This window comes from Calidris pugnax, unplaced genomic scaffold (genome assembly GCF_001431845.1).
Source record: "Calidris pugnax isolate Ruff unplaced genomic scaffold, ASM143184v1 scaffold183, whole genome shotgun sequence".
In the NCBI taxonomy this organism is placed as follows: Eukaryota; Metazoa; Chordata; class Aves; order Charadriiformes; family Scolopacidae; genus Calidris; species Calidris pugnax.
In genome coordinates, this window is record NW_015090930.1 from 1724100 (window position 1) to 1795857 (window position 71758).

The 71758-nt window shown below is 45.4% G+C and overlaps 2 protein-coding genes across 2 annotated transcripts; both read right to left on the minus strand.

Annotated features, from left to right (window-relative positions):
• Positions 1-13205: 13205 nt before the first annotated feature.
• LOC106893526 (inositol 1,4,5-trisphosphate receptor-interacting protein-like 1) lies at positions 13206-14586 on the minus strand. Its single transcript, XM_014951576.1, has one exon. The coding sequence runs from the start codon at positions 14584-14586 to the stop codon at positions 13405-13407; it is 1182 nt and encodes a 393-aa protein (XP_014807062.1). The 3' UTR covers positions 13206-13404.
• A 43-nt stretch (positions 14587-14629) lies between these two features.
• Positions 14630-16472, minus strand: LOC106893567 (inositol 1,4,5-trisphosphate receptor-interacting protein-like 1). Its single transcript, XM_014951639.1, has one exon. It carries the CDS (start codon positions 16462-16464, stop codon positions 15073-15075), a length of 1392 nt encoding a protein of 463 aa, XP_014807125.1. The 5' UTR covers positions 16465-16472; the 3' UTR covers positions 14630-15072.
• Between the last annotated feature and the right edge of the window lie 55286 nt (positions 16473-71758).

Here is a 71758-nt window from a genome sequence, read left to right on the forward strand (position 1 = left end):
TGCAGAGCATCTGTTACCAGCAATGAGTTTCCTTTACCAAGCATCCTGGATCAAAACATCTGGGACATAGTGTCTGTTTATCCAGGATCCTGCTCCTGGGTTTAGCCCAGGTTTTAGCATCTTTCTTTACCTCCTCGGTTGGTCAATATTGTGCATTTTACTGGAAAAGCTGGGTGGGGGCTGGCAGATCTCGTATCAAACAAGATCTCAGTATTTCTTCTCAGTAGTACTGTAAAAGGGTTAAATCAGTACTTCAGCAATGGGCTCAAAGCTCACAGCAAAGAGACCTAACTGGGACGTGAAGAGAATTTTTTGGTCACTGAATTATTCTTATTGCTGCTGGATGGTTGAAGAGCCACAATCACAAAACCCAGCAGCGAGCACTGCAGACAGATTTAAGATACATCAGCTCCTGACCACAGCATTGTTTGGAGAAAAGGGGCTGTGCTTTCTTTTTCTTTTCTGAAGGAACACAGCGGACTGAGGAGATGGTAGAGCTGATTTGGTGTACCCCCAAACCACAGGTCATTATGGTGTCGTTTAGATTTGCAATCTCTTTTCTCCAGGAAAGAAGGAGTGTCCTAAGAGTTGTTACTTCAGTACAAACATTTTGCACAAAGTGTCTGGGCAGAACAGAGAGTCCAGGCTGTCAATGGCATCCATGGGCATAATAACCTTGCACGAGCAATGTAGTAAAGCCAACAGCTAAGCTATCTTACCCTTGAACACCTGCAGGGTCCCAGTACCCCTCATTATAACACATTCCCCTCCAGAGAGAAGATAAACAAAAAAAAAAAGTCATTTATATTATGTCCAGACTGGCACAGGAACACAGTACCCTACACTATTAATTGTGGGATTCTTTTTTTTCCCCACCATATAATACAGATTTTCCCCCAGATAACCAGATATCATTAGTTTGATTAATGTTACCACAGCTTGGAATATCTGGCTGGAAAGTTCAAACTGAGGCATTTGTCAGGAGAAAAAGATAAAGCACAGCTCAGACTTCTTTATTCATACCTGGGAATACGCTGGCCAGAGGGTTTCACTGGTGTTGAGCTGGACAACTAAGAAAAGGGCTGGGAGAGCAGAGCTGGAACTGCACTATACAGCCTGACTGATAATGTCAGAGCGGTTCAGCCATGCTCAGGGCTGATTGTATTTCAGTACCAAAACCCTAGGCTTTCTTCCTACACAAAGGTTGTCACATTTGCAGGGAGAACTGAGTCACACAGGCTGCCTCAGCCAGAGCTGTGCCCCTGCGCTGCTGGATGCGGAGGTGGTGGGATCGTGGACACTCATCCTCTTTGATTGCTTCAGAAGGAAAAGAAGCAGACGTAGAAGCTCCCAGTGGCTGGTTTATGAGTGGGCTGGTGCTCAGGGAACAAGCGTGTTGCTTAAGGACTAAGCATGTGCCTTGCCATGCAGAAGGAATCAGTTTTACTCTGCTTGGGGACATCAGCTTTTTCAGAAGAAACAGCAAACTGAGCTGCATCAGGAACCCTCCTAAGACCCTACTGGCTCCATAACAAAGAGGGGCATCTTGGAAAGAAGGGACATGAGAAAGTGAGGCTCAGTCCTGAAAAGAGGGCCAGAGACAGCACGCACTTATTGGTCACCTGGGTTTGGAGTCTCTGCCACCCCTTCAAGTTTGTCAATACTAAGGTCTAGGACAAGATATCTGCTGCCTCCTGGGATATGAGGGCTGCAACCAGAGCACTAATTGATATAGTCTGTGAGCTCAACATCAGAAATGTCAGAATAATGGCAGAAGGAGCAGAACAGTCACTTGGTCATCACACAGCTGGGGAAAGGGAGGAGAAGGCAGAGGAACCTATTTTCTTTCTTTTGGCACACTGGAAAGGTTAAAGGAGCTCTGTGTGGTTTTTAGTCCAGGGGGTCGTACAGAAGACAGGCCAGAGGAGGGGACATTAGGGGCTATTTGGGTTCTGGTGAGGGGATGGTCACTACAGATCCCCAAAAATAGGAACCCAAGAGGTGCTCTGCTCTCAGTGTAAGATGTGACCAGCAGTAGAGCCAGACCTTGCATGAAGGCAAATTCTCAGCTCTTAAGGGTGTCATCTGTTTAAAGATAGCAGAATAAGTAGGCTTTTCTTGGGAGAAATTAGGCCAATCTGGGCAGGTAAGTCCATCAGGAGATAGCACTGGTCTGGTTTGGCCTATTTTTTACAAAGTAGTGCCATTGCTGATAATGAAGAAGAAACAGCTGTTGGTTTTGTACAAAGGCAGATAAATAACCACTTCTCCATTGGTGCAATGGAAAGCTTGTAAACTTTATTTCTCATGGGATTTATGGGCCCTGTATTCTCCTTGGCCTGAAGAGACCTCCTTACTAATGCAGGCATTAGTTGTATGGGTCAAGTGGTCCCTAAATACCTGTTGAATATTTTGTTATTGACTTCTTACAGTGTCTTGTCAGATGAGACAGGTCTGAGCTGATAAACCAAGCTAAATAACTAGTTTCCAGTAACCCGCAAATGGAAGAATGACTTATTTGCTGCTCTTGCCTAAAAATGCCTTTGAAATGCCTTTGAATGTTTTCTCTGTGAACAGGCACCAAGCATTCAGCATTTGTTTAGGTGTAACTGATCAGGTGAGTTGTGAGGGTTTTTTTCTGGTTCCTGTCTCTAGAATGGGACAAGTATTTGTGTAAGAGCACAAGCGCACTCCCAATGCGTGTGTCAGTACTGCGATGTGTATGTGAACTCTGAATTCACAAACTGTTTTTTTTTTCCCTTTGCCATTTCAACAGCCGCTGTTTGCAAGCCTTTTAGCTCCCTAATAACCCAGACACCCGTCAAAATGAAGAACAAAAATGCTTGTGACTATTGTCGAAACAAGTTGTTTCACAAATCCAAATGCACCCAACACTTGCTTTGCGTTTTTCCCACTCCCCTCACACATTCTGCTTTCCAGGTCCACTTTTAGCAGCTCTGATATTGGGAACCTTTTCTCAGCTGCAAGTGTCAGCGATCAGCATCTAGTCTGTCCTAAAAAACGCAGCAAGATCTCGTCTGTCTTTCTTGCCAAGCACCATAAAGTTCATTGATGCTTTCTGTTGGAATTCCGTCTGCCAGGCAACCACACATCTTTTCCCTGTAGCGCTGCAGAGAGGGGGGGGTGACGGTGACAAACGCTTCTGCAGGCAGGATGGGAAGTGCCACGGAGGATTTTGCACAAGCACCAGAAGTGCAGAACCGTCTGTCTCCCTTTCTTCACACAAGTGAAGATCAAAATGGTTTTTTAATATTTTTTTTTTGGTTTTGTTGTTTTCCTAGGGAAGAAAAGTTAATCCTTTTAACTCTCTGCCAACCCTCCAAATCAGGAAACTTTGAGAGACTCCAAAATGAAGTCAAGGCAAGTTTAGAGATCTCTAACACCTACTGTTAGCAATTGTAAGCTGCCAAAGATTGATATTCTTTCCACTAAACAGGTTGGGTATAATGAAAACACAGGGTAATAAGATAGGAAACTGTTATCTAGTAGTACAAACTGTTAGATAAATCAATAAATTACAGACTCGGGAACTTCTGTAGGCTGAATTATTGCTGAATTACTTCTCTGGAGAACCACCTGCAATTTTAAAGTTCATTTACTGTTACAAGATATTGGGAAGCAGTCTGCAAGGAGAATGGAGCTACTTCATATATAACAGAAGGAAGTTAAAAGACAGAAAAGAAAAATTAAGGTTAGTGGAAGTACTGAGCAGTATGTATCTAATTTCTTGCATGGTGTGACCTCCAGTGTGAGTGCGAAAGTCAAGATTTGCAGAAGCAATTTGTGATTTTGGGGAGCTCATAGGAATTACCTTACGGGGTCTCATTTTCAGAAAACACTAAATAAAACTTTTGAAAAATTAAGCTCCCACAACAAGTGTCACAATGAACATCCAGCGTCACTAGTCATGCCTGTGACCTTGGCCTGGCCGCTGCCTGCAAGTGCAAGATCACTTTGAACTCCCCACCCGCTTCCCAGCTGGAGGATTAGATGGTGAAAAGAGCTGTAGTGAATGAAACAGTTCTTTGCTGCCAACCTGATTTTAACTATACAACATGTCCTAACCTTTAGAAAATGTATTTAGATTTAAAAATAATAGTGTGGTGGAGCATGGCAGGGGAAAATGTGTGCCTGAGCTCAAGAAGGGACAAAAGACATTTTCTCCAAGTGACGAGCAGATGTGGAAATGGCAATAACACACATGGGCTCTTGGAACAAAGGGATCATCCAGATGAAGAATATTCTGTTGCTGCAGTAGCTTAATCCTGTAATCCTTATGTGATGCTTTGATTACGGATTAATATGATACCAATGAGACCTTCATCACTTGTGGTACTAAGGTAAGATTAAGCAACCTGCTCAGAGTCATGGCAAATCTCTGGCAAGACTGGAGCTGACCCCACGTTTCCCAACTCTGTGATTTCACAAACTTCCAGGTAACAGCTTGTGCCTTTGTATCAGCCAAAGGGCTGTGAGAGGAAGGTGAGAGTGGAAGTGGAAGATCACATCCTCCAAATGGAAGATCACCTCCTCCAAGCAGTACATGCCAAGAAAGAAGAAGTCAGGCAAAAAAGCCAGGAGGCCTGCGTGGATGAACAAGGAGCTTCTGAACAAGCTCAAAAGCAAAAAAGGAAGTTGACCTCTCCAGCCAGCTGCCTCCAGATGTGGGGAGTGACTGACTTTGTTTTATGTGGCAGATATGATGCAACTATGAGCTGGTATAATTGCAAATTTCCATATGGCCAAGCTCCTTGTTTGAAAATGGCATCAAAAGGAAAAGATAAAAAAATTCAGAACCATGTGGAAGGAAAAGGAAACATCTATTTGGAGCAGATCTGCCTTCGGGGGAGCAGCTGGGCTGAACCCCAGTCTTGCACCAGCTGATGATTTTGCCCCAGATCCCTTCACCTTGCAGCCAGCTGCTTGCCACCCGCAGTGCTCTCCAAGCAGCTCTGTTTGTTTGCTATCATCCCCACACCTTTTTGTGAGTGTCGTGGTTTGTTTTGCTCTTTTTCAGCATTACCTGGTAGTTTTCTGCTCTGGGCTGAGGAGCATCTTGATGCAAATGTGAAGCCAGAAGTTTTGACACATCATGGATGCTGACTGAAAGAAAGCTGAATCAATAAGAAGAAATAAACATGAGACAAGAGTTTTGTCACACTACAAAATTAACTTTCCATCACCCTCTGATAGCTGAGATTTTCTTTTGGCTTCTCCCATAAATCTGTGGCATTAAGCATATCAGAAGGGCCACCTGAGATCCAGGTAACCTAGGATTTTTTTTTTCTCTCAAAAAGTGGCTGAGAGTGTATGCCAGAGAAGCAATAAGAGGGCAGCAAGTGTACAGTGACAATCTCTACCTCTGGAGATCTAAAGCCTTATGAGACACAGTCCCCTGCCTGCCTATGACCAGCCACGTGCCTTTAAGAGATGCCCAACCCCTTCTTTTGGTGATTCTCCTAGAAGCAGCCAAAAAGTCCTCACAGACCCCAAGGCCAGCATCCTCATCCTCACTGGCTAGGGATTCCCATGAGTTGCCTGAATATTATCATAGGATCATTTAGGTTGGAAAAGACCTTTAAGATCATCCAGTCCAACCATAAACCTAACATGGCCAAGTCTACCACTAAACTGTGTCCCTAAGTGTCACACCTACACGTTTTTTAAATACCTCCAGGGATGGTGACTCAGCCACTTCCCTGGGCAGACTGTTCCATAGTCTTCATAACCACTGTAAGGGGTCTTACTGTTGCTGAAAGCTCTTGGGGGGCAGTATTCATGTGCTGACTTCCATCACTGAAGTGGAAAGTCTCCCGGGTGGGGGCAATTTTTTCAGGGTGTTTATAAAGGGCATAGCACATGATAATGCACAGGTGCAAAGCATTGTGGCTTCTGGTTTCAAGTCCTGGGCTGAAGAGGTCTAAACCACCCCTACACTGCTGATTTTCCTGGGAAATGCTTTTGGATAGCTCAGCATTTACTTCACATGACCTGACTGTGTGGCCGGACTTCAGGATGCTTCTCCAGAGATGTCTTCTTATTCTAGACCGAGCTTCATCTGCATCCACAAAAAGCTTCACCAGCGGAAGGAGTCTGAGGCCATGAAAAAGGCTGGTGGCCCAGGGAGTGCTGTGCAAACCTCCCAGGGAGCAGTGAGTTCAGTGGTGGCACCGGCAGGCTTTGGAGGAAAAGAATCACAGAATCACTGAATCCTCATGGTTGGAAGGGACCTTTGAGATCATCAAATCCAACCACAAAAAAACCAAAACCAACCAACCGACCAACCAAAAAAAACCCCACCACCCTCACAAACAAACCACAAACAGACACAAACCAACAATCTCAGCCACTAGAGCATGCCCTGAAGTGCCACGTCTACACGTTTCTTAAGTACCTCCAGGGATGGCGACTCTACCACCTCCCTGGGCAGGCTGTTCCAGTTGTTAAGCACCAGAAAGGAAGGTCACTCCGACAGGGGACCCCACAGGACTCTGACATGTCCCCCATTTCGGGAACCCCTCCCACTGGCCAGTAGCCATGCCTCGGCTCCTTTCCAGAGCTACCACCTCTCAGCAGGGGCAATTTGTACAAAGCCCGAAGGGAGATGGGAAGCTCTGTAAATCCTCCTGCCCAGACTGCTTCCGTTGATCAGTAGCAGGGTGCTTTGTACGCCCTGATATCAATGTGATGGATGTTGTGCTGACTTCTGCACTGTGTGTGCCGGTGAACCAAATATTGTCTGCTGGAAAGTAAATAACAGCAGATGAGCAAATGGGGCTGTGATGACATTTCAGTGCCCGTAATGTTTCCATCCACAAAATGCAGCAGTTATGCATCATTTTAACGGCAGGAATAGATAAGCAGTCAGCTATCCATATCCGGAAAATCAAAAAGGAAAGCAACATTAGAGGAAATAGATAGGCAGTGGGTGTTCGAGGGCAATGAGTCATCCTTGTCACAAATATGGCTCAGAATGAGGAATACTAATAATTAGGCAACATATTTCAAAAGTTCAGTTCTTTCCTCCTTTCCCAAATTATCTTTATGCCCTGGGGATATTTCAGAATGACAATGTCTGCGATAGGAGGTAGACATGAAGAAAATCCACCACGGGAAGAAATGACCAAATAGTAGAGAAAAATAAAGCCGAGCTGTAAAGCTTCTTTTTCTGAAACTCAAGTGGCTCCTGCAGAGGAAAACGGCATGATGCTGGTCAGCCAACAGAACAAACACACCAGAGGGAAGGACCTCAGCACTTCCCCTCAGACTGAAGACACCTATGGCCACGGATCTCGGCACTTGCAGTAAACAGCAATAGCACCTGCTTTTTCCCTTTCCCCGTGATACTCATTCCCCCGAGCTTGCTCTGTTCTAGTGCTGTTCAGTGAATGAAGAGTCCTTCTCTCCCCTGGGAGGAAGGCATGTGCCTCCCATTTTGGTACGCTAGCTCTTTCCCAGAAGTGGGACCACTCAAAGCTCATGCCTTCTGCTTTGCTGGAGCTGCCTTGCATTGGAAGCAACGAGGGTTTTGACCCAAAATCAGGCTAGGTCGTACCCTAGCCTAAATCTTGGAGCTGAAATTTCCAAGGGACAGATATGGACAAAGAATACAGATTCCAATTTGAATCCAAATGCTCTGGCTTCCCGGAGATTGGAAGCAGAGATAAGTGACAAGTTCTGTCTTCATTTATGAGTATTTCTAGGAGAAAAGTCTCTTTGGACCCTTAATGTCTTTGAGCATGACACAGTTAACAGGTAGTCCTAGAAGCTACGAATCACAGAGATGTTTGGGCCTGTGCCAGGGAGAGACTAATCCCTTTATGAACTGGAATAAGCCTTAAACCAGCAAACGTGAGTTATTGTGAAACCGCAGGGCTGCGGTGTCAAACCCGTTCGTTTCCCTCCTTCCCTCGGCTGCAGAGCTCTGATTGCAGCAGCCCGACTTCAAACACTGACAAATGTCATCGCTGACACTGCTATGTTGGGTGCACACCATCATTATAATCTGTATGCATTTAGCCGTCCCAGCATGATAACAGGATGATTAGGAGAATAGTTGGAGAGTAAATTAAAAACTCACAGCAGTTTCCTGTGTGAAGCTACTAACTTACAGGCATATTTTTTCACTGCATTACTGAAAAATGCCATTAGTTATACCTGTGAATACATGTTAGATTTAAACCCCTGGTGAGAATTTTTATTAACATACAAATATGTTAGGGCTCTTGTGCTGCTTAAAATGTAATTAACCATCTTCTGAAGATTAAGGGTGAGTAGTCATAAAAGAACTGCACTCTTGTGCATTTAATTCTTCTAATCTGCTTTATGTTGATGTTAGTGTGGAAGAATAATTGCTAGTTTGCCTTAATAGTTTGGGTTTGTGCTGTAGGAATAAATTTTTATTGGGTGTATTTCTAAACTTCAAATTTGGTAGGTTTGCACTGACGGAAGATGAAGAAGTGCACTGAGATATTAGAAAAAAATTGCTTCTTTTCGTCTTCTGCTGCTGTTTCTGATGCCCTGTGGTGTTAAAGCTCTGTTTCAGACAGCTTCACTCAGCTGACAGAAAAGAAGACGGGGCAAACACACCCAGTGAACAACAAAGGTAAGAACAATAAACTTTAAGCAATCTCTTCATTCTAATTTAAACACATGACATGTTGACCAAGTCACGTGGGGATCTGACGAGATTTTTCCAAGAAGCATGTGAAAACTGGACAAAACAAAGCAGAGAGAAAGACCTCTGAGTTGCAGTATGGCAGCTGAGTTTGTGAAATGCACTCTATAAAAAGAAATTAATGATTTTATGTTGTCATTAAAACATGCTATTGGAGTAGTCCATCCTCCCAGGGCTGTCACAGTCCTCATGCAACGGTGGTGAGGTTTGTTTGAAAAGAGGTTAAAACCTTCAGGGATGCAGAGTACTGCTCTGTAGAGGTATTTCCTTCCTAGCAACATGATCCATAAAACCATTAGGTAACTCAGGCAGCTTCACAGAAATAGTCTTTTTCGCCCCTCCCTCTCTTCTTGCAAACTAAGAAGAAGTAAAGGGAGAAGAGTGAAGACTGTGGGCTGAAGGCATTTGCTGATAGTCAAGGCTGCATGACTTCACGCTGAAGTAATGCAATAAGCCTGCAGCCTGTTCCCAGGGGAGTCAGTGGGGCCGGAACCCCTATGGAAAAAACACGGGCTGAAGATCCCATGCCTCTCCTGCTTTTGTGGAGGGCACAATGGGGATGGAGCTTGGCTGGTGCTCCATGAAGACCACCAGAGCAGGGAGTCTCCTCCTCACTTGAAGTGGGCAGGGGCTCTGCAAGGTCTTGGGGGAAAAGCGGTTTCCAGCAGCAATTTCAGCAATTGGAAAACAATTGTAAAATAATTCCCCGATACTTTTTTCAAAAGTAATTTATTTTAGTGAGGTCCCTTAGCATTCAGTTCTCAGTGGGGCCAGCATCACCTTGCAGCAGACTGTTGTGGTCAAATGGACCCTGCTGTAGGGGAGATGGGTGACGGTGTGACGGGAGGGAGCAGTGACACACAGCCCGAGAAGAGCTCCACAGCTGCTTTGTGCTTGTTTTCATTATTTCTGAGTGAATACGCAGGCTTTATTGAAAGTAGCTTGTTTTCATTACAGCTTCATTTTGGCAGGCGTGACAGCCAGCGCGGTGGGTTGCTCCGGGCCCTTCATCACGCTGAGCTCTTGAAGCAAAGCTGCTCTCCCCAGTTCCCTGTAAAAGAGGTGGCCACCACACTCCTTGTGGCCACTGGTGGCCAGAAGTCCCTTCCAACCCCATATCATTCTGTGATTCTGTGAAATACCAAACGTTGTTAAAGCATGAAGACTGTTTCAGACACGTGTGACATTTTGTCCCAAGCTGGTATCCCCCAGTGCCCGTCTGGACAAGTTCCTGTGCAACCTGCTCTGGGTGGACCTTCTTTGGCAGGGGGGTTGGATTAGATGATCTCCAGAGGTCCCTTCCAACCCCATGGGATTCTGTGACTGCATCTGTTTCGGTAGGTGCCAGCAGCACCAGCACAGGGTGGAAAGGTGCTGTCACATCAGAGCAGGCTTTAGCCAGATGCCCATCATGGCTTGAAACTAGATTTTTCAGAGATACATTAAATAGTTTACATCTTAAAATCCTACTGAAATTGCACAAGAGTTAAATGTTCAAGCCCCCTAGGATTTCTGAACAGGTGGAATATATATATTGAAGCCAAAGGAAAGGACACGAGACTCCCATCCCCAGCTCTGTTTAAGGTCCACTAGTGTGAATAATATTGGATAAAGTGAAGTTGAGAACCTGATTAATTCTGCCTGCCATTCAAGATCACACTAAATAAGACATGAGACTCCAGACAGAAAGCCAGCCATTCTTCTGTTCTAACAGTTTGCTGTCAATGCAGGACAATAAAATATGAATATTTTAGATCCATAATGCATACAAATAGGAAATAGGACCTGTATTGTGCTTCACATGCATGGCTAGCTCAGTAATGTTAATGTGATTATCTCACTGAACTTTTGTGCCATAGCTTAAGGGTAGCTTTGTCTTGCTTCGCTGAGATACATGCATTTGTTTCTTCTACACACAGGTCTATAGTCCCTTTGAAGCCTGTAGAAATAAGAAAGCCTGATTTTCTTCACCTGTCACAAGGTAGCATCCTTCCTTGGCATTGCTTGACGGTAGCACAGCTTGAATGAAATTTCTACAGGTTCCCACCAAACTATCTAAATGTCTTCAGGTTGCTTTCCAGCTAGAAGCATGGGAAAACCCCACAAACTTTTAAAAGTATTGTGTCTGTAATGGGGAGATAAGGAGGATAATAAAAAACAAGAAGTGCTCAAATGTGCAAAAGAAGTGCAAAAGTCCCCTCCCAAATGAAAAATAGTTTTGGGGTTGGACTATTTTGGTCAGAGCTTAGTTTTGGTGGGAAATTACTCAGTTATTCGCCCATGGAATCCATTTACCTGTGCCACTCAGCCCTGCCAACACAGCCATAGCATGCACCCAAGGCAGGGTTGCAAAAAGCAAATCTGGGCAGAGCCAGACAGCAAGGGAGGCTTTACAGGCCAGAAAACAGAAATCTGGGATGCATAGGGAACAGCAGCTGAGGAGCAAGAGAAGGCTGTTCTAAAAGACTTCCAAGGAGAAGCTGGGACAGGATTAGTGGTTTGATAGTGACACTGTCTCACCTGCAGTCTCTTTAGGGAGGTCACGATGTGAATGATGCATCAAAGTCCTGCATCGATTGAATGCATCGATTCTTACTGCATTGAAGTCCTGGGGGTGAAGGCCTCCAGCTCATGTTGGAATACTGTACTGAGGCCCTAATCCTGGCTCTACTCTTCCAGTTTTTGACATTTAATCTTCCGGAACATTCACACCACATAATCTGTTTCCTTATCCAATTTGTCAAACTCCTCTAAAAATGAACTAGGCTTTTACTCCATCGACTTCTACTAGTTTTCCCCAGCAGTGATACCTGCTGATCTTCACTTGTACTCGCTTGGTGAGAAATTCCACTCTGTCAAAATTACACAGTGGGGAAGAGGAGGTGGACAACACGTCCCCTCCTGGGTGCACCGCAGGGGAGGATCGTGGTGTTCAGGTGGGTTTCCTCAACCAGGGGAACCTCAGGGGAGCAGAAAGACCCTCCGGCAGCACACAGTGCACCCCAGGGCTGCAGTGTACAGTGGGGGGTTCCCCAACCACAGACATCTCAGAGACCTGCCAGGAGCCTGCAGCTTGTGTGACAGCAGCTGATGAGACCTGGATGGGGCCAGGAGGAACCATGGCCTAGTTCTGCCCCCTCAAAACACCCTATACAATAGGCTGTGCAAGTGGAACCAAACAACAATGAGGATGATGGTTCATCAAGGTTGGAGGTGTCTCCAAGGTGAAGTCAGCCTACGCCCTGCATCAAAAACACTTCCATTAAGAAGAGAGTGCAGGTTATTGTTTAAAAGATGGCAGGCTGAGGGAAGACCTTGTTAATGCTGACAAGTATCTAAAGGGTGGGTTGAAGGAGGATGGAGCCGGACTCTTTTCAGTGGTTTCCAGTGACAGGACAAGGGGCAATGGGCACAAATTTCCTTTTTATTTCCCTTTTTACGCTGTCATTTTGGGTGGCTGAGTACAAGATGAAGACTGCAGTTTTAATGGGCCCTAGACTGAGCCTTGAAGACTTTCAAAGGTGTATTATACCTCTGCTCCCCTCAGGTCTCACTGAAGTCCCTTCCTTTACAGCAGTGCCACACAGGATTTAGATGCCAGTCCTGTCTTGGCCGGCTTTACTGGTGGGCCACAGGTCCATCACAGTGGCCTTCAGGGCATGGGTGGAAAATCCTATGCCAATCAGGATCCAGGTGCAGAGCTGCAGGCATTTGAGGTGGAAGCTGCCATGTGGGACATGCCTGTCCAAGTGCCTGAGGGACTGCACCTCTGCCAGAGCACAGCTCTGTGGCCACCTCATGGTGCTGGTAACATTGGCCTCTGCCTAATACATACTCAGGAGGGTGCCCAGCCACACTCCAGACATCACCTCAAATGGAGAGGGATTTGTTGCAGGTGTTGGTAGGCCTGAGCTTGCAGAAGAGAGTGGGGGGCCATCACTGTTAGCTGCCAATTGGATGACTGACCAGCCAGGAACTAGAGGAGGGAGCTTTTGCTTCCCAGACATGCCTGACAGAGCCCTGGCAGCCAGGTGGGCTCTCACATTGCATCCCACAGAGTAGCACTGCCACCTCCATAGATGGGCCAATCCCAGCCTCTCCTGTGTGGCTTTCCACCTACAAAAGCACTGCAACTAAAACAAGGTGGGCAAACCCATTGCTTTGTGCTGCCTTGGTCTCAAGGCCAGGTCTTCAAGGGTCCCTGCACTGGCTAATACTGACCCAGGGGACACAACCCTTGCAGCCAAAGGCAGTTAGACTCAAGCTGCCAGTATGTAGTCGGGGGTTGTGCATCCAGCTCCACACACAAAGAAGGGAGTGCTGATCAGGGAAACTCTTTTCACACCACAGCCTGATACACCCCAGAGCAAGAAGTGAAATACAGAGATGTGGAAGGTGATGGTTTATTCTCATTGCCACAACACAGCAACATGGACAGGAGGGGGAGCCTTAGCTACAGAATCTGAGAAACCATAGCCCACCATGTCAGCTCTTCATCAAACGCTCCTCGACTCTGGGGCATCTGAGCAGTCAGCACCCTGCGCCCAAGTTCTGCAAAAAACCTGATGCAGACACTTGCCCTTTGTTCAAACACAGGCAGATTATTGACAACTTTGCACAAAGGGAAGGACTCAGAAGGAATGAACTCTCTCTCTTTGGCACTCACTCTCTGGCCACCTCGTGCTGCTGGTAACACGGACTTCTGCCTACTCCATGGTTACAAATGTGTTGCCCACCTTCACTGCCAAGATCAGCTCAACGTAGAGGAATGTCCCAACGCTGTTGGTCAGCTTGAACTTGCAGAACCGTGTGGAGGGCAACACGGTGAGTCTGCACAGGATGTCCTCAAAGAGATCAACGCTGGCTGCTGTCATCAGCCCCTGGAGCCAGAAGGCAGTTTTCTGCATGTCGAGGTATGAGCCGATGCAGAGGGTTTGTAGGAGGTTGGCTTCCTGCCTGGTCATCAGCTCGTCCTCAGGGTGGTGGAGGAAGCAGAGCATGTCCCCCAGCCGCCGATGCCTTTGGCATGTGCACTCCAGCGTGACAAGCAGGCGGCTGTCCCTCACCGGGTTGTCCCCTTTGCTGTCCCGCTTGAGGTGGAAGGAGTGCCCAGGGGGTGGCTTCAGGGGCACAAGCAGGCGGTAGACAAAGTCTTCACTGAGAGCCTGGGCTCCTGCAAAGCCACCCATGCTGACAGCTGGCTGCAGCCATGGCATGAAGCTGTTGCTGGAGAGGATACGGCAGACACAGAGGAGGTCATTCACAAGCTCTTCCAACATCGTGCCTACTCCTTCTTCCCTGTCTGGCTGGGGCCACAACGGGTGCTCATCAAGAAATCGGTACATATCTAATGGCTCGTCCTCCTCTTCTTCCTCCTCCTCCTCGACTTCCTTCTCCTCATGGCTTCTATTCCTCAGCCACCAGCAGAGCCCGAGGAACAGCACTAGGACTCCAGCGACTGCCCAGAACTGCCAGTGCTGCAAGGCAGCCAAGAGCAGGGCTCCCGGGGCAGAGGTGCTCTGCTCCTGGCTCCTCTGCTCCAGCTCCACCATCAGCTGAGCCATCTCCTGGTTGAGATGCTCCTCCCGGAGCCGCATGTGCTCGTGTGTGGCCTCCTCCAGCTCTTTGCCGACCACCGGCAGGCGCAGGAAGAAGCTCAGCAGAACCAAGACGCGGACCGTCATCGAAGCCATGGCCTTGAAGCGCACTCGCCGGTGGCCCAGGCCGTACTGGGGCAGCTGCCTGCTGGCGCCCTTTATAAAGCCCCCCCCATTGTGATGCGTCCCCTGGGGTGTCCCAGGCGATGGAGACCGTTGGGAGGAGGCGGCTGCTGCTCTTGGCTGAGGGCTGCTGCGTGGGGATTTCCCTTTCCTTTCTGTGCCCCGCATTCTCCCCTCTTTCTCCCTGCGGGATGAGGTTGGGTGGATGCCATCAGCTCCCAGCAGACCCGGCTTCTCCAAGGTCGATCCATGGTCACAGAAGCCAAAACCTTGAGTAGCAGCTGTGCAGCCAGGCATTCACCTGCTCAGTTTGTCTCCCCCTTGCTGAGCCCCTTCTCTGACTGGGAACGTAGAGGAGAACACCACCTGTGCTCCTCATCCTTCAAACATTGCTCTGAGGGACAGACGGTCTCTGTGCATGGTTAGAAGTGGTCTAAACGCTCCCCGGCTCTGGGGCAGCTGAGCAGTCAGCACCCAATGCCAGTGTTCCCCCAAAATCTGATGCACGCACACTCAGAGGTGCAACTTTTGTTCAAACAAACCAAGTTTATTGACAACTATGTACAGAGTGAAAGTCCCAGAAGGAGTGGACTCTCTTGAAGACGCGGGGCAGCCGAGGGGACACAGGCACGGCTCTGTCCATGAAGACCTCTTTCAGACTCCATAGAAGAGCAGTCTTCTGAGCTGAGCTTGCACTTCCTCAAGCTCACGCAGTGCCTTGGCGTGGGCAGCTGGATCCTGCACCAGGCACTGGAAGAGGTTGAGGGGCTCAGCCGCCTGGAAGGCTGGGGGCAAGGCGATGTCCTCGGGCATGTTCTCATTGCCAAGGAAGAAGTGGTCGAGGCGTTTCTCCTCCAAGCACTTGCGCAGGTCCCACATGATATCCTGCATCCGCGAGACGAATTCCCTCCTTGTCCAGCTTGCCGGGGGCAGAGTGTTGAGGAGGTGCATCCCAACGGTCTTCAAGGTGCCGGTGGAAAAGCTTGTGCTCTCCAGGATGCCGGCGCAGAGCTGCAGGCATGTGAGGTGGAAGGTGTCCTGCGGGGCCTGCTTGGCCACGTGCCTGAAGAACTTGGCCTCGGCCACGGCATAGCTCTCTGCCCACGTTGTGCCCGGGATGAAGCAGCCGGGGTGCTCTGCAACCTGGCTGCTCAGGAAGATGTCCGAGTCGCCTTGCTGCACCCCGAACATCAGCTCCACCAAGAGGGATCTCCCGCAGGCATTGGTCAGCTGCAGCTTGCAGGAGCGGCGGGAAGGCAGCACCTTCATGCTGTAGTGATGCCACTGAGCCATCTCCCCCCAGGCTGAGCTCACCAAGGTCTGGAACCAGTGGGCAATTTTCTGCACGTCCAGGTAGAAGCCTGGACGTGCAGCGCTGCTGCAGAGGTCGTTTAGGAGGTTGGAATCCTGATTTGTCCTCAGCGCCTCCTCGGGCTGGTGCACGAAGCAGAGCATGTTCTCCACACCTTGGCCCCTCATGCAGGTGCATTCCAGCTGAACACGGATGCAGTTCTTTGCCAGCATCTTCTCCGCAGAGGCCTGCTCCAGATGGAACGTGTGCCCACGGGGAGGCTTCAGGGGCACAAGCAGGCGGTAGACCGCATCATGCCCCCGGGGATCCCAACCTTCAAAGGCGCTGCCCACCCCGATGGCTGGCTCCAGCACCGGGAAGAAACTGTTGGCCAAGCGCGCTTGGAAGACGCCAAGGAGGTTGCTCACCAGATCTTCCGCCACCTGGCGCTTGTAGGCCACGCTCTTCATTGCCCCATGGACGCGCTTTGCAAAAGTCCTGACCAGACGCCCCTCATCATCAGAGTCCTCTCCTTCGCCTGCTTCTTCCTCGTCCTCTCGGCTGCCGCAGGAGGTGGTCTCCTCTTTACAGCCGCTCTCTGGCTGACGGCTCCTTTTCCTCAGCCACCAGCAGAGCCCAAGGAGCAGCACTAGGACTCCAGCGACCACCCAGAACAGCCAGTGCTGCAAGGCAGCCAAGAGCAGGGCTCCCAGGGCAGAGGTGCTCTGCTCCAGCTCCTCCATCAGCTGAGTCATCTCCTGGTTGAGATGCTCCTCCCTGAGCTGCATGTGCTTGTGCATGGCCTCCTCCAGCTCTTTGCCGACCATCGCCAGGCACAGGAAGAAGCTCAGCAGAACCAAGACGCGGACCGTCATCGAAGCCATGGCCTTGAAGCGCACTCGCTGGTGGCCCAGGCCGTACTGGGGCAGCTGCCTGCTGGCGCCCTTTATAAAGCCCCTCCCATTGTGACGCGTCCCCTGGGGTGTCCCAGGCGATGGAGGGCATCACGGGCACGTGGCAACCGGCCATGCCCTTCGGCCCCGCCCCGGCTCAGCCAGAGCCTTTGAGAGAGTGTTCTAAGAAGATGTGATGGCAAGGTGCCCTTGGTTAGTCACTGCCTGGAGGACAGGGTCAGGCAGAAGTGTGCGGGACACCTTTTCCCCTTGAGTCCCGAGGGTCAGAGAGGACCACCTTGCTTTCTACGCTCCTTCCCAGAGAGGAGTCTCGGGGCGGCTGGAGCCAATCCTAGTGCCAGACTTGGTCAAGGCTTTGTGTCTGAAGGATTAGATCTGTGCAATCAATCCTTGTAGCGTATGAAGGCACGGACCCCGGTCGGTGATACAACCAGAATCGTTTATTATAACCAACAGGCAGCTTCCATAGTACCAGTGTGTATTCTTTCCCAACCGACACTCCCCTGCAACCCCCAACTGCCAGGCGGGTGGGATTCCCCTCCATCAGTCAGGGGCGCCAGGCGTTGCTTACAGGTCCCCTTTACAGGTCCGGAGATGCTTATGGGCCATCTTCTGCCATTGTTCCTGCTTCTTCTCCTGGTCTCTGCTTCTTCCACAGTCCTGTTAACCCCTTGTTCTCCCACAAATCCTCTCTGTCACTGAGCTGAGGTTTCACAGTATAACATGCTCTTAGTCACTGGCCGAGGGTCTGTTGCGCCAAGGAATCTCTGAATCTTGAGAAGGAATCTGGAGGGGCGTCCCTGCTCAAGGTAGCTCGCTGCTGCTGCTGCTGCTGGAGAGCTCCCAGGGCTCTTGGGCTGTTGACTATCTAGGGGGGTAAGATGGTTGACTTCTAGTCATATTTGCATATTGACCACAGTAGCAGCATTGCTCACGTTCCCCCTTGGGTGATGTGTCGTTAGCTGATTCCCAACACCGCCTTGGAGCTCCAGATGCCGCCCTCAGGACCAGATGCAGCCCTTGTGACCCGCCACGGGTGGTTATGGCTTGGGCAGGGATAGGGGAGATAAAGGTCAGGTTGGTACCTCAGGGGGAGCACAGCATCACAGCAGCACCCCCAAACCTCACCAAACATCAAAGGGGGCCTTGTGGCCCGTGGATGCTTTGTTGCTCCTTGAGGTGCCACCCCGTGGGATGGAATGGGCTGCCTTGGCGCTGGCCTCTGAGCTTGTGGTGGTGGGTGTACTTGGTGCCTTCCTGATGGAGATGGGTGGGTGGTGGTGTCTATCCTGGCGGGCGGATGGGGCCTGTCCACGGCAGGATCTCTGCTCCTGCCTTGCCAAAGCCGCTCTCTGGCTGACGGCTTCCAAGGAGACATTTCCCAAGGGCGATGCTGGGGATGCAGGTGGAGATTTCGCAGGGGGCAACTCCTACTGCTGATAGAGCACCAACTTCTCCATGTCTGGCACGTCCTGTTCTGAGGTACCTACTCCCTGAGGAGTGCCTGGGATGGGCAGGAGCTCTGCCTGGAGCCCAGTGAAGACACCGAGGCGCATCAGCGGTCCCTCTCGCTCGGTCCCTGCCCAACCAGAGCTGCCAGGGAGTTTCTCGGCCCGGGTCAAATCGCCACCATGGTCATGATGGCGTGAAGGGAAAGCAGTGTGAAAATCATCTTTGTAGCCACCATGGTCTTCACCGGCTGGGGTGCGCTGGGGAGACCATTGGGAGGAGGAGGCTGCTGCTCTTGGCTGAGGGCTGCTGCGTGGGGATTTCCCTTTCCTTTCTGTGCCCCGCATTCTCCCCTCTTTCTCCCTGCGGGATGAGGTTGGGTGGATGCCATCAGCTCCCAGCGGACCCGGCTTCTCCAAGGTCAATCCATGGTCACAGAAGCCAAAACCTTGAGTAGCAGCTGTGCAGCCAGGCATTCACCTGCTCAGTTTGTCTCCTCCTTGCTGAGCCCCTTCTCTGACTGGGAACGTAGAGGCGAACACCACTTGTGTAAGATGGTTGACCTCGACTCATATTTGCATATTAACCACAGTAGCAGCATTGCTCAAGCTCCCCCTTAGCTACTGTGTGGTTTCCTGATTCCCAGAACCGCCTTGCACCTCCTCTGAGGATCCTTCCAGTACCTTGGCTATGGCTCACCTTGGCAAAATTGATTGGCATAAACCATTTGAGACTGGCATCTTTAAAGCTTTTATTCATACTGATTCCTAATGGCATGGACTTGTGTACCTTCAGGTTTTTTAGATAGTCTTTTGTGTGATCTTCACTTACAGTAGGTTTTTCTTAAATAGTGCATGCCTTTGTCTTCTGTGACTTGGGCCAGTGAAGACTGAGGAAAAGAGTCACTGAGTATGATCCTTGAATACTAAGCAGCTTCCTTGGGTCCCCCTCCCCTCCTGTTTTTTTTTTTCACACGTTACCTGCCAAGCAGGTCCTTCAAGAAGCCAAAGTCTGCTCTTCTGAAGTCCAGGGTAGTGAGCTTGCTGCACACCCTCCTCACTGCATGTGCCTTTGCAGATGCTCGCAGCTGCCTTTGCCTTGGATCCACATGCCTTCTGTGAGATGCTAAGAGAAGGGAAAGCTCAACCTGATGTGCATCCTGCAAACTTGTGAATTTGGTTAGCCAAGGCTGACAATAACCAAAGTATTCTGTGCTTTGATACCTCTCACTAGGCCTTGCTGCCTGTGAAACAAAGAAAACATGCAGCTTTTTTATTAAAATAAATTACTAATAACTCACTAATGAGTATCAGTGATTAAAATCCCCAGTATCACAGCCCCATCTAATGGATTGGCTGAAAGATTTTCAAAGGACCTACCAAGTGTCTATCTATCTGTTCTACTGCAGAATAAGTTACTGTGATGAACAGGACCCTGTGGCATATTAAACTCTTAATTATGGGCACAGGAGGCATTTTCTCTGAAAATTTAAAAGGTTGCAAAATGGCTACAGCCTCTGGGATGCAATTCTTACAAGCAAAATGTAGCTCAGTGTTAGTGACTCCTTTATCTACTGCCTTCAGTATTCTCTTGGCAAGGATTAGCGTGGAGAGGGGAGTCTCCGTATTTCTTAGTCGTGTTATCATTATGCCAATGACTCTGGAACGCCATAATCCTACAGGGCAGCTCGGGCTCAAGGGAAAACACAAGGTAATCACAGAGAGAAGAGAGATATCAGTTAATCCAGGCTTCATTTTCTATTGTAAATTTAGCTTTTCTTTTTTTTTTTTTAAATTTATGAAAAAATGGCAGGCTATGTGTGGCTTCCCAAGAAGTGGCTTGGCCTGCACAGTGTCAGTCCAGGGGAAGACCAGCCTCAGGGCTGCCTGTGCTATATGCCATGTGACACCTCTAGATAAGCCTGCCTGAAATACTGTCATGCTGGTACCATGTCTCAAAACCAAAAACCTATGGATTAGACCACACATAACACAGGTACTAGCAACAGGATGCTGAGAGGAGTGGTGTCACGAGTTTTACACCCTGATTCAGTGCTTCTGGAGGGAAGCAGAGGAACCCTTTTAGTTGCCGTGGGTGACAGATGGACTAACTACTGGTTTCTAAATATCTAAATAAGGCGTTTTGAATCCCAGTAGTTTCTGTGACACTAGATCTCTAGGAATAGCTAGTACTTCTTCCTCTGAGCTATTCTTAGTTTCTCCAGCAGTGTCAACTGGAAAAGTATATCTTCCCAGGTGACTCAGAGCTCTGAGCCCCCGTCACATACACTAGTGCTAATTAGGCACCTTGCTCTGGAAAACAGGAAGAATTAGGCAACAGAAGACCTTTGTAGGTGTTCTCATCCTGAAAGCCCACTTTTGTTCTCTTCTAAAGGCAGTACTCTAATCAGCTTGTTACGAAAAAAGCTCAAGCAAGGAGATCTCACACCTCAAAGGAAGGATCTCACACCACCACCTGAAGAGCAGCCCAAAGGAAGCGCAGCAACTCTAGCCCATAAGTCACCTTCATTGGGGTCCCAGCTGAAGTGCTTCTATGCAAATGTAGTTAGCATGGCGAACAAACAAGAAGAGTAAGAGTCATGTGCACGCCGCCAGGGCTATGTTCTCATTGGCATCATGGAGACATGGTGGCATGGCTCCTATGACTGGAATGTCTGAATAGAGGGATACAGACTCTTCAGGAAGGACAGGCAGGGAAGACAAGGAGAGGGTGTTGCACTCTATGTCAATAACCAGCTGGAGTGCATGGAGCTCTGCCTGGGGATAGACGAAAAGCCAACACAATGCTTATAGGTCAAGATTAAAGGGAACACAGGGGCAGGTGATGTTACAGTGGGGCTCTGCTGCAGGCCATCCACCTAGGCCAACAGAGAGAATGAGGCCCTCTGTAGACAAATAGGAGTCATATTGCATTCACAGACTCTGGTCCTCATGGAGGACTTCAACCATACCGATATTTGTTAGAGGGACAACACAGTGGGGCACAAGAAATCCAGGAATAGGTCGATAACAACTTTCCAAATGGCTGAGGAGCCAATGTGAAGAGGAGCCGTGATCAACCTGTGGGAGGTGTGAGGTGTCCCTGCTCATGGCAGGGGGGTTGAAACCAAATGATCTTTAAGGTCCCTTCCACCACAAACCTTTCTATGATTCTATGATCTCTAACATTTCCTTTGTGAGACTAAGTGCCCAGACATGAACAAGGTCAGGGCCTGGTGTGGACTTTGGTAAGAGAAAACATGTTGGTGCAAGCCCCATGGAGCAAGGGCAAGGAACCACTGGTGCAGGAACATTTGCCCTCCTTAAATTAAGAGACCATCAAATAAATCCTTGCTTAAGTCAAGATCATTTTAGGTGAAGGATCACTTCAGAAAGAGCAAATATTGTATGTGATTTTCTATGCTAACCATTGCTGGTCGGCCTAGAACTCAACCTTCTCTGGGGTTGGAAGGACGTGGTGCAAGCATTTATCTTGTGGAGGCACAACTGCTTTAGCAGCCACAAAAATTCCCTCATGCTTACCAAGTGCCAGATTCCCATTTGAATGTCATCAGTCTCCTTTCTGGACCTGTACAACACATTCACAAGGAAACACTTCAGGATTAATTAGGGAAATGTTTCTGCTTGGATTAATTGCTTTGCCTGGAGAGTGACTTTTCTCGTATGGATTGATTCACCCCTGAGGGGCAGCAGGGACTGAGATGGCAGCTCCAAGGGTGAGACACCACAATGCTCTGTACGGTCACAGTGACAGGATGTGCAGGTCCACCAGATGCATGGCCACTGGTGGACTGAACTTCACATCACCTCCTCCAGAGCCACCACAAACCTGGAGCAGAAAAGGCAGGCAGACACCACCATTCCCATCACTTAGCAGCATCGTCTCTCCTAATTGCCACGTGTGGAAGGATATTCCCATCTAATTAGAAGGTCGTTAGGGAGGAAGAGGCTGAAGCAATCACGATTTCTACATAGTTTGAGTCCCAAGTTCAGATGCTGTGGCATCCCAGCGCATGCCCCGCTCTGGTACGCTCATCAGAAAACAGGGGCATCTAGTGGCTGTGTCAGAAATGACAGCAAACATCACCATTCTCTTGAAAAAGATGTGAGAATTTGCCTTTTTCCTTTCTTGGCTCTAAAAAACAAAAATATTTTATTCCATAATGTTACCCAAAGGAAGAGGGAGAGGAACAAATCTTTACTAGGTTTCATGGTCTTGGAGCAGTGTTTCCGACCCACCTGTGACACTCTGCAGTGGTGTAACTAGATCAAGTGAAGCTTCACCTAAGTTCCACCTAAACATGAGGAGGAACTTCTTTCCTGTGAGGATGGCAGAGCCCTGGAAGAGGCTGCCAGGGAGGTGGTGGAGTCTCCCTCTCTGGAGACATTCCAAACCCTCCTGGACACGTTCCTGTGCAACCTGCTCTGGGTGGACCTACTTTGGCACCTTCCAGACCCCCAAGGGGCTTTTTTTTTTTTTTTTTTTTTTTTCCCTTTTGCCTGCAGGGCATAAGAGGGAGATGATCAGAAGTGGGGGTGAGGAAATATTGTTTACTTTAATAATAGGGATATGTTGCAACTCCAGGTGTAGGTCCCCTATACAAGGCTCTGAGGCAACACGTACTTAAAAAGCAGCCCTTGCGCACAGCACTTTTCAACACATTCACATCCTAGGGCTTGCAAATATGACTGTCTGGCAACTAATTGCCCCCTGGCAGTGACAGCTTTCAGTCCCTGTTGCTCCATTAGCTGCCCATCAGCATCACTGGCTTAGTTGTGATCTGAATTTGCCCGCTTCCTAGTGTATGGACAGAACTGGCATATTGTGAAGGGACTGTCACATAGGTGAGTCCCGTGGTTTCCTATTTAACAACTAAACGGAGGACAGCCCAGTCTCCTGAGCTGTGAGGCATCTAACAAATGCAAAATTCATTTTTTTTTTATTAAGCCAAAGGAATAAGGGAGAAAGCACAAAGCGAAAAAACTGAGTGTTGAATGCAAATAGGACTGCTGCTGTTATGCAATTCTCTACAGAAAATCAAAGACAAATTATAATACTAGAAAGGCACATTATTATTTTATAGGCTTAGTCCTGAAGTGACAAGAGGAAAGAAGGAAACATGCCCAGCTCTGGCCCTTCTCTGGCCACTTAAATGCTCTTACAGGAAAGAAGTTCCTCCTCATGTTTAGGTGGAACTTCTTATGTTCAATTTTATGCCCATTTCCTCTTGTCCTGTCCCTGGGCACCACTGAAAAAGACCGGCCCCATCCTCTTGACACCCTCCCTTGAAGTATTTATAGGCATTGATCAGATCCCCCCTCAGCCTTCTCCAGACTAAAAAGACCCAAGTCCCTCAGCCTCCCCTCATAAGGAAGATGCTCCAGGCCCCTCGTCATCTCTGTAGCCCTCTGCTGTCCCCTCTCCAGCAGTTCCTTGTCCTTCTGGAACTGGGGAGCCTAGAACTGGACCCAGTGCTCCAGATGGGGCCTCCTCAGGGCAGAGCAGAGGGGCAGGATGACCTCTCTCCACCTGCTGGTCACCATCTTCCTGATGCCCCCCAGGATGCCTTTGGCCTTCTTGGCCACAGGGGCACATTGCTGGCTCATGGTCATCCTGTTGTCCACCAGGACTCCTAGGTCTTTCTCCTCAGAGCTGCTCTCCAGCAGGTCAGCCCCCAACCTGTCCTGGTGCAGGGGGTTATTTCTCCCCAGGTGCAGCACCCTACACTTGCCTTTATTGAAGTTCATCAGGTTCCTCTTTGCCCAACTCTCCAGCCTGTCCACATCCTAGTAGCTCCAGCCAGCTGCATGGATTCAGTTATCTTTTAATGCCTTTAATAAAAAAAAAAAAAAAGAGAAAACAATGCATTAATTTGAAGGAGAAGCTGGCTTGTTCTGCTCAGGCCTTATAAGAGAAGGAGCTGGAGAAGGTCAGCGCAAGCCCAGCAAGGGTCCCTTTCGCTGGAATTGGTGGTATGGGCAGTGCTCCTCCAGACAGCTGTGACATCTGCCGAGGTGATACCAGGGACTTGCCACTGAGCACGCAAGTGCATCTTCGGTGAAGAAAGCACTTGGAGACTGGGTTTGCCTCCATCGGTTGTTCTGAGTTCACCTTCATCTCTGCCATTGTTGGCCTGACATAACACTCAGTTTCCTTACGAGGGAAGTAAGTTAAACAGCATTTTGGTGGCAAAGGTGAGGAATCAGTCACAATAGGCAGGGACTGCTTCTTGCTCCTTCTTTTTCCTGTGCGAGAGTAAGCATGTTGTGGCCCTATTCAATATACAAGCATCCTCTGCAATGCCTCAACACTGAAAAGGAATTTTAATATTAATGTTCCAGGAAAGGCTGTATTTACTCTAGTGAGCTTAAAAAGGCCTCAAACCCATGAGGAGAGTGCCCTGGCAAAGATCTCCACCTCTCCAAGGCCAAGCTGTTGACGGAGGCAGGTAATGGTCAGTGTCCAGGCCACGTCACGCTGCCGTGTGGCCAAGGATGGTTGCTCTCCCCAGCCACCTCCTGAGCTCAGCCAGGAACTCGGCAGCTAGCTACCACATATCACTCCCGATAATTAACTTTGGGACCACGCTTTTCTCCTGGCAATCGTCCACCAACACACTCAGTCACTAACGGCTCAGGTGACAACTCTGCCATGTGCTAAGCTGCAGGAGCCCACTTGTGAGTCTGAGCTGCAGCGATATGCTAATATTTTAAACATTTTGATCTATTACTTATCCTCCAGCTAAACAAAAAGGTCTTTTTTACCCGCTTTTAATTTCTTTTCCGTTCTGCTGAGAGCAGCCGGCATCTGCCGTGGTGATGAACGACCTTGCACGAGCCCGTGTAAAAGCCAACGTTTCTTGGCAATCCAATTCACTGGCGCCTGCTCTGCTTACAGCGGCAGGAGCCGCGGGCGTTCTGCGCCTGTTCCTCGTTGATCATTGTGGACAATGGAAAAAAAACCAACAAAAACCACCTGTTCCCACCGGATTTGCTCAGGAGCTGCTGTGTACTTCTGGAGGTGCGGGATCAAGACCGGAGCAAGGAAACTTGTACTCTGCTATGAGTCTACACCATACATTTCGTATTTCCAGCTCCTTGATAACACACCCAAGGCTATGATCTATCAAGGTCATTGCCCACTTTCCTTCTGGGAAGCTGGTTCTGATCTGTCAATGTGATGGGAGAGGCAAGGGCTGTGTGAGGACCTGTATGAAGCAGTAGCTCGCAGAGACTAAAGATTTGTCACTCTTAGCAAAAAGACACATCTTATCCCCACATAACAGAGGCACGAAGGAGGTAAATGGGAAGCTCACAAAATCTGTGTGGCCCAGCAGCCACTTTCAGAGCTGGCTGTTTGATTGTTAAACTCTAACGAGACCACAAGAGTAGAAAGGCTTTCGGCAGCAACAGCAAGGAAAGGATTTTTACAGTCATAAAGGGCCAATGCACACTTAGCTCTGACAGTTACAGGGAGGAAGCGAGGTCCCATGGTCTAGCCATGTGCCTGGGATGCAAGAGCTTTGCAGATTTTTAGTTCTCTAAGTGATCTTCCTAACCGCCCCATCTAACTTTCCTCATGGCAGGGTCTACAGGAGGCCTCCCCATCCCTCTTCAGCAAGGCTGTAGCTTTGGTTTACATTGACAGCTTATTTTCCAGAAAGATACAGCTCCTGAAATGCATGAAATGTAGAGCCATGTTTGGTTCCTAGGAGAAGATAGCGATGGACCTTATGTCTGCAGTGTTAATTTCTGGATTACTGCCCCTTTTACACATTGATGGCATCTTTTTCACCACTGGCTGGGCTTATATTTCAAAAAATAAATGTTTCAGTGGAGATGCAAGGGGTATGCCCCCCCCTAAATGTGACAGTGTTCATGTTGAGCATTAAACCGTTTGACCTCAAAAATGCACACACAGTTACATTAAGGGAGGGCGGAGGGGTGGGGGTCCCATGGGACTAAACTTGCAAAGTCGTCAGTCATGTAAGGTGCTTTAATTTCAGAAGGTCCCTCTTGAGATACCTCCAGGACCTTACTTAGAGAGGACAAGTGGTTAGACCTCTCTGATGGACGTGCTGCCTTAGCATATTTCAGGTTGGGTGACTGGCTATGGAAAGTGCAGCCCTGCACAAGACTTTCTCATAGCAGGGACCAGCATTACCCATAGCTACACCAAAGTTTGGCCAATGTCTCCTAGCCTAATCAAGCTCCAGTTTTGCCAAGGTATATACATACGAATAGCAGGAGAAAAAAAAAAAAAAAAAAAGAAGGAAAGAAAAAAAAAGGAAAGAAAGAAAAAGGGGAATTCAGAGGATAGTAGGGGCTGGGTCTGTCTTCAACCCCAGGAACAGTTCTGCCCAGAGCTAATTTTGTTGCAGAGTGATATAAGACTGTGTACAGAGCTTCTCTGGGGGAAAATAAAAACAGTCTTAGTATACTACTGATAAAAATGTCTGTTTCTATACACACAGATCTTAGAAACTTCTTCTAGTACAAAATTAGCTCTGCTTTTGTGTCATCACTTAAAACACTCAGCTCTGACAGCTGGCAAATAGCTGACCTGTATCTGCACAGCCTGCTTCTGTAATTATATTGAAGACATGAAAATGGTGGCTTTAGAGACAGAATTTTGGAGAAAATTTTAAGAATCATCCTGACTAATCCAGGCATTCCATTACTATAATCCCACAAACAGCATGGGCTATCATGCCAGAAAGAGTCTGTAATTTCCATAACAGCCCTGCAGCAATAGGGAAGGTACTAAATATTCCTCTTTCTCTCTTCACTCAGGCTCATTTCCCTCTGACGATATTTTTTAAATATAGCCCTGCCAATATGTTGAACTCTGAGGTTTGTCAGGACAGCTGTTAATCATAAGGCAAGGATGCCTTTTCTGATGGATGTTTCTGTTATTACAATTGAAGTTTTGTCTCTTGAAATTAAGAAACAGTAATTAAAGCATTTAGCGCCAAGGGCTGATAGAATTGTTTTGACACTGGTTCTTAAAAAAACTGAAGTACTCCATCTTCATTCCCAGCACTGGGACTTCAAAAAAATAATTGAGAATTGTAAGTCGTCTGGGGCTATGGTCATGTTGCATGACTGGATTTGAGGTGACTTTTAAGGGTGAAGAAACATCTGGCACCTTTTAAAAAGTAATGTTTGTGAAGAAAACAGAGAAGAAAGACAATATTGACAAGATGTGGTAAACAAACAGCAGTCATAAAGGCAGGAAATATACTATGGAAGATTTTGTTCGTTGATATGATGAAACATTCAATATCCTTAGGAAAAGCTGTAAGAAGTGGACTAATGGGATCGCTGTAAAGGGGCAGGTTGGAGACAATCCTTCAGTCTCCAGTCAGTTGTGGATTCCCTTCATGATGATGACAAATGACATAACTCTGCCCTACTTTTTCCTTTGTAAAGGAGAGTAGTATTGAGATGCTGCAGGGCTTAACTCTTTCCTATGTGTGCAATTCCTACATAAATAGGCATGCATGTGTCTATGCACAGTATTTTGGGGTGGCTTAGAAGTGGATGAACCAGCTCGGGGGCCAGGGCTGCTCTGATGTACATGGTGCAGGCTATGATAGCGTGAAGAATAAGGAAACTCCTCCTCTCTGCATTTGTTTCCCCCTCTCCAAAAGTGACAGGAACAGAGCTGCTAAACTGTAGCAGACGTTCCCGAAGACACTGCTCAGTGAAGCCTCCTGGAAAACATGGAGATCCTTATGTATCTGTGTCTTTGCTGTTTTTTTAATGCTGTTTGGCCAAAGGAAGCTGGGCATGGGACTGGCTGGGATATCACCTCCCCTGGGAAGGGGAGCAATGAGCAGCAGAGCAGTCCAGGAACACCCAACGCTCAGTACATCCAAGGTGTCAACTCCAAAGTGCAAGACACTAAGCTGTCTTAATTTGCCCTGGAGAAACATTAAGGAAGTGGAACATTAAACTGTTGCTTTCCTTCAAAAATACTGGGCCATTTAAGATTGGCCTTGATGAAGGCGAACTCAAGCCAGAAAATCATCTTCTTTCAGGATACTTCATATTGGCTTAAGTGGACCTCTACATGCTCTTCTTGATGCTGGTGCTCCCAGGTCAGAAAGGGCAAGAGAGAAAAGAGCAAGTGGTGTTGAGCATGCAGCAGAATCAAAGAAATAATTAGTATGGCCCTGTGCTAGAGATAACATTGGAGATGGGGGTTGGCAAAACAACAGCCGTAAAAGTACCAGGCTCTGGGTAATGTGAGCCTGAGAGGAGGTGACAGAGATGTACAAAGATACAACTGGGGTGTTAGATACGTAGTGCGTGGAGGATCTGTCATTTCAGGAGAAGCTGACAGACTGAAAGCTTTGGAGGGGGCTTTTTTTTTCTTCAGTTCAGAGCTTATGGATATAATTATGACAATTTTCATAAAAGTCAAGTCCCTTGTACAATGTAATGGGGCTTGGCGGGAGGGTTTGGGAGCTCTCGGCATGTCAGAGCAGCAGAAGAGAGTTGGAGCATGAGCTGCCATTTGTGAGGCACGTGAAAGCCCAGCGAGAGGGCTGCACCAGAGCAGGGGAGCTCTGCTGGCAACAGCAGACCCCCGGCCCCAGCGCTCATCTTCTGAAGCAACACATGGGCTTTCCATTGAAAGATGTCTAACTCTCAGTATTTCCAAGGACCCACCTTCAGAGCCGGATCCCACTAAATGCTGGCACAAAAGCACTCCTAGAAACCTCCCCACCACTGGAGGTTCAAGAGCCCATCGGGTTGAACATTTAACTCAGTCCTTGTAGAAGGCAACAGGAGCCATCGTCACCAACTAAAAGTGGGTCTCATTCCTCTGTGGTTTCTTCATGCTGCCCCAGGTTTTGACAGCCAGAATAGGTGAGTGGAGAGGGTCTCAGCTGGCTTTCTCTCTGCCATACTGCTGGATGGTGCTCAGCACTCCTCAGGAATAACTCCATTATCAAGAGAAGGTGATGACCAAGTCTAAACTGCCCTGTCCCCTATGGGGAAAGAGACAGGCTCAAAATGCTAAGGAGCCAGTGATGTCTAGAGAAGAGAAGGCTGAGGGGGGAACTGATCAATGCTTATAAAAATACTTCACGGGTGGGTGTCAAGAGGATGGGGCTGGGCTTTTCTCAGTGGTGCCCAGGGACAGGACAAGAGGAAATGGGCGCAAAATTGAATAGAAGTTCCCCCTAAACATGAGGAGGAACTTCACTACTCTGAGGGTGGCAGAGCCCTGGAAGAGGCTGCCCAGGGAGGTGGTGGAGTCTCCTTCTCTGGAGACATTCCAAACCCACCTGGAGAGGTTCCTGTGCAACCTGCTCTGGGTGGATCTGCTTTGGCAGGGGGGTTGGACTAGATGATCTCCAGAGGTCCCTTCCAACCCCATATCATTCTGTGATTCTGTGATTCCTCTTTTTGCCTAGTAACAGGTAATCCAAATATATCTTCTGAACTGTTGTGGGGGAAGACTATTTGTATGTTTCTTTGTTTTTACTGCAATTTCTCTGGTAGCAGTGGAAAGTAAGAGTCAGAAAAAAGGAGTTTGGTTGAGTTTGGGGTGAATAATTGCAATGCAAGCTTCTATTATCCTAAGCCATTCAGAGCCATAAGTGGACTAAACCATGCAAGTGAATGCTGTGTTTTTAATATGACCATAATTGAATCAGTGGGCAGTTGTGCACGCTGGGAATTCATTTGGAGTACTTCTACATAAATACCTTGAAGCAAAATTAAGGCCTAACTCTGGGCCCCCAAGAGAGAAAATTCTGGCTTGTACTCTGCCTAAATACACTGAAATTAATGCATAATGCAGCAAGTTTCTTCCTCTCTCTGCCTGTCCCTTTCTCTTTCTCACACACACACATGCACACACACACGCAGCTGAACTCCCACACAAGTTCTGCAGGGGAATTACAGCCTGCTCGTATCACTCCCTGCTTTGTCACCGAAATAGTGCCATAGGACTGGAAAGCATTCTCTCTGTGTGGTACCAAACTTTTTCCAGCTCAGGAATATCTTACTTTGATAATACATGAATTCGAGTTTTCTATGTAAATCAAGGATTCTTTTTTCTCCCAAAAACTGAAATAAAGCAGCACTAGTCATAAATTGTAGCTTCCATGTTGGCAAATCTTTAGGAACTAGGCATGAAGAACCAAACTTTCTGTTGTCAGGTCACATTAGGTCCAGGATTTCTCACAGGCAAATTGTGTCTTGAATGCTCTGCATGATTCACAAAAAAAAGCCTTTCTCCATGTAAAGCATCAGCTCCCATTAAGCAGAAGAAATAAACCACTACATGCAAACGATGTGAGCACGTGGTTTATGAATAATCAGAACAACTTTAGAAAAATTCACCTCAGAGCATGGCAAACAGCAATAACACACTCAGATTATTGTCTCTGATCCTCCAAGGCCAATGCAAGTGGCCTCTTCCCTGTGTTGAAAAGAGCGCACAGCTCATGGCTTGTTATCAGTGGTGGTAAGAGGGATGTCAAACGCTGTGCATCTGCATGGAATCCCAACGTGGAGGTGAGCAAGGGGCAAGAAGAAGCCTTCAGCTCAATGGTCAGCGGGAGCCAGTGCAAGTGGCTGCCAAGGGACAGCGGTGGAAAGGTTGGAGGTAGGTAGCAGCGTAGGAAACATACAGAGATGTGCGTGTTGTAGCAGGGATAAGGAAAGTTGCAGCCCAGTACATCCTTCCACCTGAATACAATACCTTCCTGTAGAACCTTAAAATGTTTGGTGTTTGCCTGCAGCCTCAACCATAAGCCTGCAAGAAATCACCGTGTCCTACTACCAGCAGAGCTCCAGTACTTGCTGCCATCATGCTGCAAAAACGGAAGACTTTGCCCTCTCTCCCATCCACACCAGGTGTCATCTACTGTCCTGCTAGATGTGTGCAGCATGGAAAATTGTACTACCACAAGTAGTTGCGGTTCTGACCCAAATTATGAGGTATAGCCCCTTAGTCAGAGTTAATGGAAACCCTAAGAAACATCCTGCGGGATTTTTTTTTCCCTTCACAAGTCATATACCCCCAATGGTTTCTTGATTTCTGAGTTTATTGTGGCTTCTCTCTGTCTAATGGATTCTGAATGTTAATGATTCTTTACTTATTTTGGCCCCCAGACAGGTATTTCTATACTCAGCTTTGTGCCTACTGAACCTCTGATCGGGTCTCTTATGGTTCCTCAGCCAGGCTTGAGAAATCAGAGAGGTGCAAAAACATTCCTAGGTGAACCATATCAGTGTTGACTTGCAAATCTCAGATACTTTATATTCCTCCTACAAGACAGGGGAAATTCACAAAGCACATGATTTTTGGACACGGAAAATACCCGACTTCAACATTCTTCTTCACGTGAACATACAACGTGAGTCTCCCAACTTGTGCTCCGGGACATTTAGGAAGGCACCACAGAACTTCACCTGAAAGCAAAACTATAACCACAGAGAGACCTCAGCAGTGCTGTCAGGTCCCTATGGAAGATATTTCTTTGGCCCTGTAGATCAGCAAATGACAGCATTCAAACATTTGTGTGCCAATGAAATGAAAATGAGAATTGGTTAGTACAGTTCAGACTCACTACAACCAAATTAGGTAGAAAAGGAAATATTTTAAGAAGCATCCTATGGTAAGTGAATTTGAATTAGCTTCAAACATGGATGATTTTCTTCCAGTCGCCAGACCACCCAGAATAGCTGCTTGGATTTAATTCCCCCTTTATATCACATGTGTCTTTCCTTTATTTCCTGGCATAGATAGACGTGTGATTAAACTATCACTTTTGATATTCCAAAAAGCTGAGGAATGGAGATTACACTATAAATCATAAAAATCATCCTCTCCACTTGTTTGAGAGTTTTAGACAGCTTTAAATTTTTTTTATCTTGTGATTACAGCAAATTGTGATAGAGATAAAACATAAAGTATTATAGTTATTTTTTTAGAGTCCTGGATTTAGGAGATCAGTTTATAGGGATAATTTTGACAACAGAGTCATTTAGGGTTTTTTTACTTGCTATGAAGCTGTTAGATCAAAAAGCCACTTAAGTTTGCTACTTCTTCATGCTAACAGAAGTGAAAAGATGGCATCCCACCACATTCAACCTCCATTGGTGTGTCTGCTGCAGCTGCCTCCAGAATTATATCCTATGTGTCGAAGCCCAAGACCACCAGCAGCACTGGGAGCCCTTGGGTGCTGATGGCTGTTGAATTATTGCTCTGGAGAAGGCAAAGAGACCCCTATGCACAGCGATGCTGCCTGCAAATCCATGACACCCCTCCCTCTGCACATGTGTCCCACGTCCACCTGATACACCAGGACCACGGTTTCAGCAACGATGCTGTCACATGGAGAGAGACTTCGCCATCTGATCCTCTGCAGTCCACTGGGAGTACATTGTGGGTGAACAGGATTGTGGAAGAAGCAGAGACCAGAAGAAGAAATAGAAGAAGCAGGAACACTGTCAAGGGAAGGCTTGTGATCAAGTCCTAACGACTCATAAACAGTACCTAACGACCCTACTGATGGAGGAGAATTCTGTCCACCTGGCAGTTGGGGGTTGCAGGTGCATATGGGTTGGGAAAGAAGATCCATTAGTACTATATAAGGTGCCTGTTTGTTAGAGTAAATGATTCTGGTTGCATCTCTGACTGTGGTGGTGCCTTCATATGCTACAGTTTGTGGAGGATGTGGCTGAACATCTGTGTTCTTGGGCCCTGGTCCAAAAGAAAAGACTCTCCCTGAGCTGGGTAGGATTTGAATCGAGTCCTAGACTGGCTTAGGATGGATCAGCAGATAGAGACAGGGTAAATGTAAACCAGGGGAATGGGACCTGACATGCATGTGAGTCACTTCATTTGCTGCTGAATCAGAGGCACAGAAAGAAACTCCAATAGCTCTCCTGTACCTGATGAATTTTACAGGGTGAAATCACACACCCTTCTTGAATTCCAGGACTAGCACAGAGTAGCTGCTGGGAATGTTTGCTCCCAGGTTTCTCACAATCCTCATCTAAATGGCAAGGCAGGTGGGTGTACAGTCTCCAGACACGGCCCTGATGGAAGCAGTCACAGGTGCAGTCAGGGCATCCTCACCAGCCAGGAAAAGCTCTCAGTCAGCCAGTTCAGACATAATTGCAGACTAGACATCTTGTGTCCCATGTACAGTCTAATTGTGGCACCATGAACAAGGAGGAGAAATGCAGCATCAGGAGGCTGATAATCCAAAAGGAGGAAATACTTTGTGCAATACTATATGTAACAGAATCATAGAATAGTTTAGGTTGAAAGAGACCTTTAAAGGTCATCTAGTCCAGCCCTCCTGCAATGAGCAGGGACATCTTCAACTAGATCAGGTTACTCAGAGCCCTGTCCAACCTGACCTTGAATGTTACCAGGGATGGCTCATCTACCACTTCTTTGGGCAAGCTGTTCCAATGTTTCACCACTGTCATTTCCTATATGTAGTCTAAATCCACCCTATTTCAGTTTAAAGCCATTACCCTGTGTCCTATTGCTAAAAAGTTTGTCCCCACCTCTCCTGTAGAGCCCCTTTAAGAACTGAAAGGCTGCCATAAGGTCCCCCCGGAGCCTTCTCTTCTCCAGGCTGAACAACCCCAGCTCTCTCAGCCTGTCTTCACAGGAGAGGTGCTCCAGCCCTCTGAGCATCTTCGTGGCCCTCCGCTGGACTCACTACAAAAGGTCCATGTCTTTCATGTGCTGATGGCTCCAGAGCTGGACACAGTACTCCGAGTGGGGTCTCACCAGAGCAGAGGGTCTGAATCACCTCCCTCGACCTGCTGACCACGCTTCTTTTGATGCAGCCTAGTATACAGTTGGCTTTCTGGGCTGTGGGTGCATGTTGCTGGCTCATGGGTCAACCAACAGAAGCCAGTAATAAGCTATTAGGTGCTGCTACCAGCTTTCTCCTCCACTCTCCCACTTGACTTGTTTTACCTGTGAGTAAACATCAAATATTTTTTGAGGTGGACTGCAGCCTCAAAAACATTTATACAGTCACTTCTCTTTTAACACCTTTCAACCCTGAAATCAAGAAATGACCCTTAGTGCCAAAATAATTATGCAGTCCATTGATCACTAGTGCTCTGTTTGCAATGGTTATTAAGATTTTGTTCAATTAGATTCATGGGATGATTAATATCAGGAGGCTGTGAATTGATAGCTTGGTTCATATTAATGGATTGTAATAACTGTAATAATTGTAATAACCATAATGCAAATGCAGATATCAGTACCCTTCCTCTTACGTTTTGTTACTCTCACATCTTGCCCTTGGCCAGACCAGATGGTCTCTTGACAACCCCATGTCTTGGTGGTGATGCAGAGCAAGCACTGGGGCAATGTGTGAAGGCATCCCAATAGAGGGGTGCTCACCCACCCACTGAGAGCTGAAAATCACCCAGGGGAGGATATGAGGGTCTCAAATGTGGCACTTGACTGTCAGCATCAGGACTGGAAGAGGCTGCCCAGGGAGGTGGTGAAGTCTCTGGAGACATTCCAAACCCGCCTGGACACGTTCCTGTGCAGCCTGCTCTGGGTGGCCCTGCTTTGGCAGGGGGGTTGGACTGGATGATCTCCAGAGGTCCCTTCCAACCCCATATCATTCTGTGATTCTGTGATTCTGTGGCTGGACTGCCTTGAAATGGGACTCTGTATTGACCAATTTGTACCATGGAGCCACTTTGATCTGTAGTGAGCGCTGAGTGAGAACCATGTGGTGTTGCACTGGAGTTACTCTCTAATTATACAACATTTACACTTTCTGATACTTGTAGCTATCATTAAATCTATAATCAGCACATCCCCCACGTGTCCGAGAATCGCTCCCATGTTAATACAATATAATTAAAACAGCCCCTCTTTCAACTGTATCTGCATTAAAAAGGAACACCAAAGAGACCATAATAGGTGAAGAGAGGTTAATAATAGGTCATGTGGTTAATCTTCCAGTTACAAGGGCAAACACTAATTACAGGACTGGGAAGGGAAAGGGCAGCCTGATTGCAATGTGATTATGGTGACCTTGTTAAGGAGTGATCCAAGTCGTGATGGGGTCTCAATAAATAAAGATAATACATCCCTTAGCACTTCCCGGCGAATTCTGAGAGCGGTGTTAGCCCGCTGCAGACCATTCTGCGAGGACAGTGACTGAACAGTGTTATTCTCCAGCCCCATCTCTGCACAGCATGATTGCTGACTTCTCGTTACGCTCACTGAGAAAAACAAAAGCACTGGCTACTGATAATAAATATATCATGTTGGCTTCTAGAGGGCTCCACAGCACAGCGTACTACAAATTACTCTGAACTTCAACGTGTTTGAGCATCAGAGACAGAGCAGAACACCATGATTCACCACGTTGTCGATGGTGTAGGGGGAATTCCCAGGCTGCTGCAAAAATACTGATTATCATCTAGGCTGAAAAATGGTAAAAACTCAAGCTTTTTCTGCTCCTTTTTTTTTAAACCCCAAGTACAAACCCTGCTGTCCAGGAAAACATATCCCATAGATTATAACAGTTTCATTATCTCAGCAGAGAACTTGCTGTCTGTGCAGCAACTGGTCTGTGGAGAAATCACCAGGCTCCCAAATTTAATTAGGGCAAGACTCAGACAGGGAACACAGTGAGGTTAACACAGATGTCTGTGTGTCCCATCATTCTCAAATCCGGTAATAAACAGGCATTCAGGGAATAGTATAAGTCAGTGCTGGAAGCAAACAGTCCTGTATTATAGATGTGAGGCTGGTGCCTGTTAAACACTCATAAAACTGCTTGGGTCATTGTTACAGAAAGACTTTTCTTACTCGTAATGATTTTGTTTGTTAATTGCAGATGGGGTTGATATGAAAAGCATTGTCTCCAGACACATCAGGGCTGTGTAGGGCTCCTGGGTCTGACAGCTTGTTGGCTGGATATGAGCAGGATAAGAACAATGACTGGAGCTGTTCAAACTATCTTAATTTCTGGCTTTAAAAAGTTTGCAAATATGTTATCTACTTCTTTTTTTTTAAAAGCTACATTTGCTTTTATCTAAATCTATATTTTGTTAAAGAGGAATATCATGGTAACTGCCACATGCACAAGAAAACCATTCCTCTGGGTTTAGTTACACCTACAAATAAACTTCTGGCTTAGCTGTGCAAAGCCCTGCTCTTGGGTGTCCAGAAGGTAACGGGACATTTCTTCAGCTGTCTGCAATGCTGGTTGCAGAGCTTGCTGTGCTGGGGTGTTTCTGGAAGACCACAGGCCATCTAAGGTTTCCAGAAATGGGAAAAACCTGGGAAGAGCACTTGAACCCTGAAGGTGCGATGGAAATCTGTGCCAGCTGTTTCTGTGTATGTGTGTGTGTGTGCAAAAATGCAGAAAGCAATTAAACTTTGACATTTTTCTCTGAGATTCCACTCATGAGGATTTCCTATTTAATATAAAAATAAACTCCAATTAATTTGTTCCATTCTATTCACCCTACATGTTGTACTGCAGGTGCTGATAGAAAGCAATTTCACAGTGATCAGGGATAACCAGAATACATCTACAGGGCTATTCCACTATCTCCCATACTACCTTCTGCAGTGCCAATTACCCGCCTTTGAAATGCCTACCTGAATGAACATTAGAGAAAGCAAAACCAAATGTATAAGGATAGTATTTTTCTATTCACGCCATTTCTTTCTGCTGTTAATTATATCAGGTTAGAATGTCCTGGGAACAGAAATTGGTTTGCAGGAGAAAGGAGCAGAGAACTGGTGATTTTCCATGCATGAATCTTCAGCCAGTCCCCCATACTCAAAGTTGAATTGCTTTAGGAGGAAGCAGTGGGTTTGGTCCCTAAACCTCCAAAGATTCTCAAGATCTAGAACAAGGCCATGGTACAGCAGCCGTGAAGGGCATGAGCCCCCACAGTCTCTGTCTCTTTCAGGCACATTCAGTCCCACTCACAAAGGGTCCAAACTCTGGGTTTGCTCACCTCTGCTGCAGGGTAACTCATGCAAGCACCTGGGGAGACAAGGAGGGAGGGGAAGGACCCAGCGAATTCACGGGAGCCAGGCTGCTGCAGAGGACAGCCATCACCTCGAGTGAATTTCACTCTTTCTTCAATGATAGGAGTCATGTTTTAAAAGTTTTGACAAAGCTCATTTTGCAGAGATGGCTAAATCGAACCACAGAGCTGAAAGGAGGGCTCAAATACATCATTCTGGACCTTCCCAGCCTTGAATTGCATCTGATTTGAGGAGTTATGTGATTGTATCTAATAAAATGTAACTGTTTATTTCTTGCTATAAATCAAGGGTTTTGTCAGGGTTGCTAAGGGATACTATTAATTCTCTTTTATATTTGAAGGCTGAATAGTAAATAGTTCTCCCTGGAAGCGACTTAATCTGTGATTGTGCTTTGTAGAGGATGGCATTCTTAATTCAGCTCTTGCTGCTGCTCAGTCCTTCTGTTGCTTCCCTAGGTTTAAGCATGACAAAAGGGAAGACAAAGGCTATGAAGTTTCCTTTATGTAAAATGCTGTAAACACCACCCCTACCCACCCCACCCCATTTAAAACATGTTTTGAGAAAAAGAAAAACAAGGGGATTATTCAGTGTAGCAAGGGATACAGTTGATCACCATGCCTTCCGAGCAAGCCTGCTATTTTTAGTTGTAACACCTCCAATGAAAGCCTCAGATAGTGCCACTGGGTTTACCCGAGGATCTGGTGTATTAAAACAATCATGAGCCTCAGTAAGGCTATGAAAGCAATGATGAGTCTAGAGAAGCAAACTGTGATGTGCTACCCAAACAGCCGCAAAAAGAGAAAGATGATTTAGAACAGCTCTTTGGCAAGCAGAAATATTTATTCTCTGCATTCTACAGAATAAAGACTGTGATACAGTCAATCCTCGAGCTGCTCACTCAAAGAATTTAGAAATCCGGCCTTGGTCCCCCTGCAAGTGGATGTTGATAAGATTTTGGAGAATGGAGGAATGTCATAGCACATTTGAATAACTACTAATATTTTTATCTGACGTTTGAAGCACAAGCAGTTCAGAAGAGTTGCTATGACTTCCAAGGAGCCTACTAGCTGTTGTAAACACATCCCTCTCCACTGTCAGCCTTCTTACTGCATCTGACAACTTGGTGGCACCTTGAAGCTCACCTGCATCCACTTCGCTGCATTCCCAAACTATCCAACTCCCTAGAAGGTCTATGGACCTGTTTTGGCATGTCCTGACTATCCACTTCTGCTAGACATGAAAAGGTCTGCGTGAACTGGAGAAGGTTCTGAAAGGTGAGATGGGGGTTGAAGTAGAAGAAAAACAGAAGTGAAATAGAAGATGCTGAGGATTAGGGCTGCAAGGGAAACAGTGCATGAGTTGTTGAAAATTGTAACCATCCTGAAAAAGAGTAAAAGATGTAATTTATCCACCTTATGCTAGAGAGAGAAATAGACTTTGGTCACCTGGAACATTTTATCTTTTCCATTTCAAAAGGAGCGACAAATTTATTTTCCAGAAAAAAAAAACCTTTTTCTTTGGAAAGCCCAGATTTAGGACATTTAGCAAGCTTTTCCTAAGCTGGGGTTAGCATGTACACATTCAGGCTTGGTTTCCTGTGCAGGTGCCCCATCCCTGGAGGTGTTCAAGGCAGGATGGATAGGGCTTTGAGCAACCTGCTCTAGTGGGAAGTGTCCCTGCCCATGGCAGGGGGATTGGAACTGGATGATCTTTAAGGTCCCTTCCAACCCAAACCATTAGATGATTCTATGATTCTGTGATGACTATAGGGTCTCCAGGATGGCACCGCTTTCCTTGGCATGCCTCGGCTGTGCCTCTGATACAGACCGAGGGTGTGCTGGGATTTGCTTTCATTTAGCAGGTCCCCTACAAGCAGACGTGAGCCCCAGGGAAAAGAGGAGAACGGGATGAGGGTCACCTCAGATGGGCTGATGGACCAGGTTTTGGTGAAAGAGTCCCATCATTTCTAAGCTTAAAACTGCCAGAAATTTAGTCTGTTCTCTCCATGTTCTCTAGACATTTAACCTCAGCGAGATCTGCAATGTTTGTGGGAATGGCTCCTCCTGAGCATGTGAGTTGTTTTCCTTTGAGACAGGATCCTAGCTTTGCTGGTGGGGGGAGAGGAGGGAGAAGAGGGGAAGAGTCCCTCATGTTTGTTCTACACAATGGTGGCATTACGCAATATTTGCATGAAGCGCTTTTCACTGGTTGAGCTTTTATTTATTAGGATGTACGTTCTTAGGCAGCCTGCGTACCTCAGAGGAACTTGAATGAATTAATCAACACACGCTCTGTACCACTGATCAAATGCAGGATAGCAACAGATGGCCACATGCTAGCAATTTCCTGGCAGATGGGTCCTATCCACCATCTTTCACTTATCCAATTTAATGCTGAAAACCACAGGCAAACTAATTGAAAAATAGCATTGCACACACGCAAACCCTCTTTTTCTTCTTTCGTTCCCTTTGCACCAACTGAATAATAGATAGTAACTGATGTATTATCAGAGCCACACTGCTTGCATGGAGACTAATAAAAGCATAACTTTGATCTGTTTTGACAAACACAAGTACAATTTTTGAGTATTTAATAATTACATTAGTCAAAGCCACTGATCATGACATGCCACAATGTGTTATTTAAAGAAAGGGAAACAGGTATTCACGTCACCAGGGTGGCTTCTCACGCAATCAGAGTGGGAAGGCATTTTTACCCTCCGTTCTTCCACCTCCTCCATGGGAAAAGCAAACAAGGAAAGCCCGGGCCAAAGGGAGCAGTGTCCTGTGCCCATGTTCAACTTATTATCCCTTGTTGGAGCAGTATCACATACAGCCAACCATTTGCTTATACAATATCTGCAGAAGATTTGTGGGTATTTTGCCCACAAAAACGTTCTTTACCACCCTGCTTGACTGATTCGAGTCAATTGACCAGGTGGGCAGCCCTAAGCCCTTTTGGTGCAAAGTGAAACAGAGTTACTGCAAACACTGTAGCAGGGTTTCAGATGTTCTGCTTTTCTCTGTGCTGAAATGGTCCAGGCATGGTCACTTCGTGTGTTGCAGCTGGAGGGTGGTACCTTCTGAAGCAGTTACAGTTTTTCCTCTGGTGAACATCCACCTACGGCTTGGGGTTACTGCGTTCTTGCAACTGATTGAGCCTTGATAGATACTGTGCGAAGACAGAAAGCTCTGACTAAAGAGCTTTTTGTCTAAGTAGGAAACAAGAGACAGGAGCTGGAGACAGACAGACTGCCTAGGAGGATGGGAGAAAGCAAGAAACAGGATGGCGGCTAATAGTCTCAGCATCTCTGCAGACCGACCAATGTCAAGCTGAGAACTTTGGCAAAAGGCCATCCTAGTTCAGCAATGGAAGCAAGGCAGCAATGGGAAATAAAATAGTACTATATAATAAATGGAGGGGATAAAAGGAAAGTAGCTGGCAATCAATATAAATGATAAGTTAATGAGGTACAGAAAAATTATAAATGCATATAAAGGCACCAGAGAAAAATCCATCCCTAAGAACAATATGAAGAGGTTTTAAGAAGGACTGCCAGTAAGAAGAGAAAAACAAAAACTGAGATAGGCCAAGTATTATAAGGATGTTGGGAGGTAGGTAATAATGGTCCAGAACAGAAATAAATGTCCCAAAATCAATTTTTTTTGCTTAAGAGGAGCAGGAAGACACAAGTATATCACAAGTTTGAAAATTTCCTTCTGTTCTAGGCCAAGCAGTATCCAGTCATCTAATATCAAGTGAGTAATTAAAATATCACAAAACTACCAAGAAATGTTATATCACGCAAAAAGCGTTAAAGGAATAAATTAAAGTACGAATCAGCCATTAAAGCAATCTGTTTTGTTTGTTAACCTGGGCCTACTCTAACAAATCAAATTCTAACACAGAAATGTGCAAAATCTGGGAACACAAAAAGCAGATTAAACCTATATGGAACATGCAGAAACTATATGCTGTAAAGCACTAATTCTGGCAAGGTTGTCAGGTCCATAATGAAGAAGCTGCTCAAGTGTAAGCAGAATCACATCCTATACTCCAAAAGATGCCATGGCTAGAAGCTTGCTAATGCAATCTTTGCCTGCACAACCAGGAAAGGGGTGAGAAGGATTAGGGAAGACATTTGTCCTCCACGCGGGACATCAAAATCCAGGACACAGTGCAAAGTGTAGTGCTGGAATATACATGCAGTTTTGGTTGCTCAAAGTTTGAGGACACTGTAGAAAATACACATGAAGTGGTGAGATAGCTCCTGAAAATGCCTTTGTCTCCAAGTCTTAAAGAGCTGGATGCATTTAGATTATCAAAAAGAAGCACAAGATTGCAGGATGTAAATATGCTAGTGGAGAGAAAACACAGGTCACTGGAGCAATGCATTAAATAGATGAAATGAAATTAAATGCCCTGAGATACAATGGGAAGTCAGACAATGGAATTGGGTGGCTGCCCGTGGGCTTAGTGTTTGTGTTTGTAACACCTGCAGGCAGTTAGAAAGGACGGAGTTTGGAGGAGGAGGATATGGTAGCTATGCAGATGGCAACCCACAATTCCTTGTACCGGGAGGAGGTAGTTCCAAAAAAACCTCCAAAAGCACTCAAGTGAAGAGGTAACGTGGCAGCAAAGGAGACTGATCAATTAGAAAAGTGGCAAATAAAACCAAGAAACCAAACCAAACCAAACCTCGCCAAAACAAGGCAAAACTTTAAAGCAGTGGAGAAGATGGAACCTGTGAAGGGCAGTGGGAAGAAATCCATCTCAAAGTCAAGGGCCAGGGAAATCATAATTTGCAGCAGCACTAAGAGCACCTAATCAAGAGAGAAATGTTTAAAGAGCAGGGAAAAGGACATTGCAGTTCCTGAGTTGTGATTATGGGGAGTCAGCTAAGAGTCTGAGCTCTGTAGCTGGAAAGGCAAGGCTGTAAATGGAAGGTGTTCTGCAGAAGAGATGGGGAGAGTGGGAGCGAAGGAAGAAGGATGGAGACATGGATGTTCAGGAGATGAAAGAAGTGTCAGACAGGCCAGTTCATATTAAACCCTTGCTTTCATCCCAGTGCCACCAGCAGACAAGTTGCAGATGTTGCTTCAATGCTGGGCACTGCCCCTTCCTAGTCCTTCGACTGCCTTGTGGATTTAGGTCTCCGTAAAACACGTCTTAATTTGCCTCCCCCCCATTCACTAGTAGTGCGTGCCAGAATACTTGAATTCCTGGGAAACTCCAGCACTCAGTGACACGGCATGTTCCACAGGGAGCTCAAAGGTTAATGCAATGAGTTTTGCAAGCAGATTTCCTCTCCTGATGGGGACCCTGAGAGAGAAGGACCAGCATCATCTGTCCCCATGAACACTATTTCATTCCAGCTTTGAAAAAAGAAAAATGAGCTGCAACTTTTCTGAAAGCTTCCTCTGTTTCTTTTCTTTTTTTTTTTTTTCTTTTTTTTGTGAAAGCAGCTTTGGGAAGATATAAATATGTATATACATATATATAAAATCTTTTTTACATGACAAGAAAGAAAAATGTCATTGAAATGTTGTGCTTTTGTCATGCATTTAAATTTCTGTTCACAAATTTAAAAAGTTTGCTTTAGCTCTTTTTTTAGAAGGACTGAAAATGGAAACAGTTCCATCAAAACTTCCATGTCATTAAAAAGTCTTTTTTCTTCTTTGTAAAAGATTTCAATAGTATTTTTGAGTGGGATCATTACAGAAACAAAACCAATCTGAGAAGGAACAGGAAAAAGTGGCTGATCTAGCCATTCCACAGCATTCAGCATCAAACTTGAACACAGCCAAATTCCCAGTTTGGGTTCATATTTATTTAAGGCAGAATTTTATTCTCTCCCTTCTAGTCCCAAGAAACCCACAGCATCTCTCTGCCATCCATGTCTGTGGGGAGCTGCAAAGGAGCGTGTTCCCACTGTGAGTGACAACCCCTAATCCCGAAAGTAATTGAGTAAATGTTCCTGAAGAAGTATGGATGAAAAGATGCAGAAGAAATGGGTGGCTCTGAGACAGGAGAGGAATTAAAGCCAAAGGGATAGAGGCAAGAGGGGAAATTCTCCAGACGTGAAGAATAAACTCACAGCCTGGACACTTTTATGAAATCTCTCTCTCAGTGGCTCGAGGGATACAGTGGGTTTTGGTTTGGGGAGGTCAGAACGTGTGGTCTTCTCACGGAGCTGCCCTGTCCCACCCTGGCAGAGCCTAGTGACACCCCCTTTCCCATATGCTGCTTTCCCTTACACAGGGACCCCAAGAGAAAGGGACACGTAGTGGTACGACTGATTGCACCAATGCCAGGGTCCGACCCTGTCTAGCTAATCAGTGCTCCTTACCCAAAAAGCTGAATGAAACAGCAGGCTCAGTGGTGAAGATGCCTTCCCTATGCATTGCGCTGCAGGGGTCAGCCAGGAATTCCTAGAAATGGTTAACCGCTAGTCAGCTTTGATCTCCTTGCACTAGAAATCAATTCACATACCGACAATTTCTCAGAAAAGGGCATGCCTCAGCACTGAGAGGCTTCCTGCACTCTTGGATATGTCTCCAGTCTCTCCATCACTCCCTCCTCAGCTCTTAGGAAAATTGTGCTTAATGGCAAAGGTGATGGAGAGAGTGGAGCCTGGAGCCTACAGAGCTACCGTTATGTTTCCCTGAAGAGGAACTCTAGCTAAAGGGAAAAAAAGCTGATAAACATCTGCAAGAGCAGAAGACACAAGCTGCAAGGCTTTCAAGGGATCATGGCATTCAGCCTCTAGGGCTGGTCACAGTCCATCTGAACACAGACGCAGATGCATGCATGAAGAGAACAGAATATGCAGCTTGGTTTCAGTTGCCTAGATACAGGGGCCCAGTGTCACCTGAGATGTTTTGGGATATCCTATCTGACCTTCAACTGCTGTCCCAGAATGGCATGGACGCAACATAGGTCCCATGCCATATCAACCAGCCTTCCCAGTATGTCTCAGGCACCGTAGGACCTGTGAACTGGTTCTTCACACCTCAGAGGGCTGCCCTTAAGGGTGGGGGGACCCTCACCTGGGGTGCATGTGCAGGGGAACTCGTGGGAGCTTTCTCATCGGTGAGTGTTAGTGGATTGTAGGCTGCAGCACAGGTACACATGGAGCTGGAGCACCTGCATCTCCACCAGAAGTGGCGTGAAGCAGGGGAAGCCACATTTCCAGGGGGGGCTGCATACAGCTCAGTGTGGGTGGGGATGCAAAACTGGAATTCGGGGGATAGGTTATAGAGGGACATTTAGAAGTCTGTAGTGGTATATTAACCTTGTGTGAGTGTCTCCTATTATGTTTTATTTGTTGTATTGCTAATGTTGAGCCTCAATTGATTGCTGATTAATTATATGCTTTTAACCAATGAACCACTCTGATCTCAATTTTGGTTTAAAATGCATGAGTTGATCAGTTTGTCCTCACAATCCTTATCTTTACAATCAGAGAAGCCTGGAGAGGGATTCAACCCACCCTGTAGTAGACACAGTGCATGCTTATGTCCCTTGGCTCTACTGATGACATTGACACCAGCTGCCCTGACCATAAAAGCAGTTTAGGCAGATAGTTCATACACAAACACCTACATTTAGGTGTCTTAATCCCAAGATAAGACATCCACCTTTAACTGTCTGAAAACGAGCTACTTGTTTGAAACTTGCTGCTGAGACTGTAGTCAAGAGAAGTTTTTGCTAGTGGGTCATTTATCCAATCCTAAAACAGGCATCTAAGCTCAGATTAATTGCCTTCTACAAGTGCCTGTTTCTCTCCACAAGGTAAAAATAGGGGATTTATTTGACTAGATGCCTTGTCTAGTGGATAACCATAGGGTGGTGGCACCAGCCAAACATAGGATGCGGTGAAGATTAATCAAGTGCACAGAGGGACATGCCACCATGATTCACCATGGCAAGGTGAACCGCAAAATTCCGCTCGTTAACTTGAAAGTCTCAGCTTCACTCCAGGTTAACTACTGCTACTACTCTAAAGGGGGAGAAATGGAAGAACCTCATGAGTGTTCTGGGAACCAGAGGTGGGTAACAAGTGAGGGAGCTGGTGATGGCTTTGGCACATTCATAAATAAATCTCTTTTAAACCCCGTTTGGCAAAGTCTGGCCCTCCAATAAGCGCTGATGCCTGTTTCTCATCATGTTGTATGTTAAGTTAATAGTTAGCCTCTCCTACACTCTGTTGTAGCCTAGGGTAATGCCTTTTAAATATACTTTCATTACTTTCAGGAATAGGTTAGAACATAATAGCATGTTTGTCTTTTGGGCAACATGATTAACCTTTCCTGGAACAACAGAGTGTGTATTTAATGGCAAAATCAATACATTATTTTCTTGCATTATATTTATATATGCCCTTTTGCCACAGCATCCAAGCATGGAGAAAGCTGATTTTTTTCTCATGGAAGAGATTTTCAGTTCCCTGCCACATCAAGTCTCTCTTTTCTTTTCAGACTTGCTTCTATATTTTGACTATTCTGTATTTTTGAGTCAGAAATATGTCCCTAGCAATGAGTCTCTCATTTGCTGAGCACCACCAAACACTTTACCTCTATTCCTCTGCTTCCATTATGAGCACCAGATTTTATCATTCCCAGACTTCTGCATTCCCACCAAGGCCTTCACAACAGTAAGGTCAGAAACCTCTAATAATGCTTAGGAATCCTTTGCATAGTCTGAATATTTACAGGAAATACTCTGGTTCAGTTTGCAAAGAGGGAGAAATATTTGCTAAGTCAGCAAACCAGTTTTTAAAGCACTCTGCATAATAGCATGAAACCTGTTAAGTTCACCATACAACTTGCTTCAAAAGTCTAAGATGCTGCTCTTCCCTAAGAAACTGCAGAGGAAATTAAAATGAGTTGTTTGCCCTAGTCAACCACTGTCTACATCTGACTGTAGAATTATTTAGGCTGTAGGGAATTGCCCTATCTTCTATTCACGATTAAAAAGCACTAGAGAATTTTTTTCAGGCAAACACTGTATCACTAAGAATATATTTTATATCAGTAAAACTATCAGTATGTTTGTTTGGAACATGAAAAATCATTTTACATACAAGAATGAGTCTCTTGGACCCAAACAAAAGAGGAAAATAGTCATAATGGCTTGTTTCAATGTGTTTAAAATAAAGCATGTTGACTTTTACATTTTGAAGTGATAGTTCAGTTCAATATTTGCCTGAATTTAACTTTAAAATAATAAAAGAAATTATTCCCAATATTAAAACTATCTTTTTGTTTGTTCTGAGAGAACTTCCAAAAATTCTTTCAAACAACAAGCCAAGAGGACTTCCAGGCTTTAGAACTTGTTCACGTTTTTCTTAATTTTATAATTTTGTAAGCACTTTTCATCATGGTCGGATTGCTACAGACACTTTTCAGGGGTGCTGCTGCTTCCGTCCTGATTGGAAAAACTGCAACCTTTTAAATGAGGGCAAGTAATGTGCAGCAAACTTATCCTGTTTGGGTGAAAGTCCTTCTCACCCATCCACTCCTCCCCAGCCCTTCCAGCAGAATCTACACACATCTTATATGGCGCTTGAGAGCTCAGAAATGGATGGATTAGTTCGTACAGAAGTGTGCAAGATTTCTGAGCTCTCTGTGGGACAGGTTTTATTCCTGAAGAACAACCATTTCTGCTGTCTCTTTATTAAGAAGAAATATGAGGTGCACAAGCAAAACCAATCTGAAGATGCCTTTGGGATGGGAGAAGTAACTGAATTTTTTCCCGTATCAAACAGCTTGGTTCTCCAGGACACCAATGAAATGGTGCGTCCCTTCACTGGGATTTATTTTTCCATACCTGACCCCGAGGATTCGAGTTTTCAGCCTCATCCTGTGGTAATGCCACTCCTGGCTTCATGCTCTTTATACAGCTACATTGCCCTTCCAAGCACTGGCGTAGCATCAGCACATCTTCAACTCCACCTTAGTTCAAAAACTTCAGTAGAAAATAAGCCTGAAAAAGAGGTGTGAGAATCCAGGTGAGAAATTATCAGGGCTTGCATGTCCAGAGATTTAGTAGCCCAAACTCTGTCCCACTGGAGAGCATCATGTTCCTTACAGCCCTGGCACCGTGCAAGAATGTCAAGGAAATTAGAAAGAGAGAAAATGTATTCCCTGTTTGTGTGACTGAGCATGCCTGGCTCATTCCATGATGAGACTCTTGCATAGCTATGAACATTCTCTATAACTTCATTCACCTCCCCATCCCCCAAAAATAAATAAAATGGGAGACAAATGTCTGATTTATTAAGATATTAAGGCAAGAAAAGGAATTAAAAACTAATTCCCCAGCTCATGAATTAGAACTGTCAAAGCTCTATCTCTAACACTTCATAACATTGCTAAATAAGTTTTCAAATGATAAAGAGAAAACCCCATTGTTTCTAGTTCATAAATGGAAAGGCAATCTATTTGACACAAAGCCCATGATCTAAATTAATATTTCATCATTCAGTAGTTTTATTTCTTGGGAATAAATTGTTTTCTCTGTTAATAGACCTGGGCTTGTTTCATCAGCAGTAGAAAAAAATATTTGCAGATCTACCCTGTAGGAGGTCTTGAAGTGCAGTGTTTTTATTTACTACAAAAGTTTCATCTCTAGTTTCAGGAGAAATCGTGACTGAAGATGTGATAAAACAAGGTAATATCTGAGCCTTGTTCTTGTACTGGTTCGTTTGTCACAGCTTTTCTGCCAAAGAGCGTCGGAGGATGGCTCCCACCCGGTAAAGCCTGTATGCAGCCAGGGTGCACATCCAGGGGCCACAGCTGTGTCCCAGGTAGCCTGCAGTCACAAACTGAGATGCTATTTGCTTTGTGCTATAGCAGAACATGGGTGAGGGACATTCACCGAGTCCAACTTCTTGCCTGGTTTGTGGTTTGTAGCAGCTTCAGTGCGGAGCTGGGGATGACAGAGTCCAAGCACTGCTGGACTTGAAAAAGCCTGGGCATATTGGCACCATTTTTCTCCTCAGAAGCTAACTATATCTCCAAGAAAAGCCACCAAAAGGTTTGCTGCATGAGGCACAGGAAATATAAACATAATGCAGGGATGGAAAATCCCATGACTGGGTAGTGCAAATCCACCTACTAACACCACCCCAAACCCAGGACCATTTGCCAGACCCTGGGGCAGCTGAAAGAAGGTCCTAGACATTAAAGCATAAAGAGATGCTATTATGTAGGTCTTGTACTCTCAAAGGAGATCCCCATGTTCCCATTATAATAATCCCTGAGATGATAATTAAGTGGGCATAACGCCAGATAGGCAGTTTATAGGTACCGTTTGTGTGAGTGTGCAGGAGCAAAATGAGATTCAAAATAATGATAGTAGTGTGAAAATGCTGCTGTTATCCATTAGATGGTGAGTGTTATATTTAATACACAGCTATAATCCAGTAAGCACATAAGCTTCCATGGATTTAAAATAGAACATCTTCAGGGTTTTCATAATAAATTTAATACTTCAAAGAGACACTGACTAATGGCTTTCAGATATTATAGGGCAGACTCTTCCCTATAGGAAATCAATTAAAGTTGAATCTTATTGATTTTAGCCCATTTCTCCATACAGTGTAAAGCCAGGCTTTGAACTCTCTTTGGATATAACCCCGATAGTCTATTCTCTTCCATGGCTAAGGCAGAAGAAATTTCTAAATCAGATCAGATGAAAGAAAGGAAATATTAGCCTATTAGTTTCCTCATTTTTAAAAATCAACACTCTTTTTTCCATGTAATCTACTTGAGTGGAAGCAAGATAAATTCCAGGTAACCCTGAAACACTGAAAGCTGGAAACAGGTATAATTTGCACATGCACAAACCTGAAAGCTGATACGGGACCAAAGTGACAAATAGACATGGCACTGATTCTCCACAGTGAGATGAAAGTAATTTCCAGCCACCATTTGCAGATAGTGAAGAATAGGGTTGAATCTTCCCAGGAAGTACCTCAATGACTTGCATTTCTATGAGTTTCATAATGGGTTTTTTTTTTCTGTATTTTAAACAACTCTGTCCAAAAAGCTCCGCTCCATTAAGTGGTGACTACTTCTAACCTGTGAAGGTTCACCTCTGTTAAATTTTGATTGAGCTGGCCATCCAGTCTGAAAGAAAGAGGCACTTCTGCAGGGTAATTCATCTGATCTGTGCTAGACATCTATTTCAAGGGAGGGAATTCGTGTCATGCTAGACTCCATTTCTTTCCTTTGATCATACAGGGATCACTGACGACTAATGCAGATATAGGTGTGCACTGCAGATATCTAAAACTGGGCAGATTAATGCTACCCTGTGTACCAGCATGGAGGGGAAACCTTAATCTCACTGACAATAGCATAATAAGATTTTGCAGCTTGAAGCTGAAGATATAAATTCAGATAAAGCATAAGGCAGAAAAACTCAACCATTGAGCTAATTAAAACAATTTACCTCAAAGGATTGTGAATTCATGATCACCTGAAGAGTTTAAATCAAGTCTGGATTACAAAATATTCTCCAACCGAGCTACAAACTTTGGAAATGCAGAATTTGCTGCAGGAGCAAGGAAGGATGTCAGAAAGTCAGTGCAGACAGTTTCTTCTGGAGCTCAGGTTCTCTGTTCTTCCTGCTCCAGTTCACACAGAAAACCACATCAGAGCAAACACCACGCTGAACCTGATTTGGCTTCAGTGGCATATTATAATCAACAGGGAGGGGAGGCTGCAACAACATCTCCAACACAACCAGCAGTAGCCTTTGCTCCGGCCCTCATCCCTCCATGCAGCCTGGTGCTCTGATCTCTCTCCAGAAAGCTGTGTAAAATGCCACCCAGAAACCCGAGTTTTATCTAAATGTTGGTAGAAGGACCGAGCAGTTGCAGCATGGCAAAGGCAGCAGCTCATTTGTAATGAAGCCTGGCCACGTGTGAAGCTTAGCAGACCAATACCCTTTAGGACAGAAAGTCACAAGCTGTAGGTATCTCTACGCAGGGATGTCCAGCACAACAGGAATCAGAGTAACAGCCAGAGAGGTAAACCAAGGTCTTTAAGACCAGCTAAGCTTTGCTTAGCACAAGTCCCAAGGACAAGCAAAGTAAAGATGATTTAAAACTCTTTTGTTCCCTCAGCTAACTGAGGGACTATTGGCTCCTTACCATGTATTAGAGCACTTCCAGGCCAATTCTGATTTACATGAGCAGAAAAGGGCTCTCTGGCCTGTGTTGTCAGCTGACTACATGTGCTGACAGAGGATGGATGGTTGATCCAGACACCGTCGCTGGCAGCTCTGAGGGTAAAGCTGGAACAGATGCCACTTCCTTTTCCCAGAGGAGAGAAGACTGCAGATCCGTCTCGTCGCTCTCAAAACTTTGGACACAAAATCAGCATTGGAAATAAATTCCAGAAGCCATTAATCTGTCTCGCTTCTGACATGAAAGGATAAAATATAGATCTGTTAAAAACCCCACACCCTGCGAGCAGTATATTTTCATTTTCCAAATTACTGAAAGAGCAGAACATGAATCCTTGTCTGTCATCCTGAGAAAATATTTTATTTTCCCTGTGAAGGAGAAGCAAACATAAGATAATGCCATAAGTAAATGGCAGAGAGAGTGCAGTTAGATGAACTGCTATGTGCTGCAGCCTTCAAAGGAGCCCAAATATATCTGTTGGTAATGAGAAAACTTCAGCAGACTTTTTTTTTTTTCTTCTCTCTTTTCTTCTTGATTGAGTTATTAGGTCATCACACTACAAGGAGTCCATGCAGCAGGGCCAAAAGGTCTGCACTGCGCAGTCTCATGGGAGACAGTAGATAGGATGGTATGGAGTGGTACACAAAGCCTTCTTTATTGGTCTATGTCTTTCATTTAAAGACCATTATTTACTTATTTTTTCTCAAGAGCAATTAAACAATGCGGTTTTCCTGATATTAGCATGGTGCCTAAAAACAGGCAACTGCTTCTTTTTGAAGACATCTAACTATTACACTGAAGGGTGAAACAAAATGCAGGTTAAGGTGTCAAAAGTTTGGATTAGAAAAAGCCTCCTCAAGAAAATTTTAGTTGTGGAGGCTGTGGATACTTAAAATATACTGAAGCAAAGAATGGGAAAACAAAGTATAAAAAAAAAAATTATAAAAAAATGTATCGTTTTCTCAGTCAAGTGGCAAGGGAGACAGAGAGGTTTAATTAAAAAAAGGGAAGAAGAGTGAAGAGGAATAGGAAGGAGGTTGGCCACAGTTTATCACTTCTAGCTTTGGATCACTGCCACTGGCTGTAAGGCAACATGTCTGCAAGGAGACTGAAGGAGGATGGAGCGGGTGTTGTGGCCAAGAGTGGATTTCTTTAAGGCATAGCCCTAAACTTGCATTCTCTGACTTTCAGAGCTGACCTCAACAGAAACTTTGGGTGGCAGATGCTTCCCCATAGCAATCTCTGACTATTTGCTCCTCAGCCTCAACAGAAGGATTGAAACAACTCAATGCAGGGAGATCCCCACCTTCCCAAGAGCCTACCCGTGCTGTGGTCCCAGGACCACATGGAGCTGCTCCTCTAAGCAAATCTGACTTAGGTGCCCCTGTCCCAGCCCACCTGGTATCAGGGCCACCAATGGAAGACCTCATGATTGCCATGCCCACCTGATATTTGCTGCAGCAGATGGGGTGCCCGAAGGGGTAGAGATCTGGTGAAGACATCCCTTCAGGGTCACTGCCTGACTTGGTACAGGCCAATGGCCAATGCGGAGGGAGGACACAAGGCATTCTCAGCCAGGACAAGGTTTGAGAGGACACAGACACAGGAGAAGCACTATAGGCTTGGGGAAGAGAAAAGGAGGAAGATAAATTCTTTACTGTGAGGGTGGTGAGGCACTGGAACAGGTTGCCCAGGAAAGCTGTGGCTGCTCCATCCCTGGAGGTGTCCAAGGCCAGGCTGGATGGGTCTTTGAGCAACCTGGTCTGATGGGAAGTGTCCCTGCCCATGGCTGGGTTTGGGCACCTTACTACAAGAAATACATTGAGGTGCTGAAAGGTGTCCAGAGAAGGGCAATGAAGCCGGTGAGGAGTCTGGAGAACAAGTCTTATGAGGAGCAGCAGAGGTAACTGGGGTTGTTCAATTTAGAGAAAAGGAGGCTGAGGGAAGACCTTATTGCTCTCTACAACACCCTGAAAGGAGCATGTACCCAGGGCGGGGTCGGTCTCTTCTCCCATGTCACAGGCAATAGGACAAGAGGAAATGGCCTCAAGTTTCACCAGGTGAGGTTTAGATTTGATATTAGGAAAAATTTCTTCACTGGAAGGGTTATCAAGCATTGGAATAGGCTGCCCAGGAAAGTGATGGAGTCGTCATCCCTGAAGGTATTTAAAAGACAGGTAGACATAGTGCTTAGCGATATGGTTTAATGCTGGTTTCTGTCACTGTTGGACTGATGGACTCAATGATCAGAAAGGTCCCTTCCAACCTAGAAAATTCTATGATTTGGTGGCTGCCCCAGAGCCGCTGGCTCAAATCAGCCACGGAGTAGTCTCCGCAGACATTTGGAACTAGCCAAACCATGTATTATTCTAGGTGCTCACATGATGTACATGAGAATGCTCTGCAGGCGTGTGCAGCGCCAGGAGGAGCAGTGGGCAGCTTTTCTGCCCATCTTCTTCCTTTGTACTTTGTGTTTCCCATCCTGTCTTCAGTAATCCTTATGCCAAGGACAAGAGGATCCTGCCGGGAGGTGATTGCATTATTTTTTTCTTCTTCTTCTTGAGTGTCTGCCATGCTGTGAAGACAGGAGCGGTTCAGCATATCTTCCTGCAAGGGATAAAATCAACATTTCCGAAATTCTCCTTCTGGCTGCCTGGTTTAATGCTGGTTTCTGTCACTGTTGGACTGATGGACTCAATGATCAGAAAGGTCCCTTCCAACCTAGAAAATTCTATGATTTGGTGGCTGCCCCAGAGCCGCTGGCTCAAATCAGCCACGGAGTAGTCTCCGCAGACATTTGGAACTAGCCAAACCATGTATTATTCTAGGTGCTCACATGATGTACATGAGAATGCTCTGCAGGCGTGTGCAGCGCCAGGAGGAGCAGTGGGCAGCTTTTCTGCCCATCTTCTTCCTTTGTACTTTGTGTTTCCCATCCTGTCTTCAGTAATCCTTATGCCAAGGACAAGAGGATCCTGCCGGGAGGTGATTGCATTATTTTTTTCTTCTTCTTCTTGAGTGTCTGCCATGCTGTGAAGACAGGAGCGGTTCAGCATATCTTCCTGCAAGGGATAAAATCAACATTTCCGAAATTCTCCTTCTGGCTGCCCTCCATACACAAATTGTGTCCTGAAGCATATGTAAATATTCATTTTTTTTTTCTTTTAGTAGGGCAGAGAATGCCCATCTTCCAATATATCATCCATATTACAATATTTGCATATAAATATAATCCAGAAATGCATGTAAAGTCATGGTTTCCTAAAATCAGTAAACTGAGAATTATGATCTAATTTCATGTCCTGCAAAGTTCTAGCTGCGCCATTTCTCCCTGTGATTCCTGCTTTGATTTTAGGTAAGTTCCCACAAAGAAAATTCAGGCCTAAAGGATGTAAATGTGTCTTCCAAGTATCTCCCCTCCTCAGTGGAGTTGCTTTTCCTTTCTTCCTCCTCTGCTGTGTTCACCTCCAGTGCCCTTGGCCTAATGGTGTGAGAGGAACATGGGAACAAGCTCTGTGTCTGCTGTTCTCCGAAACCAGCAGCCCTAATTTTGGAGGATGTACAAATGCCTTTGTTATGCAGTGAAAACAAACAAGGAAAAATCTTCCAAGTCCATTGAGCAAGGAGAATGTCGCAATTCTGTATGAAGAAAAGGGGAGATATCCCAATATATGTAGCGAACTATTAAAGTGGAAGGATGAAAAGAGACTAATTTCCATTAAATAAAATTGGGAACTTCCTTTTTTTTTGTAGCAAAATCACCTATAGGCAAGAAGAACAGGCATCAGCTTATAATTTACTGAAAGCCCTCAGTGCTTGTAGGGGCTCCTGCACAGGGGTGGTTGTGGTGTAGGTCAGGCATCAGCAATCACTCCAAGAGCCTAAGGACCAGAAGACTGCCTGGAGGGGGTGGGAATGTCAGAGTTTTCAAGGACCCAAAAGGTTGTTGTAAGGTAGAAGTCAGTAATGTCTTCTTCACGTCCAGCAGTGACAGAGCAGGACAGACAGGGCGTAAGTCCCAGTAGCTTCCTGCAGCATTAGAGAAGTTTGTAGCTGATTCTCGTCTTTGAGTGATTAGGGCTAAAATATCAGCCCTTTTGATCTAAGAAGAAAGAACAAATGATGCAGTTGTCTGGAGCATGTTATGGGGTGCCTTTACAGTCTGCTCCTGCTTGTCTAGAAACTAACAAGGAGGGAACCAACTGATGGAAAAGAAAAAGAGTGAAGGCAAAACCCTGAGCAGTGAGAAGAGGCGGACAAAGAGACGGTTCCCGTTTTCCAGGGAAGGTGACATCCAGCTGACCAGAGATGTGGGGCCAGGAAGTCCCTGTGCAGTCATTGGCCCCTCATGGTGTGGACAGGCCCCCATCCACTGTGCCAATGACATTGCTGGTCAGGCTGGGTGTTTCAACATCTACGGCATGGCTAGTCCAGCCCTGACTAATGAAGAGTTAGGGGCTGATGGAGGAATCATGGAGCCCATAGCACACTCTTTTCTTGTGCCACCTCAACAACAGGTTGTAAACGAAGCACCCCAAAGAACCACCATTTGCTAAATGCACGTATCAAAACTCTCCTGCTAAGCTGAGATCTGGTCGGCAAAAATGCTGCTTTGAAAATATTGAGTTAATTTTATTGGGGTGTAACAAAGTGGACTGAATCTAAAGGATGCACTTCTTTTGAACTCCTAAAAACCTATTAACATGGCTTGCAGTTTGACTACATCTCTGTTTTATGTTGATCTAAAGCCAAGTGTGATGCCAAGTTGTTTTTGCAAACAGGAAAGTCAGAGGGACTGTAAGTTTCATGTAGAAAGCTCTTTAGCAGCTGAACAGTTAAAGATTATGCCCACTACATCTTCCTGCCTTGCAAATTCCTCATTCATAATGTATGAGCGAGATCATTAAAAGCAACATATTGGCTGATACCATCACAGCTGCTACCTAACCATAACACTTTATAGCAGGGAATAACATTACTCTTCTCTTACGTATGTGTTTGAAAAGGGAAAGAAAGAGACTTGTAGCTGCAAGAAGAACAACGCAAAATGTTTAACCTCACAGAAAAAAAAACTTAATGTGTTGGGCAATTACAGATTTGCTGGTTATGTTCTCAAAATGAATAAAAAATATTAATCTCTTTTTGCCAACCCTTTTCACTCTTTGCATCTACCGCAATATGGCAGCATATTTTTTTCCCCTGCACAAAATCAATAACACATTAACTTCCCTAATAGAAAAAGATTAACTCCTACAACGAACAGAAAACTTCATCTCCATCCAGGGAATTTTAAATTCTCCAACCCTTGACTGTTTAGAAACATAATGATGATTATTTTAAGGCAAGGATGGGATGTGTCAGGCTTATCAAAGGGAAAGAAAGATGTCTTGGGGCTTCCAGGCGTAAGCTCTGTGGTTGGTGTTTTCATTTGTAGGCTGCTCTGGGTGCTGATCTGGTTAAATATATTAAATAAAAGTGCATTTAAGTTGACAAAGAGGAACTCTTTCAGCTGAAGAAAGGCACTTTCCATTTTTCATGGCTTATCTGAGTCTTTACAAGCTTTGGGCCTACATTTTTATTTTTTATATTTGAAGGAGAGGAATGAAAGGAATCTGCCATATAAAGCTGGCTTTTGGTTTCCAAATATCTTACTTCAAATCCTAACCTGAGAGAGATGTTTATTCTTTATAAATCATGAATCATCTCTAATAGCTTCCACTGGGTCTCAGAGTTTCTGGAGAAAAAAAAAAATAATTAAAAAAAGGCCAAGTCCAAACCATCATGAAAAATGAATTAGCTGCCTTTGAAAGAGAGGGCATTCCCTCTGGGCATGTAGCAACAACTCTAACTGTTAGCAGCTAATCCCCAGACGGCTGGTCTCACTCTAAACCATCTCGAGCCTGAGTTTGCACATATAAGCCCTATTCTGCGATGATGTTCTCTCCCTTCCCTCTCGCCAGGCTTTGCACTACAGTCACCCTTCCAACACCAGTCAAGATGTCTCTGGCTTGCACTAGTGCACAAGCAGAATGGGGTGCTGCAGATTCATTATTCTTAAAGTTTGAGTCAAGTAGCTGAAGCTGGGATGAAAGACCTCCTTCTGTTACAAATTCATAATTTGTTTTGAGCATGCCATGTGAAACAGAGGGTGTGACACAGTCCTTCCCAAAAATCTTCAGTCAGGGTTTTAATTGTGCCTCAGAATAATAAATGCAGGGGTGATGCCTTTCTCCCTCCCCCCACTTTCTTCCTCTGATAACAGCTTGGTTTTCACTAGCATCACTTATGGCTTCTTTTATTATTTCCAGCCTCTGACAGAAGTGCTCCACTACCCTTTCCTGTTCAATAATGAATGGACACATTTGAAGCTGCAAGTATTTGTACTTAGGAGCTTATCCAGGCAAAAGATACAAGAGACGTGACTTAACTAAATGACAGCCAGGGGACCAAGTAAATCACACACCCCTTTGCCATTCCTCTGCCCTGCCTCCTGCATACTGTACCTAAGAGAAAGAAGGTGACAGTCTTGCATCAGTTCTGCTGTTTCTTCCCAGTCTCCAAATGCCCGCAGGAAAAGTCTTGGGGAAGTTACATCAGGCATGCCCAGTTAATCTGGATGCATCTGAGCTTGTCACCTTTCACAGCCAGAGGAGAACAACAGGCATTTTGAAGGTGCAATTTATTTAATTATAAGGCAAGTGCCCAGAGTAGGTCATCTGAATCTCTTTACCTAGATGTGCCTTTTTCTCTCCAGGGAGCTGTGGCCACACTACAGGTAAGTGAGACAGAGGTCTCTAAAGGGGACTGGCAAGTGTGTCTGGGGACAGAAGACAGTGGTCACAAGCTTGGCCAGAGCCTCAACTGGAAACAATAAGGGTACTCAATCTTGAAGCTCCTTGCGAAATTTTCTTGAGTTTTCCTTGGGCATGGAATAATTAATCTTTGAATAATCCCTAAAGCTAGAGTTTAATTTAAGCACGTAACAAGGAGTAGTTATTAAAAGTAGTTGGAAGAAAGCATTTATGGTTCCTCTGTGGGGTCACTGGAAAATGGTTCTGAACAGTCTCCAGAGCAGGACAGGCTCTCCCCTTGCTTAAAGCCAGAGGGGACATTTTCCAAAAGCTCTCATAACTTCAGGTGCTCTTAAAATTCTCACCAACGCCTAGATCACTAAAAGACCAAAAAAAGTGAAAAATCAGATACTGCAGTGGCTAGCTTTTACATGTTTGGTGTCCACAGCAGATCAGACCTAGAGCCCTGTGCAGAACTTGGGGATGGTGAGGCCTCTCAGAGAAAGGTTCAAAGCATCCAGGATGCTGAGCAAGGAGCTACATCAAACCAGGCAATAAGGAAACAATGAGGAAAAGGATAAATCCAAAATCCCTTTCCCCTTGCTCACGGCTACTGGAAGGTCACTTGTTCTCCAGAGACCAGAAGGTCCCCCTAAGGCCTTCTTCCATTCAAAGCATAGAGCATAGTTCCCTCTTTTCTTCTAGAACACAACCAGGAAAAATGATTTTCCCTTGTGCTGCTTATGGATAAGTTGTCCTTACAAATGAACCTCATAAAAAAAACACAGCCATTTTGGAGTGCATAAAAGAATGTACAACAAGCACATACCATGTGGCTTTAGGTTTGTAAAGTGAAAGCTTTGAGAAACAACTTTTGTTTGCTTCAATCAAAAATACAAATGAATAATACCCACAGAAAGAGACATATGAAACATGCATTCTGCTCCTGGGCTGTCTCTTTTGAATTCCAAATTTTCCTTGGGAAGGTATTTTTCCAGCCAAGTTTGAAATGCCCCAAAAATGGGAACAACTGATGCACTGTGGGTGTAATTTCAGTAGTGCCAGTGGGCGCTGCTGCAAAAAACCATGGCTGATGTCCACACAAAAGTCCTCCCTTTTCTCTTCCCTCACTCAGGCAAGCATCAGGAGAGTTTGAAATGTAAAACACATTCCTATGTGACAATGAAAGAAAAATCACTTACAAAAAGACAAGGAAGAATTGAAGTTACTCACTCAAACAAGTCAGGCTGACAAATTGCTTCTGCTGTCTCCATTCATCCACATAATGGCTCCCCCATTCCCTGGCCAGTTATAGAAGAATAATTATCTCTTTCAGATCAGCTGCCTGGGCTTCATCATAAATCAATTCTTTCCTCCTCTCGCACTCCCACTGCCTCCTTCCCCATATTTATCGACACATCCTTCCCATAAGCCTTTCCAAGTCCAGCTTTTGATTGACTACATGAATCTGATGACCAAAGACTCCTGGTGAACTCACCATTTTTGCCAGTCAACCCAAAATCCTTCTTTTTCTGCTGTAGCTGAGCAACTCTACGTGCGCATTTGTGACCAGCCTGCAGAGCTCAGAGTAGAACAAGCTGTTCAGTCAAGACAGAGGACAACATGAGATGAGTGAAGCTGAGCCCAGCCTGACCCTGCAAAGGGAACTTCTGGCCTTTTCAAAGCTCCACACAGATCTCACACTGCTAAAAAATCCACAGCTGTTTGAGCAAAGCATTTATGCTTGTGTGTAATCTCATTAGAGATGCAGAGGTCATTGCAGAATGAAGTGCCTGAGAACAGCCACACCTGAGGAATCAGCATGCAAGGTTAAATTCAGTGCTGATGCTAGTCGTTAGCAGAGTGATTGGATGCCATCAAGTTTGGGATGGGCTTGCCCAAAATGGGCTTAACTCTTAATTAGCAGGGGAGGAAATGAAGCCTGTTCCTCCTTTCTGCAGGACACCCTCAGCTGGGCTCCCCTTGGCACTAGTCAGTCCTACACCCTGCACCACCCAGATGGTCCTGTGCTTCTGCCATCCCAAATTGTTCAGTGCTGGTAGACAGATGCTTTGACCTCCTCCTTCTGGCTGCTTTAATCTACCTGGCCAACTGACTTTTGCTGTTCACCTCTCAATCCCATTAGCCTCAAACCTTCTGCAGCCAAACCTTAGCTCTGCTGGAGTCAATGGCAAAAATCACAGGCTCCCCAAAAGCCCTGGTTTCATTGGAGCTGTCATCAGAACAAATAGCCAGAGGGCTGACCGCACCAGTGATGGAGAGAGTGCCTTCATGCTGAAATGCCTTTTTATGCACAGAACATTGGCTTTGTATGATTCCATACTAAAAGCTCTTATCCATTTTTCTATCTACTACTGTGTGAAGTTTTTTAGTATTATTACAGTATCTCGGATACTTTCAAGTTTAAAAAGGCCTTTTTTAATGCATTAAATGAGGTGGTTAAAATTCCATAATTTGCTGATAAGAAACAAGGGGGAAAATACCCAGAGCAGTCACTGTGATTTTCCCTTCTTTTTTCTCTAATTTCTCATTCAGGTTTTCTGAAATACATATGGCAGAGCTCCTGGTGAAAATAATGCTGGATGTACTCAGCAGAAAATTTCAGATACCACTCTAACAGTTATTTAAAACCCCAAAAGCCAAGTGGCCTCAACAATGTCAGTTTTTTTCCTCCTTTTATATACACATTGTGGTCCTCAAAGAGGACCTCAGAGCTGAGAGGGAAGAGCTTCATGAGTCTGCAAGGCTCTCAACAGCCATGCAATAAGCTCCTCAATATTACATGCAGCTTCCTTCTTTCCCTAGTCTCTGCCTTGCTTAATTAGGTGCCTCTGCAAGAACGACAGGTAGATTGTGTTTGGAGCTAAGGCATGACTAATTATATTATTCCTTTTTCTTCGCACCTGGACTTTGCACCCTAAGTTGCACAAGAGGAATAAATCACCAAGGGGATGGTCATGTTCCTTCCTTCCATAGTCTCTCTCCCTTGCCACACAAAGAGTGCTGTTGCCTTCAGAGAGGCAAAGCTGTGCAGTCACAGCAGCAGCCAGGGTACTTCTCTCATCTCCCTGAGTCTTCTGAGAGAGTAGATTTCTCCAATTTTATTTCAGCTACCTGTGAGGAGAGGGAAGGTAGCTCTCTGGATCTCAGCTGGGGAGCAAGAAGTTCTTGCTCATCTTTCTCCCAGCCTCACAAACTTCTCACTGGCGCCTGCCAATTTCACAGACATCCCCACGTTTTCCCCTGTTAAGGGACATGCAAACTGCCAGCATGGCTGCCTGGCTTCAGGAATTTTCAGCTGAAGCGTTCATACCCTAGGACTACCGTGCCTAATGTTGGCTTTGCATGTTTATCATCTGGCTAAGGTTTGCTCCTGCAGTCCTCCCTCAAGAAAGACCCCATTATGGCTCTGGCCTCCTGCATGCAGGGAGATTCATCCCTATGCACAGAGGTCTGGCTCAGTCTGATGCAGGCACAGGAGCTGCAAAATCAAGGCTTTTCTCTCTGCAAAGCAGATGCTGGGGGCTGTGTGCATGATGAACCCCAAACTGGCTGGGGTCTCACAGTAACAAACATGCCCAGACCTTCCCTTATGTGGGGACTCAGGATGAGGTATGGCTTTTCAACTCAGGAAAACTAGGTTTTATTGAACATTCACTAAATGCTTGGCTTCTGAAACAGCAAAAGCACAAAGGCACTCAGTAAAGCAGAGCAGAAAAAAGAGGATTTATAGCCCCGTCTCTCTCACTGCATACCGCATCCTTCCTTCCAGGCTTGCACTCAGCCAAGTCCCTCTGGCCCCTGGAAAGTGCTTTCCCTCACAGCCTTTAACCCTCTTGCTCCAGAAAACATGAGACTTGCTACCACAACCTTTAGTTGTTCAGGAAGACAGCTCTGCTCCCGGCTGCCGTCTCCATTTGGAGAGCTGAGATATGCAGCAGTCTTGCAGGAGACACGCACAGCTTTGGGCATTTTTCGGGACACTGGCTTAACTTCTAGCAAAAAATGCCCATCTCCATCAACTATATACAGGGATTTAGGCCTCTAGACTGAGGTGCTATGAATTAAAATTCAGTGTTGTGCCAAGAGCAGAGGAGAAACATTCAAAAGGGGGAGCAAACACCACAATTTCACATCTAGGGTTGGTTCCTTGCCCCTTCTGCACAAAGCCAGCGAGTGTGGTGCCACAAAACTGCCTGTAACGATGGATAAAACTGGTTGTAGGGCAAATGAACTAGCCAGAAGGGGCACAGACAATTACAAAGGAAGGAATTTGATGGATAAGGGCATGCTAATTAGGGTATAGCCAAAAATTTGGTGTTTGGATTTTGTGTGTCTTTTAAAAGCCTCTCAGACCATGGCCCTGAATGCAAAATAGGAGAGAAATTGCCACGCTCGTAGGCAGGGACAGGTCTCTGGCCCCAGGAGATGCCATCTTCCTTCTCCCTGGCTGTCTCAGCTATGGCAGGTGATGGCTCTCAGACCTTTGCAAATCTTTCTCCCGAATGAATTCCTGATATGGACAACCAAGATAGGTTGATCTGCAAGGGAGAGGTTTAACATCCGTTGCATTTTTATTAAAAATTTTTCAGTTCAAAGTTTTAGCAGTAATATTGAGATCCAACCTGCAGTTTTTAAAATGTTTGAATGGGGAGAGGTTGAGGAACGTAAAGCTCCAGCATGATGCCACATAGGAATATCTGCAGTTCCCTAAAGAGAAAGGGTCCAGCTTTAGTTGTGCAAAAGAGCTGATGTACAGCTGATACACAGCATTGATCCAAGTAGCCCCACATTCTAGGAGATAAAAGACTTGTCCAGCAAAAGATAAATAAATAAATCTGTCTCATTCAAAAATGTAACAAAAAACCCAACTAATTTTGTTTACCCGGGTTTCTAACCAAGTTCACCCCATAACCTATAAAACAAAGCTCATCTTTAGAATCCTATTCTCTGCTCTACTGCAAGACAACAATTAGGAAATAACTCTGTAACAGCATTGGATGTAAAGAATGAGACATATGCTCTTAATCACAGATAACAACAACATTTATGGGAGGGTGGGGTCTTGATATAAATTCCTCCTCGAAAAAAAGCCAACAACAAACAAACCAAGACATTCCGAGAATTAGTGAGAGAGAAAAACAAATAAAATGTGAAAGAAAACCATCAGCAGATTAGCTAAGGCTTTCGTACAAAGAATGAACCAGAGCCAAGCCAGGCACACTTGTGAAAACTGGGCCGTGTAGAATTAAATATATTGCGGATAATATTGCAGAAATGTCTACCAGCTTAAGAGAAATTGGGTGGTGTACAAGATGCTGGATCTTCAGATGCTAAGAGACCAGATGAGGTGGCCTTCCTGCTCACAGCTGAATGTGGAAAGAAGAAACACTCACATTCCCATTTTACGTGTGAGGAATTGATGGGTGAAGAGGTGATGGCTGTTTCCATAACAGGAAATAAAATAGGTTGAAGGCCCTTTCCTGGGTCTGAGGAAACAGCACAGTTCAAGCCCATGCATTTAATTTCCTTTCTTTCCAAAACACAGTTTCAGGCAGCATTTGAGTATGGGATGTCTCCCCCAGTGTGCAGCCCCAAACTGTAGCTGGGCAGGGGCTGAGAGACGCTTCCTGGAGCAGGCTGGACCATGCTGGGAAGCAAGTGAGGATGTGTCGTGTGAAGTGCTCCGTCACTGTCATCTTGGTGCACACTGATACCCTTATCAATATTTGAAACCTTGTACAAGAGGCTCAGTCCCACAACAACAGCCAGCAGAAGACTGTTGATATTCCTCAAAGCATCATGCTGCCTTTATGCATAGCATTTTGCCTGGGGCAAGAGTATGGGATGTGGTGCCTGGCCTATACCCCTGAGCAAGGGGAGGATGATGTTAAACTCAGCCCTGTTCCCTTGCTCCCACACAGCTCGGGAAAGGATGCTTACATGCTTTATCATACCACTTTCATATTTTATTTAACCGAGAAGTCCATAAAGTCCCTTTAAATAGAAACAAATATTTGAATAATTTATCAAAGAGTAATTTTCTGTTTCATTTCCAAGCCTGGTGAAGTCGATATTGCCCACTGCTGCGAGCTAGCCAAAGTGCACATGCTGCAGGGTACCAGGAAGAGCAGCAACCACCTAAACATGAGGAGGAACTTTTTTACTTTGAGGGTGACAGAGCACTGGAAAGGGCTGCCCAGAGAGGTGGCGGAGTCTCCTTCTCTGGAGACATTCCAAACCCACCAGGACACATTCCTGTGCAACCTGCTCTGGGTGGATCTGCTTTGGCAGGGGGGTTGGACTAGGTGATCTCCAGAGGTCCCTTCCAACTCCATATCATTCTGTGATTTTGTGAAACACGTGTACCCACACCAAGCCCGTCCACTGACCTTGAGAACAAACCCTTCCCACTCACAAGCCTGTGCAACCTGCAGGCCCACACAGGCTTGGTGGTCCGCAAGGGGTTCTTGGGTGCCCTGGCTGCACCCCAACATGGCAGGAAGGAACCATGATTCTTAAAGCATTTGCTGTCCAGTACCTTCCCCACCCCATCCCAGCTGCTGCAGCAGAAATAGAGGTGCTGCAGGGGGCGGGTGACAGGATCCTCATTCCTGGTCTACTGGCCCCATCTCTCAGGAGCTGCTGTTTTCAGGGGCATTCAAAACTTGGACTACCTTAAAACAGCCACACACGAAACTTGGACTACCTTAAAACGGCTACCCAGACTGCACACAAACCTGTGCAGTCTGGGTAGCCGAAGCAGATCATGTGGAAGGCTTATTTACCTATATAGCAGTCACATTGTAGGAACCAATTAATCAGTGCTTTCAATTGCTGTGATAACACTATGTGATAATACAATTAACCACGGAAGTCAAATTTGCCAATTCTGGGCCCTCAGCCCCATCCCTGTTCCTTGAACAAATAAAGCTTTAGAGTCATGTTAATTCTACACAGCTTGTTGGGGTTATAAAGTACTCATTGTGTGCTGTGTGACAAAAAAACCCCCAACTATTAAGGACAAAGTTTTATTGCTGTGTCATGGTTTGTGCTGAAACCTGATGCTGTTATCAAAGAGGAGTTTTTCTAGGCATTTTCCACAATCAGGTGAAAAATGTAAATATTCTTTCAGCGTTGATTCCAGTTGCAAAATCTGCCTGCACTGATTGAACCTGCAGTCTTCATTTTAGTTGTAAAATAAAGCCATTCTTAAGAGACATAGTAGATATTTTACTTCAGGATAGAATGTACGATTTTTACCATCTCATAATTTATCTTGCTAAAGGCCAAAAATATGCAGATTTGGTAAAGTCTTGAAGAACCGTGCATAATCCAGAATGCTCCAAGGAATATGTGCAGAACATTACTTCTGTCCCATTTGTGATCTTGGATAGACAGATTTTTGCATTTCTTCTGACTGAAAAGTCAATGAAAGGGCATATTTTCTTCCTAATTAGGCTCCTGGAGATTGCCTCAACTCTTCAAGAACTACCAACCTTTTTTTTTTTTTTAACATCTTTCTTCTTCAATCATAGAGAAAGCCTTTGTGTCATTTTTTTTTTTACTTTAGTGAAGTGATTATTGAAACATCTAACGATTTTGCTTCTTTGCTTGTTGAAAAATCTCTTATAAGATTACGATAAACAAGCTTGTAAATTAAATAGATGATCAGACAGCATTCTAGAAGAAAGTGATTGGTAAAGTGTTTCCCCTAATGACTCAATGATTGTGAGAAGAAAAATACTGGTCTATGATACAATTTGATAAGACTTAGTGTTTATCCAGTGTCCTGCACCAAAAAAACTGCGTACTTTTTTTTTAAATATTCTTGCTAAGATTTTGGGAATGAGTGAAAGGATGGGGAGAGGTAAACCTGGACGCTCACGATAAAACTACAGAACTTGTTATTACAGCCCTGCACAAAGGGGATCAGGGCACCATCGGGGTGAGCGGTGCTTGTGGCATTGCAGTGCTTGCTCTGAGAGCACATGCAGCAAAGATGGACAAACAGATGTCATCTTTCAAAAGGTGGTTAGGCCTTGTAATACTTCATGTTGAGAAAGATACTTTGGAAGTAGCTACGTTCCTTTATTAGGATCTTAAATGCCTTTCAAACCCCCGTCCTCAGGCGCCTGCATCCTCCATGCTAGTAGGGGAGTCTTGGCTCTATCACTTTTGATGTCCCTACTTACGGTTTTCATAGATGAGCTCTTGCAAACAAAGTTGCAGCCATCTGAGATATTACCAGCTTCTGCCAGTTGCTTCCCCTGGCTGCTGACTGTGCTGGTCCCAAAGCTGGGGTAGTAGATTGGGATATGCATCCACATCTTGGTTACCTCTGGGACTTCATTGGCAGAGCAATCTCCGTCATCCCTGCCAGAGACACAGACCACTGGCAGAGGTGGGGGATGGATGCTGAGAGTGAGGATCTGCCTCTGCTAAAACCATCAGTGCTCAGCTGAAGACCACCGTGTCATTTTGGCATTGCAGGGCTCAGCACAGCACTGCTAAAACAGCATTGCAGCTTTGTGCTGTAAGGGACATGCCTGAGCTCATGCAGCAGGTCAGTGGCAGCCCTGTGGAGGAAATGCAAGTCTCCTGACCCAAGTTCAGCGTGCCATCTGCTGCACCCACAGTCTTGCTTTAACTTTGCTTGTTTTTTACTCAAAAATACGGTTATTTGTATTCGGTGAAATAAATTGCATTATACGTGTCTCTGACAATACTTGTAAAACATCAGAACTCCTATTCATAAGCACATGATTGCCTTTTTATTCTCCCGTTCATATTTCTTTCTTCCTGCATTTGTCCTTCACGCTTTAAAACGAATGGCAAAACCCCGTTTCATTAAGATAGTAGCAAAAGTAACTAATGGCATATTCTGGCCAAACAAAGGCTGTGGAAAACATCCAGAACATTCAGAATATTAACACTGTCAAAACAGAAGTATAAGAAAGTAGGACAGAAGCCAGGTGTGTTAAGCTTCTTGCTTGTTCCTGGCTTTAAAATGGTTGGAGGGAACCATAGCACAGCAGTCCACAGTGCATACTCTGCTGTGAGCTAAATCTGCTGGGAGACCACCCCTGCCACCACAAGTCTTTCCCAGTAAACATCAGCATCCTTCTTCACGCCACCTGAGCTGCATCATTCTGGTTTCCTATTCCTGTGGGGCTTGAGCTAAAGTGCAGCAGCCCGCCGGGCCACTCTGGGTCACTTAGTTTTATTAGTCTGGGTTCACTGCGCAAAAACATATAGCTTTACCCCTCTGTCCTGGTTCCAGCAGGGATAGGGTTAATATTTCCCAGGTTCTGGCAGGGATGAAGGTATTCCATCCCATGTGAGCTATGGGTAGCTGGCCGGGGAGGCTGGAGCATCCAGTGTCTGGTCGGTGAGTGATGGTGCCATAAGACTCCCATTAGTGATAACCTCCAACTTTTTATATGCTCTGCCGTGCACAGAGTGACTCAGTCTGGAGCTACCTGGTGGTGTTGGCCAGATGAATAAAACCCACGGCAGTCCTGGAGTAATTCTCTTCACTGCGACCTCCTCTTCTGGATCCAGGTGCCTTCAAACGTCCACCTCTGTCCCAGAATGTACGACACTGAGCATGACATGCCCTTCTTCTTCAGCATCTTAACATGCTCAGTTCCTCCCATCTGGCAAAGGTCAAAAGGACACCTAAACTGGCACTTAGGGGGCTTGTCAGGCTCCAGACAGGAGTCTGAAGGGCTGCTACTCCTTTTTGCATGTATTGATATTCATTTCTTTCGTCAAGGGAGGCAGGTGAAAGGTTGTGGTTATCACTAAGGCGTAGCTACTCATCTGGAGCTGACACAGCCCGCAGAGCGTGGCACGGCGCTCCCTGGATGTCAGATGGGGCAGCAGGCAATGCTGGGTCCCGTTGCCTGTTTCCCTTTCAGACTTGGTGTCAATCATTTTTCGGACACTGCATTCATGCTGGCTGAGGGGGCAAACCAAGAGGAGCAGAAGCAGATGGTATGCAATTTGGCCCACGGCCAGTCTTTTCTCTCAAAGCCCCAGAGAAGAATAACTAGTACTTAAAATACCTCATTTTACCAGAAAGTACCATTGCCTTGAAGGCTGTCACCACAGCCCTTTACTGACACTGGGCTTAGGCTGTCACTGTGCATAGTAAGGAATGAACAAAATTATACATCATGGTAAGAGTATGTATTGATGGGAATGTTTTTTATTTTGGTCAATATTTCAATGAGGTTCCTACCCCCTGGCAGAAATGCAGACCAGAGAGGGGTTGGGCTGATGCAGGAGCAGGAGAAGAAAGGAACATTGCCAGGCACTGAGTGATGCTTTAGCAGGCTGTAATACTAGAAGCTTTTGCTTGCAACAATCAAATGTTAGATATCTCTCTCAGGTTTTTATTTTGCAAGTACCTATGGGAACCAGCTAGGCTGGCTGCCTAGAGAAAAGACAAAGCCAGCTAGTCAGGAAGTTTATGGTGATTTAAGATAGATGCTGATCAGTGATTCACATTTGTGTGAATAATAAAATAAATACAGAGAATAGGAAGAGTTACGAGTGTATTTCTCTACTGCTTCTCAAGAAAAAAGAGGGCTGCTGTGCATAAGTTAGAGAATTTTCCCACCATGGCAGACCCGTTTTATTGCAAAGAAAAGAGCAATACCCTGGAGAGGTGAAGATGTACAGTACTGTCAATGTTAGAAATTCTGCACTGAGGACGTTTATGTTAGTGAATTGATTGGGAGGGAAAAACCCTAACTTTTTCTCTGAAACATAAACAAGAAATATTCTCTCAGGGGCAAATGATCCGGTGCAAAAATTCGGAAGAAGGCCCCATGGGAGTGCTCCAGCAGCGGCAGAGCTGCAAGGGCTTAACACATAAAATCCAGCCCTGGAGGGACAGGACTGCAACAATTTGTTCACTAGATACAACCTACAGCATCGCTGCTGGTCTAGGCCAAGAGACGAGCAGCCTCTCATTATCTCTTTTTTCTGCTGGAATTCAGTGAATTATGGACAAATTCTGAGAAAAAGTTACTTGCTGGACTTCATTGTGAATCTTTTGAACTGTGCTGTCTACATTCAGTGAATGAAAGCACCATGATTTGACACCTGAAGTTTTATTTCCTACCTTTAAAGCAGAATGGGTCATTTTTCAGCAGACTCTTATCTTCTTCAAAACACTATTGTACTTGCAGAATTAAATGCCCTGCCTCAGGAAATAGCATTAGAGACTCTGAACTTCTTAAGTCTTCATAAAATTCAGAGGTTAGGAAGAGAGAGACCTGTTGGTTTTCAGCTTGGCCTGAGGAAAAATCTTGTTTCTGTAACAGAATCAGAGGAGAAGGAGTCAGGCAGACTGCCAGTGGAAAGACCTCCTTTCTTGCAGGCTGGTTGAATTTCTGTTGGAGCCAGGAGACATTTGACATTGAGAGACTAGAGCCACAGCACAGGGAAGGAGGTTTCATCAAAGAGTACTTTGGGGTCTAACCTGGAGCTCCTTTCTCTTTGGGGCCAGAGACACCCCTGCTATTGAGTCTGGGCCATGTCAGGTCCAGCTGACCTAAAGAGCACCATCACCTTTTAAGTCGTATTGTCATTTATTCCCAACGTCTTTTATAGCACTATGTGACACCCTGTACATTTTCAGATTGCTCAATTAGCCAATCTTTCTTTCTTTCTTTCCAAATATCCTTCCATCTACGATTGTACTTCTGAATATCTTCTTTCCTTTTCAGTGATGAATTTGGGCATATCTTCTCCTGCATTGATTTCTCTACCTGCCTTCTCTTTTTTTCTCTCTGCCTGCACCACCAACTTCTGCTGTCTTTTCACACTTTTTCCTTGCTTTGAGATTTCTCACCAGAATCACTGATCATGAGAAGAGGATTTTTCCAAGCCTGGGATTTTGATCAGGGCAGACTCTTAAGGTTTTGGAGACATAAATCATAATGGAAAATAGCTGCAGTATCCTAGTTCTGTTCACACAGCTCTTAAAATAGAAAGAAAGGACTCTTTGTAGGCTGCAGTTCAGATACTTGTCTGATGCCATGCTAGGAAGACATCTGACTTATGAGCCCGGTCGGATTTAGCTGCAGTGTTTAGAGATGCCACCATGCTGAACTGTCTGCCCTTCCCCTTGTCTGGTAGTTATAGTCCTTGTACCAGAAATAGAATGAAACGGATGTCCTCATCTTAACCTCTCCATCCTCATCACTGTCCACAGTGTTATCTAAGGACACTGGTGATGACAGGTTTGCTCTATAAAACTGCTCTGCGATTTGAGGCAAAGACCTGCATTTTTTTCTGCTGCAAGGCCACTAACTCAAGTAGAGGAGCACAGAGGGCACTTGGGAATCTATCAGTTTGACTCCCACCTGCACAGAGTTGTCTACACACTGAAAAAGTGTGGCTTTCCAGGACCTTTCTGGGCTTTTTTTTTTTGCACCTCTTCAGTGAGCAGACCTGAATACCGAGAGGAGCAGTTCCCTGTGAAATGCAGGCACAGGTTTCCACAGCCACATGAAGTTACCTGTGCAGAGTGCAGAATGGAAATGCATTTTAAATATGAGTTGGACTTTGAGATGATGATTGAATTTTTCATTGCAGCCCCACATGTCCAGCATTGCAAGTACAAGAAAGAAAATGCAAGCTGTTGTTGGCAGCATCTGCAGGTAGACAGGGCAGTTGGCTGATGAAGTTGCTGAGCCGCTTTCCATTATATTTGAGAAGTCATGGCAGCCTGAAGTTCCCACTGACTGGAAAAGGGGAAACATAACTCCAATTTTCAAAAAGGGAAGAAAGGAAGACCCAGAGAACTACAGGCAAGCCCAGAGGAGGGCCACAAAGATGATCAGAGGGCTGGAGCTGGTGTAATTGTTGGCCATGGGCAGCTCCTGATAGCTGAAGACTTTATCTGAAACTTGCTGACCCCAGGGGAAAGACCTCTGTTGATTGCATTCCTGTCCCTCAACATGGACACAGCCTCTTGTCTAGCTTCAGAACTGATCATTTTTAACTAGGGGCAGGAGCTAATATTAGTGAACTTCCATAGTGCGGGATGTGCCTGAAATGGGCAGCCTGGGAGGCATGCTCAGAAAACAGGGTTATTCAACATACAATCCGTATAGATTTTCAGCTGCTTTTCTCAACATTAGCCAAGGTTCGTGCATCATTGACTTCTAAAGTGCTTTGGAAAACATAGCAGTAACATAAAAGAAGTGCTTCTTCCATCAGGTTTTCTCACAGTGGCAGAGCCATTGGTTTTAGATAACAGAGCTGTTAGGTGCTATAGCTGTGTTATCAGAGTGCAGAAGTTTCAGATCTCTGCTAATGTGTTAAGGTGGCTGCTTCAGAGAGGGCACAGCCATCTGTGGTGGTAGTGCAAATGCTTTCCCATTCTTTGCATAAATTAGGAGAAACATACTATTTCATGAAATGCTGTTTATGCAAGTTTTTGGCAGAGGATCAAAGTTCAAAAAAATGTATTTATTTTTTAACGCACGTGAAATGGAAAGTAAGGACTGGGACAAAATTCAATCTTGGAGTTATTTTTCAGGTTATAGGTGGGAAAATACATCATAATTTTACCGGCAATGAAAAGAATCCCTGGAGTTAATTATAATGGCACTTTCCCATGGCTGGAGTGAAGCTGTATGTGTCAGCACTTCTGCTCCTTTCAGGGCTCCACTGGTTCTAATGGTGCCCAAATGGTGCCATTTTAGGTGCTGAGGCACACACAAATGCAAGATTTAAGGGGAAAATAATTCTTAAAATTGTAATTCAAAATGTTGACCACATTAGTGCTGTTTTCTCCTTGTTTGCATTCAAAAACATCTGCACCGGAAAACACATAGGCTAGCAAATTAAGGGGAAAAAATGCCATTAGCACATGACAGAACTTGTTTTATTTACATGTTAGTGGATGTCTCATGTATGTGATAAGACAGGAGCAACACTGCACATCTTTGGCCTTTGTCCAGCAAAACCCTGAATGATGTGCTTCACTTCAAGCATCTTAAGCATTCTTCACTTTTAAGTGAATGAAACTATTCATGTGCTTGACACAGATTGAGAAAAGAAAGAGCGTGGAAGCGGGTGTCATAGGGTTGGGGAAATGTAATGAGAAACTGCAGCTGGAAGAGAGCCCCCAGTATGCATATATATGCATAAGTTTCAACCCCATACGTAACTGATATATTCTTTGAACTGATTGAACCATGTTCTCTTTAAAACATCCTCAATTTCTGCGATTAAACACTTCAACACATAAAATAGGTGCAGCAGAACTGCACACTTTAAGGTTTGCTTCTGCTCATTTGCTTAAGCAAGAAAAAGTAAGAAGATAAACAAGGTAAATTTCTGCCTACAGATTTTGGAAACTTCATTCATTCATTCATTCATTCATTTACAGTGGTTTGAAGTCATCAGTTAGGAGATATGAATAAGTACAAATAATTCTTTATGGCTTGCATGATATGCGTATTTCCTAACCGGCTGACTACTTTGTGCACTGCAGTAATCAGGGCAGTGAAATTTCAGCAGGTTGGAGCCAGCTCTGTTAGTTGCTGTCAGATCAAGCCTCCATTGCTTTCCTGTAAAAGTGTACCTGGAAATA

Bases quoted from the DNA above. Each gene is read 5' to 3' on its own strand.
- LOC106893526 (XM_014951576.1), bottom strand. From the start codon at position 14,586: ATGCGGGGCACAGAAAGGAAAGGGAAATCCCCACGCAGCAGCCCTCAG.
- LOC106893567 (XM_014951639.1), bottom strand. From the start codon at position 16,464: ATGACTCAGCTGATGGAGGAGCTGGAGCAGAGCACCTCTGCCCTGGGA.